The sequence below is a fragment of the Carassius gibelio genome, chromosome B12 (genome assembly GCF_023724105.1).
Source record: "Carassius gibelio isolate Cgi1373 ecotype wild population from Czech Republic chromosome B12, carGib1.2-hapl.c, whole genome shotgun sequence".
Taxonomy (NCBI): domain Eukaryota; kingdom Metazoa; phylum Chordata; class Actinopteri; order Cypriniformes; family Cyprinidae; genus Carassius; species Carassius gibelio.
Window position 1 is genome coordinate 5003467 of NC_068407.1, and position 71226 is coordinate 5074692.

Here is a 71226-nt window from a genome sequence, read left to right on the forward strand (position 1 = left end):
TTTCAGGTCTGTCATAAGTTGGTAACCTGAGCCCTGCAGGGAGGCATCACCGAAAACAACAACTGACACTTGAAAATAACAATCTGTCAACTTGAAGAAATCAGCACCCTATCCACCAGCACTCCACTCTTTGATCCACACTTTTCTTTCCACCAGGGTGACCTAATCAAGGGCTCTTTGAACCAGTTAAAGTTACCAAAACCACACAATGTCTGCTATTGATAAAAAACAATCAATGAGCAATCAGGTTTACTGTATGAATGAGCTGGAAGGGAATTAGTCCAATAGCACAGCTCGGAATTAGAAGCAATTGCCCACCCAAGTCCAGCTTATGTTTTCAATCCTTATCAGCAAAGCTAATTAATGCAGCTTCCATCTTCTATCTGCTTTTTCTAGAAACGTGACCTACTGTAAGAGAAAGTTCTCAGTTGGGTTGTTTCAGCGAACCCACAGATCTTCAGATATTATTGTCCTCAGATACATTAAGGCTCTTTTTAAAAACCTAGTGAGCTGCCTGTATGCGTATGCAGCAATTTAAGTCATTATAGGGTATTTGTAGGCATATTATGTATGCTGCTTTCTGAGATATGTGAGCTCTGTGACAGTATTATTTATTTAAGTATTATTTATAAATATTATTTTGAGTCTTTATTGAGGATTTCAGCTTTAGTTTTAACTATAAAAACACTACTCAAGTTTATTATTCTTACGTTTCTTTTTTTCATCAAGATAAATCCTCACAAATGAACACAGCTTTTTTAGAATTCTGAAGCCTAAAAACAATCATCAGAAAAAGAAAACAGCAAAAATGAGGATAACACACTGCATCCCAATTGCATGACTACCACTAACTCTTTATTTTATCTGTGTAAATGTTGAGTCAACCTCTTGTGCACTTTGTGCTCGTGTTAACTGTCCCAGATCACCCTCTTGTGAAGTTTCGATTCTTAAAAGACTGCATACGCAGCCAGTAGACAGCAAGGCAGTTCACTAGGCTTAATAAAAGAAAAGCTGTGGCTTCCCCCTTCCACTGTTTTTGTATTTAAGTGATGTCATCAGGTTTAGATCGAGTTACAACATCACGCTCCTGACAGGATATTTAGTCAACGACTAAAGTATTTACTTCAGCCACTGGATATTTAGCTTCAGATTTCTCTCCATAGAAAATATTATTAGGAAATAAAGAGAAACACAGTTTTGACAAAGAAAACCAAACCATCTGTTTCTACTGTGTTTCCTTTCAAATCACATTCTGGTCAAGAATTACACACACTCTAGCTTAGCTGCTCGATATAATGCCGATTCTTTTGTTGTGACGCTGCGGCTTGACGTTATGGCACAAGCACTTCTGGATGGAGAACTAACATCGGACTGCACTATGAATCATTTCAAACTTTTTAAAGAAATCTTAACTATATGTCAATCTTCTTGGCAGAAATGTTCTTACCAAAGAGACTTGCTGGCAGTATCTATATAAGCAGGCCCACACAGAATATGTGGTCACAGAACTGTCCAAATGCTTTATCCTATGATGAACTACACCTGACCTTTTCATATTTATCTAATATTTGCCAAATGATAATACTTTCATCAGCTGACAGCTCCTGTAGAATAAACACAATGGTGATTGATTGCAACAACATCATGGACTTAATTCCAAATGAACAAAATGTACACTTGATATGAGTTTTACATGGCAGCGTTAAATTGTTTCTTCAATTAAAGGATGCATTAAATTGATCAAAAGTGACATCAAATTCAAGATTTGTATTTCAAGTAAATGCTTTTCTTTTAAACTTTCTATGTATCAAAGAAAACCTGAAGAGTGTTTCCATGAAAATATCAAGCAGTACAACCATGTTCAACATTTTTTTTTTTTTTTTTTTTAAGTAAATTAGCATATCAGAATGACCATTTGACACTCAAGACTGGAATAACTGCTGACTAAAATTTGCCATCACAGGAAATTTTACTTTTTAAAAAAATATTAAGAAAAAAAAAACATCTTTTAAATTGTGAAAATATTCCATACGGTTAAAATTTTTACTGTATTTTTGATCAAACAAATGCAGCCTTGATGAAATTAAAAAAAAATCCTAGAAATCGACCTCAAACTGAATGGTATCGTTTGGTTTCGTTTTCCTCATTTAAAAGCTAAGCATAAACTAGTCATTCATATCTTTCCAAAATGAGGCCTAATTAAAGTAGTTCCTCTGTATACCCTCATTCTGTCATGTCTACCCAGCCTGGGGACAGTTCCGTCAAATGTCAACATGCCATGCAAATAAACTGTGGTTTAGAAATTAAAATATGAGCCAGAGGGACCGTTAACCAACAGCCTGCCATGTGCTTCCAACTGCCACCTCCATCTATGCAGCAATGTGATTTGACAGACCGTCATGACTAAATCCCTCTCGCTCCCAGTCAAATGGAGATCACAAGCCCTTCTGGCCATTCATATGCACCGATTCCGCTTTATTGTTCAGGTTTTCAACTCACATCTGAGCTGCTTTATGCAAAGCGGAGACTTTTTTTTTAGGAAACTCCTTTCCTACATTGCATCCAGCCCCCTCACCCCAACGAACAGCCTCAATACATCCCACCCCAGGTCTCAGAGAGGAACAGGAGGCTTGTGCGCACTCCTGCATGAAGCCTGTCTGTTGTTCACCTTTGCTTTGATTTCATGCTCGTTATCTCACCATGGAGCCGGTGACCCCAGACAACAAGGCCGCTACCTGGGGGAACAATGCTGGGTTTTCAGGTCTTCGGTGTCCACTGAGAAGGCTTTTAGGAGTGTGTTCTCCTCCCCCCGATTTCAGACACACTGGATGGAAAGAAAAGGGGGTTACGGTGAAGCTCAATTTTCTGCAGATTAAATCAAATTAGCACAAGAGAGCTCCTGAGAGAGTGGACGTGAGGGGTGAGGGGTGATTGCTCTTACTGCGGCCCACCCCTCACTCTCCACTGCTTTCACTTGCTTTCGTTTGCTTCCTCTGCTGCACCGCTGCACAGCTGTTGAATGCTTCAATGGACCCTCCCTATAACAGAACCTCATCCACACCCTTTAGTAATGCCTTGAAGGCAATGGCGGGCAGCAGGATGGGTCACCAACAGCTGGTGGACACAAAACCAATGGCATCAATGATCCAAGTATCATATGACTCATTTATGTTCCAGATCACTTTGTAGTGAACACATTTGTTTTGAATAAGTGAATCAAAGAAAAAAACACTCACCAGCAAGTATTGTGCCCAGATGTATCCAATCCATGCTTGATTGATGAAGGCTTACCAAAAAACACATTGTCTGTGTTGCAGTGGTGGCTAAACATGATTTCTGAAGCAATAGTTTTATGAAACCTTGAGATACCTGATCTTGATTTCCATGTTCAGTTCATTTTCTCAAGGGAGAGTGATAGTTAAACAGAGATGACAGAATGAAAGAAGCACTGAAAGCATCAACAGTATGACCGCTAACAGCACAAATTGTCTTTAACTTTATGGCTGCTGTATGTTTCCAATGACCAATCAGAAGTCATTTTATTTAAATTGGCTTTTAGCTTTTACGTTAAATTCAGAATGAAATGGCAGTGATGTTTTTTTTTCATATTGTGAGTTTAACTAATTATTGAAAATGGAAAAAAAAATGAAAGGTGTTTCTATCCATTGGCTTTTAACTAGATGGAGACAATTGGCTGAATGTGAGGTTGCAGTCAATTGTAAGAAGGTGCAGTATTTAGTAAAAATGCAAAATGAAGATTACTGGATGCAACTCACATTAACATTCAAATGCTACAATCCTTTCTTTGGAATTAGAAGACCTCAACAGATGATGTGAAATTGGTGAACATCATTTAAAGCAGACAGCTTTACATTGCCTGCCACATAATCTACTTTCAGCAATAATAAAACCCCATCTCACAATAATTTTTCCATCTCAATCTTTAAATCAAAACAGCTCCCTAATAAGAATCAGAAGAGACATAAAATAACAGTTCTGACGGAGATATAAACAGTTTCTTCAAAGATCTCTTTACTCACAGTGTGTGGCAAATCTCATTTATTTTGTCTCTCTAACATCAGCAAAATATGTTTACACTTCTTGTCAGCATCTCTCATTAATCTCATTAATTAGGTAAAAGTCACAGTGTTTGTATATGCATGCAGAACTGGTGATGAACTGTCTGAAATAACCAGACACACAATCTTAAACGAGCAAATGCATAAAGATTACAGTGTAATGCAAAATACCCTTTAAAATGTAAAGATTTAAAACTACTTCAAATAATATCCATTAATAAATGTACCACCCTGAGATTAATATTTACATGGGACATTTTAACTTGTACTTTGCTGCCCCCTAGCAAACATGTCCAAGCATACAAAAAGGCCACAAAAGAAAATGTCAATAAAAAGCTCAAATTGCATATATATATATATAATGCTACATCCATTAATTTAGCTTTGTTTTCGGAACATGGTTTTTACCTGGTTATTAGTAGAACATCCACCATGTTTAAAAAAACAGCTTAAAAACCTGGTAGATGGTTTGTTGCTGGTTCCACATGGTTAAGCTAATAATGACCAGCTTGGACCAGTTGCTACTGTATGTTCTAAACCGAGTTAACCTCTTAAACTACATTTTCAACCAAATGCAATTGAAGTTAGCAAATGCAAAATGCAATTTTAAATATTGTATTACGTTATTTTATATATTTATACCTATATAGAGTTTAAAAATTTTAACTGAGAAATCAGTATGGCTTGTTAGCTATGACAAAAGTGTCATGTCTTTAGATTTTAATACCTTACTGCTGACAATGACTGCGCTTCCAAATAGTTTTACCTTGGTCATCACCACTGCTATGTTTGTGAATCTGCTGAATGTAAGCCTCCAGTTGAGTGTCCGTCCTCAGCTGAAAGTCTCCACGCTCCCTGAAGGGGTTTAGTGGGACGTGATATGAACTGGACTTGTTGGTCGTTTCCAAATCTTCATTGCAATGTGTGGGCATGGAGGTTCGCCTCATAAACAATCGCTGTGGTGTGTTGCCATCTTCAGGGGATGTCGTATTCAGTAGGACAATCTTGTTTGTTCTAGGCCTAACTACTTTGAATGACCTCTGGGATTGTTTGGGAAAGGAGTGGGGTGTGAAGCAGGTCTGTCTGGACTGGGAGGAGCTCTGAGGGCTGAGGTCAACTCTATGGGTAGTGAATGGGGAATGCATTTCAGAGTTTTTTTTGGTGGTGATTTGAAACGATGGCTCTTTGGAGGAATCAGGTCCCCAGGCATCTCGTACCCTGGCATTCAGCTCCATGTTGGACCTTGCCAGGTCACTGCACTGGCCCTGCTGGGCGCTGCTGGTTCTTAGTAGAATTAGGTCTTGAGTCATTGGGTGGTGAGGACCTCGCTTTCTCACCCTGTCTCGGGCTGCCCTCTCACTCTGGCTGAGTACTGAGCGTTTGTTGTCAAAAGTCTTCTTATCTTTAAATATAGAATCTATTCTTACATTTCATGCATGAACATTCTACTTTGATGTCTAAATAATGTTCTATAAAGCTTTTAGAGACATTTGCATATCAAATAATTTTAATTAGGTTAATTTCTTTCTTACCCAAGCTGCTGGTGGAAGTGCTTTGTGTCTGGCTGACTCTGTTTTGAAAGTCCTTGTATCCACTGACAGACCTGCCTGCTGAAAGAACAGATCGAGGCCTGGCGTGGGACTCAGACTGCGGGCTGATGGAGGCCCTGCTGTGACGACAAGCCTGGAGTTGACTCCTGGTCGCCGCCCTTGTGGACTCCTGCTGAGCACCTAAAGGTACAAAACAGCAATGTTAAAGTCGGCATTTAAAGGAAAATTCATCCTATCTTTTTTCTAAATACATAATAATAATAATATTAATGGTTCATTGATGCATGTTTCAATTCTTTTTGCAAATTTGACCTCATGTTTAATAAAAATATAACTTTCTGATCATGTGATGAAACTGGTCACATACTGGAATTATCCAAAAATTTACTTTTCTTACAGTAGACTGTGAGCTTACATTGAATCCATCCAATATAAAACGGTGGATTGAAACAAATCACCATCCAACATTTTTTTCTTTTTCAATACTGAGAAAATCTATTTGTCCCCCCACACACCCAGCCCCTTCTCTTCGAACTGTTGACTTCTGGTCGGTGCTCCAGAACAGCCAGGCACAAAACGTTTTTTTTTTTTTTTCTCTCAAATAGCATCTGCACACTTGTAAATAACATATCTGCACATTCAACAGTAGGGGAAGGAGTGTTAACAATACTTCAGTATGTCAGCGAACTAACTTATAAACAGGAGTGTCTTAGAAACCTGTTTGAAAACAGTCATTATTTTTGTCATTAATTATTTTTGGTGATGTTAGTAGTGCAGAAATTACAAATTTCCACTGTAGGTATGAGGAATGTCAGCCACATTAGTTCATTCGGTAGCAAGACATGGCAAACTATTTAATAAACAATCATTTATATAATTAGTTATTTTAATAGCAATTGTTACTTATTGTAGTTCATAAACCACTGTAAGCAAAAATCATAAATAATGTTCTGTATATAGATTTGTTTATAATCTATTTGAAATAGGGGTGCTCCGATCATGATCGGCCGATCGTTAATGCGCATCTCGTCAGTAAAGCCGGTGAGAAGATGCGCCAAAAAACGCTGAAAATGAAGTGGATGCGCAAATCCACTTCATTTTCAGCGTTTTTTGGCGCATCTTCTCAGTTAACAACGGCTCTGTGTAGTAACAGCTGCTCTATGTGAAATCACGCACCTGATGGAATTAACCGCTGATTAGAGAACCGGCTTTACTGACGAGATGCGCATAACGATCAGCCGATCGTGATCAGAGCACCCCTAATTTGAAAGGTTGTACCTTGTGCACGCTGCATACTGGGGGCTGAGAGGCTCTTAAAATGGTGGGACCGACTTTTTAGTCTGGATGAGCTCCCTCGAGTCAACCGTTCAGCACTCCGAAGCACATTTTCAGGGGAGACGTGGGACGGCTCGAGAAAATTTCTGACAGCACTGGCAGAGTAGTCCCAGTGAACCTCCGCAAACTGAAGCATCAGAACACTGCTTCTGTTGTTTACAACCACACTGAAAGCATGACAGAAAACAGCAATCAAACCTTATTACAATTACATAACATAAGAAAGAACAGCATTGCAAAATTGTGTTATACGTCCGGTTGTAGGGTACACTCACGTGTTGTGATGCGTGTACAGAGAAAGGACAGGGCATTGCTTCATGTTTGTCTTAATAACTCTCAGGCAGTGTCCAGTTAAGAAGTTGAAGATCCGGATCTTGCCATCCATGCAGCCGGTAATGATCCGCAGGAACAGGAAAGACATGGTCAACACCTCTCTAAAGATTATAATGGAAAATAGGCAAGAGAGCAAATCATTTATGACAGTGCACAGTTATGGCATTAAAGGTTATTAATGAGGATGTCCAACTGTAAGGTCACTGATGACAAAACTGTTTAGATACTTCGGATGCTGGAAGATTCTAAGGCACTTCTTGAAGCTAGAGTTGGTGCTCCATGCCTTGACCACCCCATCTGAACCCCCAGAGAGGATATGCCACTGATTGATGCACAGACACAGCACTGCCCCCTGGTGGCCACTGATTTGCTGTAATGAAAGAATTTACAAGTGAGGGAGAAGATCTAGCATTTAACTATTCAGTAGCAGTTTCATAAAGAACATGTTGCTGAGGTCAGGAACGCCAATGTTTTTATTCTTTTTATTTTTTCTAAATCAAAGCTTTTCTAAGGTTTAAAACACATGCTTCTGTGCTCTGGAAAAGATCATGAAGCATCTCACCCTTATAAGTGATGCTGTCTCCATGCTCCATATTCTGATCTGACCTCCAGCACAGCTGCTGATCACCAGTGTTTCATTAATCTTCACACACGTGATAGGTTTAAGGTGTTTAAACTTCAGACTCTCAACACATTTCCCCGTCAGTAGGTTCCACACTGTGATGATTGTACACAAACAGATATACATATTGTCAGTGCAGACATTATACTAATGACAGCACATTTGATCATCCCAGAATGGCAATTGTGCATCATTGTGGCCAGGACAACACACATTTACTAATAGGAGTACAAGAATGTAACGACAAGGATTAAATGTATACTACTGTTCAAACAGTTTTGCAAAATCGCAGACAAATGCCCGAAATCAGAAGCATTTTGGTGCTCGTTCATGTGATTGCATCCATGCAGTGTAAATGATCAAAGGCGTGATATAAGAGAAATGCAGTGAAATATTGGGCTTGCTAAATATCTGGACCTGTCGGCAATTCAAAATCCTGCTTTGTGAAAGTAATTCTGCCTGAAAAATACATCAGTGATGGGCTACAGCCAATGAGGCAGTGGAAATTTCATGGAGTAATTATATGAAACAAAGTTTGTGGACCAGACAGAGTTGTCAGCGATTCTTTCTATTGTAAAGTTATGCAGTGTGTAACCTCCTGTCGCCAATCCATTCTGCAACGTGAACACAAGCATGACCAGATAGTCATGCAGTTTGAAGATAACAGTGATCTGATGACTTTGAAAAACGTGCAGTGTGAACTCGGCATTAATGGCATAGTGACATTATACAGAATTGTGTTGTTATAGTTATATACAGGTCACAACTGCCTACCTTTAACTCTACAGTCTTTGGCTCCAGACACCAATTTATCTTCATACAAATCCAGGCAGTTTATAGTGCCGAAATGTCCATGAAAAATTATCCTACATTCACCTGTCTTCAGATTCCAGCACCTTTGGGTGGAGTACAGAAATGAAGCACTGTTGTCTCTGTTCTTACTTCATTTAACAACCACAGTAATGTTTGACTAACCTGATACTGAGGTCATAGCTGGCGCTGATAACTAGGTCTCTCTCTTCACAAACCAGGACTGCTCTTATACTACCTGCATGTCCTTGGATCACTGGAGGAATCTCCTTTAGTGATGGGACATGCAGCAACCTGATTATACGGTCCTTGGAGCCAACTGCCACTAACTGCCCCCCAGCATAATGCATCACTCTACTCGGATCTTCTCTAAAACGAGTAACAACAACAACAAAAAAGTGACAGAAAGTATTAAAACTATGATGCATCTACATATTTAACACGTTTCTTAAGTATATTCTTACATGTTTTCTACCTTTCGAACAGGACTGATATGTTATACACTCCACAGTACACGTTGCGTTCTTCCAACTGGACTGTCTTGGTTTTAAAGCCTTTGTAGATAGAATCCAAATCTTGCTCTTGTAACTAAAAACACAGGAATTGTTAATAGTATACAACGTCTAAACTGAAGATATAAAAAATGCGTTTAAGTTTTTATTCAGAGTGCAAAAGGTGGCTTTTTGTACCGGCTTATGTTTGGGGAAAGATTCTCCATGCTGAAAGTGCTTGTCCTTCTCACTGACTGGCACTACAACTTCACAGATCTTTGCATAATCAGGGTTGACCTTAGACGCTGAGTTACCCTGAAAATGCATACAAATGATCAGGGTTGAATTGTAACATTGAGAACAAAGTTATATGAGTCATTTAAACTACGTTCAAAGAAAAAAGAAAGACAGACCAAATATAAATGATCACAAAATTGGTGTGTTTTAAATTTATCCTAAGCAACACATTGTGCATTGAAGATAAGGATTAACAGTAGGTATGTTTCCTGGGAATCAAATCCATGAACTTGCTATTACTAACACCACGTTCTACTAACGTTGACCTGCAGGTTACATTGATACTGTATTTTTGATATCCATGAGATGTCACATAGATATTGTGCATTTTATTATGTATTACCTGCAGAATCATGGCCTGTTTCTCAATACTCTTCTTTACTTCAAATTCGGTTAAGACCTCCTCCGTTAGCCATTGCCAGTGCATGGACACACGCTTGCAGCTGTACAGTGAGACTTTGTCCAAAAGCCCTGAGTGTCAATAGCAAAAAAAATATGAAAATATGTAAAAAAAAAAAAAAAAAGAAAAAGGAGCAAACGATTAGATTAATATTATGTGTAAATAACTGCTATGTGATGCTTTACCTTTATCTTTAGGATGAAAGATTAATAATTGCATAAAGATCATTTAATAAAAATGCATAAATATAATTTAATATTATATGTTAAAATATATGGCATCTAAAGCTCAGATACAAGAATTTCTGATAATAGTCATTTCAGAAAAAAATAGTTCTCTTAGATTTAGAGCTCTTGGAAAAATATTTGACATTAGTGTGGTTTAAGTTTAGTTGCTAAGTATTTTACACTCTAGGTAAAAAGAGTAGCTTTAGAGTCAACCTAACCTTCTTGCCCACAGGCAATAGAATTGTTTCTATAGCAGCACACATCTAGACTAATTCATAGGTATGAAAAGAACAATGTGACGAAAACAAAGGACATGCACTTAGCATGCACTCATATATCAACCCATTAAAATAAAGCATCTAAATTTATAACATCTGAGAATATGAAAAGTGACAGCATTATAGAGAATTAAAAATAAATCTGTTTATACTTAATTCTGACAGTGAGTCTGAAAAGTCAATCTCTAAATAGCTTCATGTGTGCAAAAAAAACTAGACTAACCTAAAATCCTCTTTGCAATGTCGACTGGCAGGCTTCGAATAAAATCTCTATGACGGCTGACCCCCGACAGTGATTTTGATGACCTGGGGACAACAGTGAGGGCAGGATCTGGATCATCCCAACAGTCAGAATCTGAATCTTGGCCTTTCGTTCTTCTGTTCCAGGGATCAACATTCTGAACGTCGAGCTCAACCACATCACAGATACTCTTGAGAGATTTGGAGTCATTCACTGTATAATAAAAGGGGTAACTTGAATAGACCCACAACTTATAAATATATTTACTTTAATATGGAATATCCTGTCACTAATGCAACAAGCTAACTACTTACAGTGTTCTGAAAGCTCCTGTTTTAAGACTGTTTGACTGTCCTGGTGAGCTTCCTGAGGGAGGTCAGCTGGCTCATATACAGTACATGCTTGGATGAGAAGATCTAGATCTGTGTGGTCAGATTCTGAATGGTAGGAGACTCGTGACTCTGTAACTGAGAGATCTGCATAAAAATCTATAATCAGACAAGATACTCTCTTAAGCTATATAAAACATCCAAGCATTCAATGTATCTGTAAAAAAAAAAAGCTTACAGAAGAACTGGAGTATTGTGGCACTATAACTACAAGCATTGATATATATGGATATACTTTGGTGAAACATGCTTAACTCATATGAGTACTATATTTTCATATTGTATATTTCAAGATTTACCTTTTGATTTTGGCACTTACAATTTACTAGAAATCATATAGTCTCATGCCATTTACTAAAATCATTTTTGTGAATTACTATTTGTTAATATGTAATGCTTTTTATAATTTCTTCATAATCATTGTACAGTTGGCAGTGTTATGTGCATTCTTACCGGGACTGTTGAAGTTTAGAAATTTGTGTTTCTCCCAAACAATCAGGATATGCACCAGATTTCCTAACATGTGCAAAAGAGAGGTGTCACATAAAGACAAGAGCCCCAGCACATACTTGGACTTGATCCAGTCTGGGCTCTTCCTAAACCATTCCCAAGTTTCCAACATGTCCATTCCTTTCAGTTTTGTGTCCAGAGCTCCATACATTGTACACATGGAGTCCTGGGGTCGGTTGAGGTGGCCTCTGGACCTGGCATATGTGAAATCCTTGCCTGATGTGACTTGTAAAACACTCTGAAGATTCTCCAGGATTTGAAGATTGTGGCAGCGCACCAGAATGCCAGTGAGAAACCTCCTCTGGGATGCTCCTCCAGTCTTTTTCATCCATTGGGTGGAGTGGTGCAGTTTCTCAGCGAGGACACACGACTGACAGCGTCCACAAATACTGAACTCATCGTCTCCTTTACAAGACCATTCGAGCACCGAACCACCAGATTCTCCCCTCAAACATTTCACTTCAGTCATGTTAATGATCTAGAAATGTGCAGATCCATTCAAGTGTGCTGTTTTTAAAAAACGAATAAATAACAGAAATCATTCGATTCAATCATAGACTTCAGTTCATGAAGTCTCAAACTTTTCAGTTAACGTTACACCCTCCTAGAGACTTTACACAAACGCATGAGCTTGTTGCCAAGCAACAACAGAAGCGCTTCAGTTCACAAAAAGACATCTCACAAGCTGCCTTCGCTTATTACACATATTCATTTAGCAGGCGTTTTTATCTTCTACATACAAAGACATGTATACTACTAAGGCAGTGACATTAGCCAAAACCCAACAGTAGTACACTGAGCCTACTGTTAACGTTAGTTGTTTACTTTAGTTTCCATGGAGAAAATATTTGTCCATGGCTGTGGATTAAGTGTTCACATAAGCCTGTGTCTGTAAATAAAAGACCATTTGCTTGGATTCCTTCAAGCGAATCTTTTTCCCTTCATTAAAAGGATTCATTCAGGAATACGCCAGTTGGTGAGTGATTCATTGTATCTTTCACTCAATCGAAACACTCGATTCATTGAATCTTTCAGTCAATCGAAACACTTGATTCGTTGAATCTTTCACTCAATCGAAACACTCGATTCATTGAATCTTTCACTCAATCGATCAAATCAAATTCGTTTTTTAAAAAGCTTTATGGGAACCGGCGTTTCTTTATATAATTCGCAAATAAAATGTAACTATTAATTGTATATTATTATCGGTGTTTTATTTTTATTTTTATTTATTTTTTTGTTTTTGTTTTTTTGCTGTTTGACACCTTTGAAGGCAATCGATCAAAAGTCAGTAAGTTTACAGTGAACGAGAAAAACAGCTGTTGTTTAATAACCTGTAAAACAATCCTGTATAATCAATGTCATTAAATGCTGAGTGAAGAAAAAGATGTTAAAGTGACTAGCCTTGATATCAGTATTTTGAAATGGTGACGTTAATATGTTCAACTGGTGCTTTTTGATTATATTAGAAGAGTCGAACGACATTCAGTGAATTACAATTAATCAACGCTTTCTCATTGTTAATGTTTCTGCTTCATTTTGAGAGGTTTAATATATTGTGCACCAAGCGGGAATCGAACCTGTATCACAAGAATGGGCCTCTTGCGTGATACCACAACACCAGCGACGCGTGCTGACGAAAAGGGTTATTTTGAAGGACACAAAGCTGCTCCTTTCCCTGTGAGTCCACATTTTATTAGCATTCAGGAATAGGACTTGTAGCACAACAAACAATATGAATTTCAGCACGGCGAACGTTACAACAAAACAATACAGCACAACACAATGCCACTAATGGGTCACACACCCAGGATGGAAAATATAAGCATTATTATTATGATTTTAAGTCAAATATTTACCAAAGATTAAGCCAACTGTAGATAAATTGTACGGTTCTGCGCTGATTTAATCTTTAACTGTGTTTTGCATATTCGCATCTTTTTCAACACCAGAAGTTCTTCATAATGACCACGTGATGGCGCTTTTACGCTTCACATAGCAGTGGGAACTACAAATAGTTTGGAAGTATTATATTATATTATATTATATTATATTATATTATATTATATTATATTATATTATATTCAACAGCCCCCTTGGAAGTTTACAGCTCTAAATATAGAGGGGAAAATGTGATTTATGGGGATTTCCAATTTACAAATCAAATATGCAATTACATGTTGGAGGGATCAAACATAATTTGAATGACTAAGACTTTCCAAACACTAGCGTCATAACCTTTGCTGTAGGATACTGATTCAGCAACCCAACAGAAATGGCATGCTCTCTGCATGGAAAAAAATTATGAAATCATGCCTCTGTACAAAGTACAGCATTTTTTCTTTTAGAAGAGAATACAAGTGGTCCTTGGTGTATTCATGTTTTTTGTTTCCAGTTATTAATTTCAGTAGAAAATCAGTAGACTTTATTTTACAGCTGCTTTTAAGATTTAATCCCACGTCCAGTCTTGCCAATATCTTTAGATTAATTATCTCTGTAATAGTTCATCTTTTATTATAAGAAACACAGTCTCCCATTGATTCTTCCCAAGAGAGACTTTGGGAACTGTTAGATTCAACACAACTGATGCTTTGCGGTCTAAAGCTTTTTCCTTTCCTAATGCAAATCAGTGATGTTCTCCGTTATTACTGAATGTTATCTGCTGATATTCACCACAATGGATAACACACTGCAAGGACCAGCAACTTTAAATGGTGCAAACAAAGTTAGTGTGCTACAGCTACAGACAGGTGACATACATTGTCAAACCATGGAAACTATGAGAGCAGAGCATCCTGTTTGATAAGAAGCTAGCAAGACTACGCCGTGCTTGTCTAAATAGACTCTAACATCAAGAAAAAGAGTGAGTGGCATAGAGTGGTGCATCGAGAGAGAGGAAGGAAGATGGAGTGAACGAACAACTGGAGGAGACGACGTGGTAGCAGTTTCTGCTGTGTGAAGAAACAGTTCAGTTGCAGGTCCGACCTTTAACAGGAAATGGCAACTTCCGCACCATAAATGAAATGCTGCGCTCATAAACATGAGACGTTTCTGAAGACTCAACACTTGTGTCCACTGTCCATTTAGGCGGTTGACTATTTGATAAAAAAAAAAAAAAAACAGAAAGATAAAGCTGTGAGCATCTGTCACTTACTCACGTTGCTTGTGTGTTAGAGAGCTGAATAATCGGGTTTTGGTGCTTGGAGTACAGCTGTAAAATATGGTTCCAGTTCAAGATGGGGCATCTACGCAAGGGGAAAATCTACTTCTTCCTCCTAAAGAGGTTAGTAAAATACAAGACTTTTTAACAATCTTTATCTTTCTGGAGTCAAAGCAATATAATTATCATTCCGTTTACTTACCTCATAATGATCGAGCAACAACATTTATACTTAAAAAAGTTTTGATGTAAAAAATAAATAAAAGTTAATATAAAAAATAAAAAAACTGGTCTCTGTTACAGGGGACATATGTTGACATTTATTCCGTTTATGAAATGTTTTCACACGTTTTTCAGTAAGAACAAGGTGCATTTAGTTTCTGCACACTCACTAGCAACATCCAAAACCCATGATGGTGGGTCACTGTGATAAAGTTTCCTTAATAATAAGGAAGTGCTGCAGAGAAGATAGGCCAACAACATTTGCATGGGCATGTTCCATTTGGAGCCCGACACTTGATAACTGATTACAAAAGGGTTTATGAGATATTGTTTTATAAATGATTCCATTTCTGCCAAATATTTTATAACAATAAAAACAGGAATATCAGGAATTAGAATAGACGACGTTATGACGTAATGATATTGTATGTTATGATCTAATGACTCTATGCATGCATTTTTGTCTCTGAATTGTGTCTGAAAAGTGCTGATTAATCAAGATTAATTGCATTCAAAATTAAAGTTTTTGTTTTACATAATAAATGTATGTGTATTTTGTTTACTTATTATATATATATATATATATATATATATATATATATATATATATATACACACACACACATACAGTATACATTTTGAAAATATATATTTTTCTTAAATTTATAAATGCATGTGTTTGTGTTTATACATACATAATAAATATACACAGTACACACTCATTAATGGATTCATAATTTGGATGTGATTAATCGTTTGACAGCACTAGTCTGAATACTTGTTAGCAAACAAGGTATTTTCATGTACTTTCTACTGTATATCAGTTTGATGATTGCAGAAGTGTTGCAGGTTGTACATTTATGATCAAGTACTCTGTTTTATTTGTTTATGTCTGTAGACCCACGTTGAAAGTACAGGGTCCAGTCGGATCCGACAGAGACAGGTACTGTATAATTAATAATGCTTTCTGAATATCTTTCAAAATTTCAGCAATTTTCTCTCCAGATTTCTGAATTTAAATGCAACTCTTCTTTCTATCTCAGTCCTCCCCTGCACGGAGAATGGGCATGACCAGAAAACTGAACAGAAAGGTAAGGAATTGTTCGAGTTTTCACTTTAAAGAAGGGCAATGTATTATGTTAACAAATTATTACATTTGCTACAATATAATTTAACCATCAGGATTTCAAAGACTCTGAGAACCCGGAGGAGAGTGAAAAGAGACATAAAGAGAAGGAGGTAATGATTCATCGGAGACGAATAACTTCAAGTATTTTCCTGTGAGCTTTGTGGAATAATGACTATCATTGTCCCCGCAGCTCAAACCGCTGTACAGGGAGCTTCTGTACACAATCGCTCATATGTTAGGAAAACCACACACAAAAGAGCAATACAGTGCCAAGCTGTTACAAGACTATATCAAAGAGGTAACCCACCTTTCTGGATTTGTTTGTAGTCTCATACTGCATATTTTACAGTATTGTTGTTATTGATTTTATTGTTGCATTTTGTATTTATTTTTGTAATGTGTCATAAAAACTCATTCTCTGACAGGCATTCTCCATGACAGAAGATGAACATAAAACCTCAAGTGAAAAAGTCCAGAGTATGCTGGTAAGAATAATGTCATAAAAAATATGATCATGTGTAATATAGTCAACATGTATATAATGTATAAGTCCTATACCGCATGTAAAAAGCCTTTAAAGCCATTGGCTGCCCACTGCTCTAGGTGTGTGTTCACAGTGTGTGTGTGTGTTCACTATTGTGTGTGTGCGTGATTGGATGGATTAAATGCAGAGCACAAATTCTGAGTATGGGACACCATATCTGGCCACACGTCACTTCACTCACTCACTAAAAATATGCGATATTATTTTAGTCTGTGTATCATTATGTTGTTATTTACTGAATTACATAAGTAAATGTCTTCACGCACAGGCCCCGGTCTACTCCCTCATGGTTACAGTGAAACAAGCCAAGGGAATTCTGGGAAAGGACATTAGTGGTATGATTATATCTTCTTCTTTTTTTTATCTTTTATCTTTATTTATTTTTTTTGGACCAAGGGTTGTTAATTTTACAGAATAGTATAAAAAACACATACAAAGAAACCTACAAAAACACAAACATGGGTATTTTCTGCATAAGGGATTTTCATGATTTTAAAATAACTACTGTCCAGACGGCCTCTACATGTATCTAAATATGTGACGACAGGATTCAGCGATCCGTATTGCCTGCTGTCGATCCTTTCTGAAGACAAGGAGTCTCATGGTGGTGGATCATCCAGTAAACCTCAGAAAGCAGTAGTGCGGGATTCAGCTAAAGGACAAGTGTTGCAGACAACCATAAAGAAACAGACACTCAACCCCATCTGGGACGAGACCTTCAAACTGTGAGTAGGCATATATATCTTCTAGAGAGAGAATATTTGACCATCTGTTTTATAACACTTGCTGATTAATCGTTTTGTCTGAACTCTTTCTTTTGTTTACAGGGAATTTGAAGACATCTCTAATGCAAATTTCCACATTGAGATGTGGTGCGTGAAATGAACTTAAGAAATAAGAAATTAACTGTACTGTATATTTTGTAGTAGGCCTATGTTTTTATTCTAAGCACCACAGTGATGTTTGTTTTATAGGGACAAAGATGAAGAGGTGTCACTAGTGCAAAAATTTGATGAGTTTCGCACAAATATCCACGGACTGAAAAGGTTTAAAATCTTTAAATAATACAAACCATTTTAAATAAATGCGTTTGAATAATTAGTATAAATGGTACTGGTAATCTGTCTAAATCTGTCTTAATACAGGATGTACTGGATGGTAATCTGTCTTAATCTGTCTCTTCACAGGATGATAAAAGATGCAAAAAAAGAGAAAGGACAGGATGATTTTTTGGGCAATGTTGTTCTGAAGCTGAAGGTATTATGCATAGCACTAGTCAATGCTCATTAATTTGATTTTCCAGTTTGATTTAGTTAGATGGCATGTGCTTTGTGTACTTATGTGTGTTGTGGACAGGAACTGCATTGCACAGAGGACACATGGTATAACCTGGAGCCCCGAACAGAGACATACCCAGACAGAGGACAGTGTCATCTTCAGCTTAAATTCATTCATAAAGAGGTGAATGCATGTTTTCTCCTGTATTAGAAGGCCATCAAGTTGTCTTATACTTAAAAATTGTAAGTATTGTTCGGTGACTTGTAAAGATCACAAAGGGATATCCAAAGTGTTGCAACAAGTACTTTTTTTTTTTTTTTCACTTTTTTTAAAGAAGTGTCGTTTTAAAATATCTTTTTAAAAAGTGAAGTGCAACTTTATGAATGACCAGACAATGTGGTCTTAGTTTCAGTTCAACTTGAACAATTTTTTTTTTTTTCAAACTGAACCTAAATATCTATGCATTAGAATGTGTGGCAGAGTTATTATCATTAACTAAAACTAAAACTAATAACACATTGTTAACTGAAATATAATGTGAGTATAAAATGTGAGTATTAGATAAAAACATGGATGGAGATGAACTTACTAACCAGAAATAAATGAGAACTAATTCTGAAACTGAAAAAACCGTCTTAAATCTAAATGGTAATATTTGAGAAAAAATTAATACAAAGGACAAAAGCGCATAAAATGACATGTTATTTAAAGTGAAAGACACTTATGTCTGATTGTACACTGGTCTTGGCACCTTTGAAACAGACCAAACCAGCGATGAACATTGCAGACTGATTATTATACTTTTAGTATTCTTCAGATATTTTATTTCCTCAGTATTGACTGAATGACAGATCCTTAATTTGAATTCAATTTGATTCATTCATTCCAGAGAGACGAGACCCTGAGTGCTGGTCGGAGTCCTTATGTGAACTACTGTGGCATCCTGCAGCAGTTCGTTCAAGCCCATATCTCCAAACAAAAGGTACATCTTTAACAGATCATTTTTTGAAAGCTTCTCTAGACATGATGAAATATCTTAAACAGCCACTGGTTGTGTAAGCATCAAAATCACTTCCTGCTGCGCAGTACTGATTAAAACTATAAAGTTTATACTTCGCTTTTCATTGTCTGCGTCTCTATCTGTTTTTCAATGCTACTCTCCTCTCGCCCCTCAGGACAGTAACCCGTGGAAGGGAGACTTGTGTGGGGAGGGGACGGCCCTGCTCGAGCACTACGCCAACCAGAATGACATTTCACCTTTTCTCCAAGACTTGGCGTAAGAGCTTGAAATACTGTACATCACACTGATCTGGAAGCAAGACTGATAAAATAAAAACAGCAGACCAGACAGTGTTGATTTGTGCTTTTTAGGGAAAGCTTTTAACTACATACCCAGTACGCTGAGCTCAACAGCGTCAGCGTGTTGTTTAAATGCAATGAACGGAGCACATGCTGATGGATTTAAATCTCTTTTGCATATGTGTCGGTTGTTTGTGGTGCTACACAGGAAGTGGGTGGCCTACAGCAAACTTTACCAAACCCTGGAGGTGGACTCAACTGTGCTTTTCCAGCAGTTAACCAGCATAGAGTATCACTGGGACCAACAGGAACTCCCCTACATGCAGGTCGGTGATTCTTGTGGGGTATGAAAACTGAAACACACAGCTTTCAGAGTGGGTGTCGATGTGCAGAATTAGAAAGTACTTTCCACACTGCATCACTAGCTAGGATGTTGCAACGGTGGCGTGTGATGTTTTAGCAGTTTATCACATAAATCATCAGTGTTGACGGCTGATATCAAGTCTCATCGTCATGCTGTGGTAAAGCCGAGCTGTTTTTGCCGTCGCTAGAAAGCCCAACATTTTTTACATGACAAACATTTCAAATACTTTTGTTGTAGTCGTTTTTGGGTTTTGTGACATATACTGTATTAATGTGCGTCTGTCGCTTTTATTAATTTCAAATGCTTTTATTTAGCAAGGATGCATTAAAGAGAGAGTTCACCCATACGTGATAATTCTGCCATTACTCAGCTTCAAGTTGTTCCAAACCTGCATGTATTTAAAAAGATATTTTGAAGAATGTCTGTAACCAAACAGTGGCTAATAGACATTGACTTCCATAGTATTTTTTTTTTCACATACACACAACTATAGGGTGATTAAATGATGACATCATTTTCATTTTTGGGTGAAATATCTGTTTTGTACATGCTAGCTGAATAAAAGTAATCATATCTTTTGAAAAAAAAAATCTGCTTTTAAACTTATGAAGGATAATATATTTAAAAACAAATCCGCATATTAGAATGATTTTTGATGGATTGTGTGACACTGAAGCTGAAGTAGTGGCTGAGACAAATTCAGCTAAGCTATCAGTGGAATAAGTTACATTTCAAAGTATATTCAAATAGAAAACATATTAAAAGCATGTTAATCTTGTATGCATGCTAACAGAAACAGGAGCTTGGTGACTCTCTACATGGGTTTCTGCAGTATGGACTCTGCTTAGTATCCAAATACAGGGACATCTATCCTCCAACCCCTAAAACAACACCACGGCTACAAACACTGCTCAGGTAACACACATTAGTTAGCAATCATTATTTTTTTTTATAAACTGAATAATTATATATTCAATTATATATACTGTACACATATTGTTTTTATGCAAAACTCTCAAATAGTATATATCTGTTTTGGTTTATGTAGAGTTCTTGTTCAGATTTGTAAGACCCGAGCATTCCAGAAGCTCAATCCTGCTCAGTTTGACTTACATGTCGAGGTCACAGATGCTGTTGTTGTGAGTAACACATTATTGTTAAAAACTATTCATTATAAATATCTTACATGGTACTGTTCATCACAGAAAAATATATTTTGCACACCTGTCCAAAATAATATTTTTCTGTGTGTATAAGAACAAACAGGCCAGTTTTGGGGCATTGTATGTGCGACTAGTCACCTAAGTCACCTAACCCATGTTTCTTTTCTCCCAGAATGGCACAGAAGAGTGGTTTAACATCAAAAAAGGTTTACATCAACCCATGACCAAGGTAAGAAGCCATGCAGATTACTGGCATTCATTCTATATGTGGATATTATTCCAGTAAGTTTAGATTCAGGTTCTTCATGCGTGCTCTTTGACAGGATCCGTTAGAGTTCATCAGCGCCCTCTCTCGGTTGATTGGAGAAGTGCAAGAAGACATTCGAGTCAGTAAAGATGTCTGGAATAAGGTGTTTGTCAGGTAAGAATAATGAACTGCATGTGTTAAAATGTAAATCTAGTTTGAGCGATGAATGGAGCTCAAGCCTAGTTCAGACAGACCTGACCACGGCATGCCTGCAGCATCAGCTGACGCTCAGCTCAGCTGAATGTAACCCCTCCCACTACAATTAATAAGATATATAAGTTCATCCAGACACATGATCATTTAACTGGTCGCCTACAGAGATATATCATCCATCCAGCCCATTGCTAAATTTTCCAAATTTATCCACAGTACTGTATTACTCTACTTGGAATATGCAACTGTTGCATTTAAAAAATCTGCCAATTGCTTAGGCTTCCGGGGGTCTGGATCTGAACCCCTTCAAAGCAAAGCCTTCCCCCAAATATAAAATTCTAACTAATGTATATGTAATATAATCTATAAGGTTTAGTTTTTTTCATGTTGTAATTTGGTCAGTTAACTAACTGCTAAACATTGAATTTCTTCAGAATATCGGAGCTGAATACACATGCTGCTCATTGGATATATTTTCATTGAGAAGGCTTAATCTGAACAGTTCTTGAACTTGTTTTTCGGCCATCTTGGTGCCACTAAAATTACTGGACAGTGAATTTGACAGCCATTCCTATCTGTCACGTCACTGACGAGATGTAATGACTTTATAATTGTCTTTATAATAAAATAGGCCTTCTCTCTCTATTTCCAGTGCTGTGCAGTTGGATGTTTTCACCGTAGTTTACCTAAAACTGGACTCTCTGGTGAGAATCAAGAAATATAATATATAAAACTACTGTGCATTTATTTTCTTACCAGTCTTTTTCTATGGTTAGTATATCATTGGTTGTCTCTTATTTGTGTGTGTGAACAGCTGGCTGATGAGTTACGAGCTACCCTCTCTCAGTTGGAGAATCAAATGGATCAGCCGTTGGCAAACAGCCTGTTTCCTGTTTATCTCACCTTGCAAGCCATCCACAAAGACAAAGCCTTCTTACAAAAAAGGTCAGTCAGTCCTATAATCAGCTGTAGTTGTTACATACATTACACATTATTTTGTGATGTACAGTACTCAAAATCTGTTAAAATCTCAACCCAGTGTACTGACTTCCTTAGCATCTAGGATAGTACACCCAAAACTTTAAATTTACTCACCCTCAGGCCATCCAAGATGTAGATGAGAGTAAAGATGGATCCACTGCAGTGAATGGGTGCCGTCAGAATGAGAGTTCAAACTGCTGATAAAAACAACAATAATCCAAAAATACGTGATCCCATTGATTAACATCATATGAAGTGAAATGCGTTTTAACTTTCAATTGGAGTAAATCATCAGCAGATTTTTATTTTTGGGTGAACTATTCCTTCATTCCTTTCTTCAAAACTGGAACACAAAAGAAAATATTGTCAACCAAATGGTTTTAGGTCCCACAGACTTTCACTGTATGGAAAAAAATACTATGGTACGACCTGAAACTGCTTGGCTGCCAAAAACATTTTTCCAAAAATAATCTTTTGTGTTCCACAGAAGAACAAAAATCATACGGGAACAACATGTGAGGGAGTAAATGATGGCAGAATTTTCAGTTTGAGCGGACTCTCCTTTTTAAACATGAAGTTTGGATTTCTCTTTTAGGGGGAAGTTATTGCAGCTCACAAGTTTCCATGAGGACTTCAGAGATGCTCTTCCATACTGGTTAAACAAAGCCTTTAGCACCACAATGGAGAGGGTGGAAAAAGCTGTGCAAGTGGATCAGGTATTATACTCTAAAACACTTTTTTAGTAAAAACAGTTTTGTCGTTCTACTCCTGCAAACATTTCAAAGAGCTGAAGGGAGCTAAACACTCACATTCTCTGTCTCTTTTCTAGTTGCAGCCGCTGCAGACCGGAGGAGTTCCCATCAAGCACAGCTCTTCTGCAGTGGACATTGCAGCATGTTTGCATCCTGTGGCTCAGCTCTGGGAGCAGTTGAGCTGGCCTGACCCCGAGGAGGCCTTCATGCTTATGGTCAAACTCACAGAGGTACACACATACAGTTCACACAAATGCTTGGATTGAATTGAATTGTAGGATGTATAAATATCCATTGTTTGTTACAGGATGTGTGTAAGATTGCATCAACGTACTGTCAGATGCTGAAGACTCATGTGAAGGAACTCTCTGTAGATTCGGATAGAGAAAGTGCTATAAAAATGGTGAGCTGATGATGAAGTGGCGCTGAATGTGGTGTGTGGCTTGATCATCTGCATGTTTAACCCTAACTTTTCATGGTTTATGTATATTTAGCTGTGCGTGGTGGTGAATGATCTAGAGCATCTGCACACCGTTTTGACACGTCTACCGCAGCAGCTAAACTGGGCGGGGCTCCGGGAGCGCACGCGACACGTGATTGGAGATACTCAGTTCCAGAACACTCTTCCATCACAGCTGCAACACACGCAGTCCGCCCTGAACCGAGAGATCCGCTCTGCAGTTGAAACACTCGGGAAAAAGGTAGCCTAACTGTGATTACAGCATCCATAGCGTCAGTTAAAGATTCCTTTAGTTTAGATGATATCACTATTGAGAGTAGGTGTCTCTAAACTGGTATACTGTTCTCAAAGTATGATGTGAATAGAGCAACAGGTAGTTATAACCTCTCTCTCGTAGTCTCACATTTACACGAGCTCTTCCTGAGAAGGTGACACTTTCACAACAACCATAACACATATATTACCATGTTTCTTGCGGTTACAGTTTATTTTGATAGTCACCTTTTGACATTCTGCTTACTGTAAGTAACTTTGCAACTCAACTAAAGGTCATTAGAATATCGTTAGACTGTCTGCTTAATATCTGAGTACACTTTATTTGATATTTTATATGTGACATTGCAAGTACATGTCATCTTATTGTAACTGTAAGCTTAACCTAACAGTCTACTTATACTGTAATGAGAGTTAGAGTGGACTTGAAATCAAGTGTAACTGTTTCTTACGTCTCTTTTTAGTTAAACACAGACATTGAAACACATGTTCGCAACATGGCTTCACGTCATAGGCTTCCCTCCAGATCTACAGAAGACGTAAGAGAAATGTTTTATCAGCATGAATCATAAACTGACATTTTTCGAGACCATTGCGACACTGAGTGTCTGGCTCTCTTATCTCCAGGCCGTGATTCCTTTGATGAAATATCTCGAGAAAGAACTGCAGTACATGAATGAGAATTTGGTTCAGGAGAATTTTAATAGGTAGTTATACGTTTTTTTTTCAACCTGCCTGTATCTGCATATTTTGGTTGTTTTTACTTTAGTTGATCAGCCTTAATGATCTGTTTTAATTGTCTCTTTCAGTCTTCTTACTCCATTGTGGACGAACTCGGTTAAGATTCTGCATCAGATTTCTCTGCAGGAGGACAGTAACCTGGTTTACTTTCAGAGATTACTGTACGCACTGCAGGTTCGTTTTTTAGCCTAATGCTAAATATTACACTTTAGCATGTAGCTGGATTCAAATATAGTTTGTGAAAGAGACACAAGCGATACTACGGAGTCTGGTTTGTATCTAAACTGTCAGACTTAGAATCCTCCCTAAACACATAACATCATATTAAAACACTAAGCAATGCCTTGGAAACCACATAATATTTTATATTTTCTTCAAAAAAAGTACTTTTACTTATTGTTTTTATTTTCCTCTGGCAGTGCTTAGAACAGTGTTTTCATGCTGAAGGGAATGGACTTTCTCTTGAAACACTACATACTGAGGAATATAAGGTCAGTGTTGTTATTTGATGCTCTTCACGCGTTGTTTTCTTCCCTTTTGTTCCAATTCAGATATGAGTGTTTGGTTTTTGTTTCCTCAGACGCTACGGGCAAACCTGATACAAAACTCTTTGAGCTGTAATCAGCTGATAGAGAAGTTCTTTGAGCGAAAAGTGTGGGAACAGGTGAGGATATCATCCAGATCAGGAAATCATCCATAAGACCCAACAAAGTGGTTACTGACCTGGATTTGTTTACCTTTCCTACAGAAAGTGTTTAATGGAGAGAAATACGGAGCTGTTACTCTCATCACCTCGTACAAACGCTCCGAGAACAAACTGCATGTAGAGGTTCTCAACGCCGTCAATCTAATTCCTCTCGACTCAAATGGTGAGAAGACAAACACATTTTATACTATACCGGGATCTTTAGGAGAAATTGATCAATCAAGAGCCAGTAGGTCTTGTATCAGTGGTGCTCTGACACTGCCAATACTTGAAATGATCTGAATGTCATTGCTTCAGATGAATATCAGAATTGGCCGCTTTGTGCCTCTGATCGCTGAAACTGCATTTTGTCCATTACAGGTTCCAGTGACCCTTTTGTTCAGCTGTCTCTAGAACCAAAGCACATGTTCCCTCAAGTAGAACCGCGATCCACCAAAATCAAGAACTGCGATCTCAACCCGCTGTTCGAAGAGTCCTTCGAATTGTATGTAAACATTTCACTTCATTTTTAGAATCCAAAGTCGATAAATTAAGGTTATTTCACAATTCTGTCTTTTCTCACAATTAACTTGCAATTTTGAAATATAAATAAGCAAGTCTAAGAATAAATGTGAGAACTGTGCGATACAAAATTGCAATTGTGGGGTAAAAGTCAAAATGGTTTGAAAATTTGACTTTTTATTTTAGTTATTTTTTATTCAGTGGCATTAAAAAAAAAAAAAGAGTTCAAAAACAAAATTACAAGATGTAAAGTCAGAATTCTGAGAAAAAGTGAGAATAGCAAGAAATAAACTCTCAATTTGAAGGGAATTTTTTTTATATATATAAAAAGGTCCAATGAAGGAAAAAAGTCCTTCTCCCTCTTATTCTTAAAGCTGCTGTATTTAGGATTTACACCGAGTGGTTGAACTAGGTATTGCAGTCCAAATTCAAAATATTGTAGAGGTTTTTTGTTTTTTTACCCGGCCCCTCCTCCTCATAATTGACCCACACAGGTGGCCAGGAGTGCGTTTCCTAAAAGCATAGTTGCTAACCTGTTAGCAACTTAGTTGGTTGGCAATGGGAAATATTATTGCAACCAACAAAGTTGCTAACTTAGTTAGTGGGAAGGTTTCACAAACCAATACAAAGATTGACATTTCTGCCCAGAGGCACATTTTCAAAGGAGAATAACTGACTAGCATTGTTTTTCAGAAAAAAAAAAATAACTTAGCACGTTTCTTAAATATCTTCAAATGTATTATGGTATTTTTATGCTTAAGTAGTTTTTAATTCCTTAAAAACTACATAACATTTAAATTTCCATTTTGTGGAAAGCCCAAAATTGAGGGTTTTTAAAGTCTTTCAGTAACCTGTATCACCTGTGTTCACTCGTTAGCCCAATCCATATTAGCAAATACAAACTGTTCAACTGAGTAGAGATGGCTGCTTTAGATTGTTGTTTTATGGTTGTAATGCAGTTTCTGTCCTCTGGGGGCACAGTATTGTTTCATTAGATCAGTGCCAGTCTCCTGGAGCATGTCTGATGGTGACAGTGCTGGACCATGACACTTTGAGGAGCGATGACTTTGAAGGAGAAGCTTTCCTCTCTCTTAAAGCGGTGCCAGGAGTCGGAGGAGGACAGAACAATCCCCCTCCCGCACAGATCCGCTTACCTTTGATGCACCCCAAACCCAACAGTATGTCACTTCCTGTTATACGCACAACATTCAGTGCATCAAGAAACCAATTGCCTGTATAGTTTATGTGGAATCTTGTTAGTTCATGTATCACAAAAAAAATATTGTGAAGTTGGAATAACAAAAAAAAGTCAACAAGGACACATTCAATTGATTAAAACAGACAGTAACAATGTTGTAACTAAAAAAAATATTCCATACAACTGCTGTTTTTAATTTCTATTCATCTAAGAAATTTAAAAAATCATGTTTTCTCAAAAATATTGATAATAATAATAATACATGTTTTTTAAGCACCAAATGAACATATTAGAATCATTTCTGAAAGATCATGTGACACTGAAGACTGTTGAAAATTCAGCATTGCATCACAGTAATAAATTACAATTCAATGTATTGTTTTTCAATATACACATCCATAGATGCTACTTTAAAAAACATCTGACAGTAGTGTCTATATATGTATATACATATACACACACATATATATATATATATATATATGTGTGTGTGTGTGTGTGTGTATGTGTATATACATGTATGTATGTGTGTGTGTGTGTGTGTGTGTGTATGTATATATATATATATATATATATATATATATATATATATATACTAGATGTCTTATGTAGAAATTCAATCTGACCTCATGCTGTCTCTGTTTTTGTAGGTGAAAATACCTTGAAGTTACTTGAGGCCAGGAAAGGCGAGAGAGAAGCTCAGGCATTTGTTAAATTACGCAGACAAAGAGAAAAGAAGTCTCAAGAAACCTAAGGACAAAAAGATGAAAGCATCCAAGTTAACATTGTGTTTCCCTTTTCTATTATTTGTTATTAAAATATTATTTAATGTAGAGTCTTTTAATTATTGTAAGGAAGTGTAACAATGATATTGTCATTATTTGATATTAAAAATTAAACGTACAACATTTTCATCCAAAAATATACATTTGTTTATTGTCTTTTACAAAATCAGACTGAAACACTGTATATGAACAAAACTGAGCAGGTGATTTCTGAATTCACAGTGAAGCTCTGTTTCAAAGGAAGTCATCTGTTGAGCATCCCATATAACTGTGCCTTCAAACTGAATTCATTTTAAATCATCGAAAGAAATTGAAACACTGAAGTCAGGCCCTCGTCGACAGCCGTAGCTTATGCTCTCATGTTTGCTAATAGTGCACATTAATTATTGTCTTCACTGTTGTTGGACATGTGTTCAAATAAAATGCATCTACATGAATGGAAAGCTGCAGTTGGGTACGTAATATTGATTATTCAATCAATGCATTAAATAAAATATGCACATTATAGGAATTACATTAAAAAGAGTGTCTGCCTTCTTGCTCTTGCACTCCTAAAAAAAACAAAAAAAAACCTGAGAGCGAAAAGCTGTGAAACCGTATTTATTTTCCATTTTGCTGTATAGCAGTTCCCTGGAATTTCTCCTTAAAAAAATCCTATGCATGTAATTGTAAATTTCCTATATAGCTACTAACTATCCTAAAATCTGTATTAATTATGAAATTTCCCCATCTGAAAACAAAAAACAAAAATCATTTCAGCTGCACTGAAGATGCACAAACTGCATTTCTACTGTAAACATATCAGAATGTTCTGGAAAGACATTCTGCATTTCAATTTAAACGTGTTTTTAAAAGAAAGAATAGGATTGTCTTACTATATATATGTGTGTGTGTATGTGTTATGCTTCTATATAATGCATATAGGGAATATGGGATTTTGGTATCATGAGCTTCACTTAAAATCTCTAAATGTGTTTTGTGTCACGTAAGCAAGAACTAAATTATTAGTGCTAGACCAGATCTGAATACTAATACAAGTTATATTTGCTCATGTTATAAGACATGTAAAATGATTACAATGAGACATACACGTATTATTATACTGTATCCGTGATGTTGTGTCCCCACAATAAATCTGAAAATATCACAAACTGCTGATGCATGTCAGTTTCTCTAGTAATTTTCTTTCTTTTTGAAAATATAATGGTCCCATTGAGGTCTAGAACAGACTGCAGGCTAATGTAAAGGATATGGCGTGTCTTATTGATACGGTCAATATTAACCAATGTAGATCATATTTATCAATTAAGTCTCAGCTTTTAGCTAAGATAAGGCTTTGGGCTCTGTAGGATACATTTAGTCGTAGTTGTAATGTGAATTTTGAGTGAACTGTGAATGAGATCCAGTGAGGGGTCAGGGTTTGTGTCTAGTGTGTGGATGATAGCAGATCAGGATTATGACTGTGGGATGTTCATGCTCTGCTGGTGTTCGGTGCACAGCGGGCATTCAGTTGACGCTGCGCATCGTTCGCAGTGCAGGCCATGTTGGCATGGCAATGTGACTGATCCCATCTCATCGCAAGATACACAACATAATCTCTGCTTTCTGAACACAGCCTGAAAGAAGAGAGAAGAGCGATTCAATGCAATCCAACATGCCTTATTATTAATCTAATTGGGCTCTACTGGTACATCAAATTACTAGGTGAACCTCAAAGAAATGTCAAGGTCATGTTTTACCAAAATATAAAAGGGAAAATAGAAAGAAATTGCATTTTTATTAGCAAATGAACCCTATTTCTTTTTTTTTTAGAGAGTAATATTTTCCTCTTTCATTAAAAATAATTTAAATTTAATCTTAAGCAATTATTTCATTTTAAAGCACAATTTTAAGTAAATATGATAATTTGATAAATTAATTATACTCAAGTTATATATTTTTATACATTTATTTCTTATTTGAAAATAAATTTAAATTTGACCACCCACTATAATTTTTTTTAAATTTAATTACGAATATTTTAAAGCACAATTGTTTTTATATATAAGAAATTGTAATTATATAAATATTATATTTAATATAAATTGTAATATTGTGGGTAACACTTGCATTAGTTATCATTAATGCATTAACTAATATTAACTAATGGGACTTTATTGGAATGTTACCATATAATGCAATATAATTAGGGCTGGTAAGCGATTAAAATGTGTAATCTAATTAATTACATGATGTGGTGATTAATTAATCAAATTAATTGCACATCAAATATGTAGAAATTACTCCCAAAAGATAATTTAATTTAAAGTCATTGTTGTGTAAAGCATCAAACAGCCATTACAAAAAGTAGGTTCAGCAAGAAATACTTTGTTTGATAAAATTAATTACATATAGGCTACTCTTTTGGATCATGTGAGTAAATGATGACAAGATTTTCATTTTTGGTTGTGTGATGTATACCTTTAATAATTTATTTTGTTAATTTTATTATGATTACTATGAAAATATTAAATTATTTCTTTAATGAAATGTTACTTTAAATAATAAACTAAAACTGGCAATAGGTTATGGTAAATGTCTTAATGATTAAGTCGTGGAGTCATTTATACATTCACTTGATTCATTCAGATGGCTGATTCATTCAGGAGTGAAGTAAATGGTTCTTTATGAATGGTTCATTGAATCATTAGGCTTGTTTGACTTGAAGCGGATCATCACCATCAGACTGATCGGTGTGTGACATCAAAGAACCGCAAGAGCAGACGACTCCGTGGTTTTGAATCGTTCTCGCGGTACTTTGATGTCATACATTGATCGGTCTGTGCAGCGCCACTTCAAAGCCAACACATATGCCAATGGTTCAACGTGCCAAATTGTTTACCAGATTCGTTCAAAATGTGGATTAAGAAATTAAATGCCGCTGTGGGCTGCTCGGAGAATAACAGTTCAGCTTTGTCTTTATCTTCTGGTTGGCAAAATTTAGCAAAACAGACAGCATTGTGTCTAAAATAACACCGTAACTTCTTAATGAACTGTTGTATAAGATGAGTATCACATTTGCAGTAGTGTGATATTGCACTTAGCCTACTTTTCGTGTGATATTTTTTTACTATGTGATGTAAACATGAGACACAATCTCAAACAGGTGTTTTGCCCCATATCCTGAATTTTAGGGACAATTTCTAGGCTCCATCCCACAGTAAGTTATTGCCCTACCTCATATTAGTCATCAATCGACGGTATGAAATGGCAGATGATCCACATAGGTCCGAGGCGGGGCAAATGCGTTAAATGCATTAATAATTTTAACGTGTTATTTTCCTCCATAATTAAACTAATTAACGCGTTAAATTACCAGCCCTAAATATAATACAATAATGCTTTTATTTTAAATATTATAAATAATAAGCATGAAAGTTTCAATCTCTTAATGATATAAATATCAATTAAAATTTTACTTCATTTGATTTTTGAATGAAATAGAAACCAGATATTTCATGACAGTTTGATCGGGAGATTTATCAGTTGTGTGTGCGTTACCTGTTCTACAGTGCGCAAGCAGGAGCAGACCTGTGCCTGCAGGCTGCAGATGGAGCTCAGTGGAAGTCTGTGCAGTAACTGTAGCTGGTGAAGCTGGAGATGTGGGTTTTCTGCGTGCCGTAGGCTCTCTAGCGCCTCCTCCAGGAAAGCGGCTTGCTGTTGCGCCTCCACTTCAGCCCGCCGCGCACGCTCCGCCTCCACACCCAGCTGCCCTGCCAAGAGACGAGTGTCCTCTGCGTCTGCTTTTAAAACCGCCAATGACTGCAGCAGGTAATAGAAAACATACAGTCAAAACACTAACCATATTACAGCTCAACAAATCATATGATTGAATTTATTAGTAACTATATGTTATGAGTGAATTCTGTCCTAGGGAATTTACAATTGAAATAACAAATAGAAATTTTAAGTTTCATTTCTCCTGACCCTGAGCAGACACATATTTAGATGACCTTTACATGAGATGTGTTCCAAAACATAATGCAATACAATATCAAGAAATAGTGCTGACTAAAAAAATAACAAAATAATGATAATACAAATATTTACGTTTTATATATATATATATATATATATATATATATATATATATATATATATATATATATATATATAGTAAAAGTGTGAAATGTGTTTCTGGATGTACACAGTTTCTCACTGCTTTCACATAAACACACGCGCAAACACAGATGGAGTCTGACCTGAGTCATCTGTCTCCAGCTGTGGTCCCAGTGTTTCAGCACCCTGTGTGCCTCCTCCACTTCCTGTTTAAGACGTGACGCCTCAGTGTACATGCTCCCTGTGGAAAGCAGGGCTGGAGGGGTACCTGGCGAACTTTGGCCTGTCGGAAAATGTTCCCAAATACTGCTGCTCATGCCATTTAAGCCTACAAAAACAAAAAGCTATCAAGTTTGACTGGATCTGCCACACAATCGACCCAGTTCATTACAGCAAAAACAACACTGCTTTGCATTGAAAAGACAACTGGTAATTGCACTTGTAAACAAGAATGTTGACCTAGATATGTCACAGAAGCTCTAAACTCATTCTGATAGAGGCTACATAACAGAGTGGAAAGTGGAAAGAAATATTACACACTATTTGCCAACGCAAACACTCATTTGGCGCTAAAATACAGCTGTCATTAAAATTAATGACAATAACACAAACCTAAAGAACCATGGGAGGTCCCCAAAAAGCTACTCTCTGATTGGCTGGGTTGTGGCAACTGTGCAGAGAGGAATGGAGAGTGGTGGGCTCTGATTGGTGGAGAAGGTGAGGGCGATCTGAAAGGGGAGGAGCCACTGAGGGAGCCAGGGATGTTCACAGGTGCTGAACTCTGTAACTGACTGCCTCCTGAGGAAAACGATCACAAAAACAGAACTGAAGACAAAATTTGACATTTAATGTCAATGCTGAATTTTATGACACTACAGTTTACAGATTTTTGTTTTGTTTTATATGACTTTAAACTCGTCACCAACCTAACATGAGGCCCATGCTGGGTAAAGCAGAATTCTCTAGACTCTTCTCAAGAGCCGAGACTCCAAAGTCATTCAGGTCTAGATCATCCAATGCAGACTCTAGTCAAAAAAAGAAACAGACGCCGTTTTAAAAAATACAGAAATCTTATGTCATTCTATTTAACAGTGAAGCTCAATTATGTCGATTTTTACACAATTATAAACAAATGAATAATAAATAATAGTAATTTTATAATAACATATATAGGGCCAGATTTACTCTCAGCTTGTGCTGGTGTCAGGATTTACTAAAGACATGCAGTGGGAAATAAGCGCTGAAACGGTGTGATTATTTTTATAGTCATTTTTTTGTGACTTTCCTTATTGAATATACATTTGTAGGAGTTTCCCTTTCGATTTGTAAATTTAGGGGAGGAGAGTAATTAAATGAATCCTGCAACGCGGTTTACTAAGATTTGCACTCGTCAGTCCACTGGTATTTATGGCATTATTTAAAGCTGTCAGTAATTTGCGATGCTCTTGGTAGATTGTGCTGGTCATTATGGAAATGAGATGTTGCACCTGTGTTCTTTAAATGTGCACCTTGTCAGTAAATCACATTTCCCTCCCATTGGTGCTACATAAATGTAGAATGTGTAAATGCTGTGTATAGTGTATAATGTGTAGTGCTAACTGTACGTCTAATAGTTCACTGTGTGTACTGACTATATGCATGTGCATATTGCACATTTTCACCTATGGAAGTATGTATGGTTATATGTTAATTGTTTCTGCAATTTCTGGAGCATGCTCCCAAGAATTTCATTCACAAAGGCACGTGCTGTGGTGATGACTTGACTTGAATGAAATTGTGCTCTACTGATAATTTGACCTGTTAGGTAAATCTGGCCCAAAACAACAATGGGATGAACTATTTCCACTCACCCACTACAGACTCCACCGTGTCACTTGTAGGGTAGAAGGGAAGTGCGTTGGCGTTCATGCCTGAAGACAGGCCGGGGGGTGCAGGGCTGGGTGGGGTGGCTGCCAGACTGGAAGGTATGCTGGAGGACATACTGAGAGGACTGCCAACGGGCAGAAACACCAACAAATCCTGAAAAAACACACAACAGGGAACAATGCAAAAGGTGCTTGGACTACTTGTGATTTTCATTCGTGTCTGTCTTGAATCAGTAGCTTCAGTACCTGTTTGCTGTGCATGGATGAAAAGTCTCTGCTGCGCTGCTCCATTGAAAAACTTCTATACCTGGCCTGTATAAAAAATATGTTTTATTTTCATTTTATGGATATTTTTGGGGCATATGTTCATTTGTATGTCAGCTATCAATCTTTGGTCCAGGAATCCAAGTTTTACTTTATAAAGAGATTCACTAATGTTTAAAAAGTTTGGGGTCATTTGATTTGTTTTTAATTAATTAATACTCAGCAGGGATGCATTAAACTGATCAAAATGACACTAAAATAGTTAGTGTTGCAGACGATTGCAAATAAAAGCTGTTCATTTGAACTTTTTGAAAAAAAAAAACTAAGTCTCCACAAAAATATTGAACAGAACAACATTGAACATGTTTTTTTTTTTAGCATCAAATCTGCATATTAAAATGATTTCTGGAGTATTGCTTCTCCAAATTCAGCTTTGACATTACAGGAATAAATTACCTTTTTAAATATATTTAAATAGAAAATTGTTATAATGTTTCACAATATTATTATTTTTGCAGCCTTTGAACTAAACTGCATGTTAATGCTATCCAATTAAATATTTTTGAGTCGAGAGAAAAAAAACGTATCTTTATAGACTTAAAGATTATTACCGTATTTTTCGGACTATAAGTCGCACCTGAGTATAAGTCGCATCAGTCCAAAAATACGTCATGATGAGGAAAAAAACATATATAAGTAGCACTGGACTATAAGTCACATTTATTTAGAACCAATCACAAAGAGAAAACATTACCGTCTCCAGCCGCGAGAGGGCGCTCTATGTCTTCAGTGTAGACTACAGGAGCACTGAGCATCATAGAGCTCCCTCTCGTGGCTGGAGACGGTAATGTTTTCTATTGGTTTATTTCTCTTGGTTCATTTCTCTGGGTTCGTCAAATTAATTTTGATAAATAAGTCGCACCTGACTATAAGTTCCAGGACCAGCCAAACTATGAAAAAAAGTGTGACTAATAGTCTGGAAAATACGGTAATTTGTATGACTTTTCCCTAGCCTGGAATCATAAAATTCCCAGGTTTTGTATGAAAATTATCTCAAAAACACTTACCACCACCACCTTTCAATAAATGCATTAATAAAGTGTTATTGCTATACCTGGTCTTCCCTCTCAAACCCAGGGGCTTTCCCATAACCCCCCTCTCCTCCAGGACTGGCATCAAGACTGGAGGACTCCTCAAACAGAACCCTTCCCAGCAGCCCTTCCTCTGTGCTGACATTCGGCCCACTCTGATTGAAGTCTTCTAAGGAAGCGGAGCAGGAAGATTCAAAAGGAGGTGAACTGCATTGTGCGGCCAGCTGCTCATCACTGACAGTCCCTTCTGAGAAACAAAACAGAAAGCACACACAATCAGCACATTTACAATCAACTGGCCTCTACTGGATAAGTTACCATGAAAGATTGGAGAACATCCAATACAATGTAGTCTAAATAGCATCATTACATGATAACTTTGCATAACAAAATGTAAGCTTACTTTCTAAATGAGCGAAAGCACAGAACGGCCCTCTCGGACAGTTGCCACTCTGCTGAATGTCATTGCATTTGGTGGATTTGTAGATCTGCGGGGGAAAACGTTTATAATTAGATAAAATAAGAAAATATTAGTGGTGCTTGATTTTACAAAAGCGCACAAAAAATATCAGGATGTCTTCTAAGAGGGCTCAAGATCATTTTAACCCTGAAGAACTTTCAGCTCCTAAAATATAAATGTAATTATTTTAATGTTGTTTTATTTTGCTTTTTTTTTTTTTAGAATCTAAGAGTCTATAATTTACCGATCCCTATACAGGATAAAGCTCAGTTTGCTTTTTTTCTGTATGTTTTATCCTTCGCCCGATGAAAATCTTATCATCAGGAGTAATGACACAGCTATGACTAACATTAACACCATTAAACAAACACCATCTAAAAAAAGAGACACTTACGCCAAAGGGCCGAAAAAAATAGCAACCCTAATGAGCATCACAAGCACAACATGATCCAATAGTCTCTATTTTATCATATTACATCCAATTGCCATGCAAGAAAACAGATGCCCTTGTTCTTACAGTAAAAGCAGTCGGTTAGCATTAGATTGAGTGTGAAATACCTCCGGGTGGAACTGCTGTTCTGTCCGCGTGTGGCAGTACGGACAGCTTTCTCCGCTCTCACATTTACTCGGGTCCCCCCACTCATCACTGTGCTTCACCGAGGGACACGGCAGGGCTCTTCAGGAACAAAACACAGCACCATTTAAATCAGAGAACACGCAAAAATTATAGAAATATTAACCCTTTGCTAAATATTAAAGAGGTTAGGTTAATGAGGTTCTGCTGAGCAAACGTTTAGGCATCTGGAAATAAAGTCAAGATCCAAAAAGAACTAAACATATTTCAGATGTATAAACTTAATATGATGTTTAAATCTCAATTTCATGACTGGTTTTCTGGTCCAGGGTAACGTACAGTGTGCAAGTTGTTTTGGTATGAACTGTTGTTGTATAAAAATGACCTGCATAAGATTTTTCAGTTTGTGTTCTACTGAAAGAACACAAGTATTTGTTATACAGACCTGTATTTGTGTTTGTGAGGGCTCCGCCGGCGGTCTTTGCTGTTGTGATAGTAGGGACATGCATAGCCCTGACGGCACAACCGCGGAGGTTTTTTGCAAAGCTCAGTCTTGTAGTGAGAGAGCACGAAACTGTTGTCTGCATGAGGAGAAATGAGCACAGAACGGCATGAAGAATGACATATGAATGTAGTTTAGGTTCATTTTAATGTCATGTGGAGAGGCTGCTTTCACCTTGCCAGCGTGGATCTTCACTCAGGATCTTCTCTATGAGTGCAGTGCTGGCCACGACTCCTGACTGTCCTTCTCCAGATGTTCCCTCAACCGATCCACTAGAAGACTGGGCTTCTAACACCTGAACCTCTCTTAACAAGACATTCAAAATACAAGTGTCAGTCCCAAGGAAAAATATCCACAATGAACACCACTGTCCCAAATTTTGAGGTCAGTATGATTGCTTTTATTAAACGAATATATTTATGTAGCAAAGATGCAATAAATTGATCAGTAAAGACATGAATAATGTTACAAAGTAAATAATTAGTTTTTTAGCATTTCATTCATCAAAGAATTCTAAAAAAAAGCACAGTTTTTTACATAAGCATTTAGACAAAACTGTTTTCTATTTGTTTTCTTGAGCAGTAAATCAGCATATTGTAATGATTTCTGAAGGATCATGTAACACTGAAGACTGGAGTAATGATCCTGAAAATTCTGCTTTGCATCATATTTGAAAATATATTCAAATAGAAAACAGTTATTTTAAATCATTATAGTATTTCACAGTATTACTGTATTTTTGCTCAAATAAATGCAGCCTAGGTGAGCATTAGAGGTTCTTTCAAAAAACAATACAAAAATCTTATCTACTCTAAACTACTGAACATTTGTGAATTGTGATGATAAATGCAATTTAATAAATCATTTTAATTAAAAATGCATATTTTGTGTCCTAAAGAAAAGAAAGTATCTGTAAGTTTTAAAATGTCCTACCTGATGTCATAGACGGGGCTACGGAGATCATGGGAGCCGTGAGCAAAGGCACAGTGAGGGCCGTTCTTACTGCAGTGGCCCTTCCCATCAGTCTCGTGGATACAGGAACCAGTCTTAAAGTACCGCAGGTGATACCGCCTCTCTGTGTCCCCAGCCGTCCGGTGCAGAAATGGACACCTGGCGGTACATAAATACAGAAAGGCATTAGCATAAATTCAGACAATGTGACTTTAAACAGGAGTTTGTGCTGGCTCTTACTCATCTCCGTCGGGACAGATCCCCGTGCCCTCGTCATATTTAACACAGTACACATCAGGGCTGTAATTAAACGTTCCATCTCGTCTGCGAATCGGCCTCCGTCGTCTCTGGTTCAGGAAGTGCCAGTGGAAGCAGGTGAAGGGCCGGTGCTGAGTGCACTTGTGCTGCACAAATAAGGGACACTGCTCTGTCCTAAACTCTTTCAGATACCTGAACACAGATATATAGAAGGGAAGAGTGATGAAGAGTAAATGGGTTAGTTGCAAAACTAACAAAACAGGTGCCCAAACTGTCCTGCAAAGCTCAGCTTCAGCCCTGATCAGTCAAGTTTTTTTTATTTTTTTTAGAAGAATCACTATAAAATATTTGTCTTAGATCCTTATACAGCAATGAACGACTAGACAACGGCAAATCCATTGATCAAAAAGTGTGGCACGCAGTTCCGTGGTGCTTCATGAGAGATCTTGGTAGATGTAACTTTCAAAATGATTTCACGATTACATTTTAGACTAATGAAGCACTGTGTAGTTTGTATTCTTTATTTTGTTTACTTGCCAGGATGCTCAAGTGCATCTTTCAAAACATCATATCAATGCAACATACAAACAATCGCACTAGTAGGCCTCTAAAACAAAGCTCTTGATCCAGCTCATAACAACCATAAAAACTCATCAGAGGCGTGTAAAATTGCTGATGCATGAAATATATGTGATTTGCATGAGTGATCAGGTGGGTGTTAAGGTGTTTCGTTACGTACGTGTAGTGCTGGGGTTTCTCGGGCTGTGCGTGCAGCACGTTAGCGGGGGACGTCGTGCCGCCTGCCGAGGGTGAGGAGCAGGAGGAGGACGGTGAAGGTCCCAGGTTGGCCGCGGCACCCGAAGAACCGGCCTGAGATGGTGCTTTCGACATGATTTATCAAATTATGGCCATCAAACAATTTAATATTGGGAGAGCTGCAAAGTCCGCATTCTTTTTCGATATGCGCATGCGCCAGATCTGGCAAAGAGGAAATTCCGGGCCATTGTGATGACGTCGCAGTAGTGAGAGATTCGGTTCTTTTGAACAGTTCGATTCGAACGCCGCTCGGACCATTTCAGTTCAATGCTTGCACCACTTGTTACGTGGACTGATTCAACTGATTCATTAAAAAGAATCAAGTTAAAATAAAGACTCGTTCACTACATGAACCTTGCTACGTCATACGAGAGTGAAGTTAGAGATAACTAACAGAGCTAAATCCCTCATTTAAGAGCGAGATGTGCTTCAAATTCAAAGTCGCGCCTCTCAGATAAAGGTCTCCTAACCTGATAGTGATTTATTAATGATAAAAACTCCATAACACTTGAGGATGTTTGTCCGTGCCCTGCTTTTTTAAATTTACACTTCATTATTTGAAAATATTCTTAAGAAGATTTTGTGTACAATGAAAGCAAGAACATCTGTCCTTTTGTATATTTGAGTTTACCTGCTCAAAACATAATCATATTTGACCCTGGACAACAAAACCAGTCATAAGGGTCCATTTTTGAAATTGAGATTTATAGACCATATAATAAATAAGCTGATGTATGGTTTGTTAGGATAGGACAATATTTGGCTGAAATACTATTTGAAGATTTAGAGAAATTAAGTTTTGATATATTTATGCTAGGAAATTTACTAAATATTATCATGGAATATGATTTGTACTTAATATCCTAGTGATTTTTGGCATAAAAGAAAAATCAATCATTTTGACCCATACAAAGTATTGTTGGCTATTGCTACAAATATACACCAGAGACGCAAGACTGGTTTTGTGATCCAAGGTCACATATAGTATTTGTTTAGAGACTAATAGTAGTGGAGACATTTTTATTTATTTATTATTATTTTAAGAGTAGTGGAGAATGGTGAATTTATTGATTTCATTCTATTTTTTCTTCCTTTATTGTGCTTATAAAACGGTTTAAATCCTTATACATTTACAAGTTCAAATGCAAAAATAAATAAATCAAAATTACAACACATTTGGACTCCAGTGTGTCCATATAATTTAATGTTGATTTCAATTTATTGTTTGTTTTAAACGTTTCATAATATTTGTGTATTATTTTTTTTTAATAAAAGCATAAAATCTTTTAACAAAAAGAGACTCGGTATTTAATATATTTCTATCAAAACAACAATGCACAAATACAGGATATTACAATAAGGTTTTATCGATCATATACAATATACTATTAATACAAATGATAAACTATATTGTAAATATAGAATATATAACAATGCAATACATGTAGTGTGCTCAAAAACACCTGATGCACACTTCAGAAGATGTTCCATCCACTCAAGATCTGAATTTTCAGACAAACCATTCTGTATGTTTGAACCCAGCGGCTGTGGCGATAAAAAAAAAAAAAAAAAAATGTAATAAAAAACATAAGCGATATTCATTATCAGCACTAGACATAATTCTTTCATTAAATCAACAATGTGAATTTAAGTGGTTTCACACTCACCTATACGGTTAACTATCTCTTCACACTCACTACTTGTGGCAGCCTGTAGGACCACACAACAGAAGCCGGACTGTTTGCCTGCTTGCGGTGAATCTCTGAAACCAATTACATGGTTAGTACTGAAAACAAAAAGCCTTAAAGAAAGGTCGCTTATAAGCAAATGGAATGCAGATAAACCAGTCTCATAACCAGTCTGCCATTTATTCAAACTCCAACACCATATTGAATACTGAAAGCTAGTAATTATCTGATTTTTAACTGAAAGAGAGTTTCATATCTGAGAGAAACATTGGACATTTCAAGAAAGAAAGCTTAGCATAAAACAGCATGCCATGCATTTAATTTTAATGACTTGAATCAACATCCATCTACAACATTTTTTCTAAATACTTACAGTACACAAAAAGCAAAAATAGTTAAATCCGGTTGGCTTCCAAACCTCCCAACACATGATATCTCAGGGAAATGATGTTGAAACAGCTCCTGATCAAAAGAGGCAACTTTGACTTAAAATTACTAGCCTTTAACCAAAGTTATTTGTAATTACATTGAAAAACACAAACCTGCTTATTTGACTTATCTATGCAGGTAAGATGAGTCTCCTTTACATCCAGCAGCACTTCCTAAATGACGAAATCAAAAAGCATGCATGATATATTAAAGGCCTGGTCTTAAAATTAGCTTACATATCTTTCTACATAAAACTCACTTGCTCAATTGTAGATATACCTTTCTTGCCTGACTGCTCTGCAGAACCACAGGAATGGCATGCTGCAGGACCTCCTTATCTCCATGCTTAAAAATAACATTCATATTCAATAATCACATGCTTTAGGATCACATATTGACTCAAAAATACACATGCATGGATTAAAGTGAAACAAGAGCACCAGAAAGAGAGGTGTTTACATGACTACTGTACCATTCCTATGTTTGCTTTTCCTAAGAGGTGCACGCCGTACAGGATCCTGTTAATGAAACATGATCAAACAGTTACAGGCTGGGGCTGTATATGGTATTTGTGACTAATACAATTGCAAACATACATGAAATCTTTATTGAGTGTACCTGCCGTCTTTCACACACTGTGTCTGCCCTCTCTTCTGACCCGAAGTTTTGTCCTGCTGAGAGGCTGGTTTTGGGCCAAACTGAAGTGAGGGTTTTTCCTGTTTGAGCTGCCGTAAGTGTTTGACCAGTGGCTGATAGATAGACCCATCTTCTCCTCTCCAACGTATCAAGTGAATGGAAAGGGGCTGACCCTTCAGCTTAGACAGAACCACACCTGCCTTTGGATGGAAAAAGTGTGTGAACTTAGTCAAAAACTGAGCTGTGCATTTATTTGATCATCCGCTTTGTAGAAAACAGCAGCTTTTTTCCATCCTTTTGTTATGAATAAGCAAGCACAATGAAGCTTATCATGATTATATTATCAATTCAGGCACAGCATATCCCAGAGTACACAGATATAAAGCTGTCTCTGAGATTAATTTATGATGATATGTTGGGTCATGCAGAACGAAAGATTACTTCTGACCTGCCCATTGCTAGCATTCCTCAGTGATATCCCATTCATTTCATCAATGATGTCACCAGGCTCGGCAAACATATCCACCTGAGCTTGACTACCCTGAAGCAGGTCCAGTACAAAGACGCGTCCATCTAGGTACCTTTAAAAAGAAAGATAATTAAAATATGTTATATGAATAGAAATACTGATTTGGAATTAGAAAATCAAAAATGTGCAATGTGTATTTAACAGCAAAAAGGTGATGCACAAATAATAATTTAGATAAATAACATGGACAAGTGCAGCATTCAGAATTGAAAAGACATGCCAACGTGCCAACCTGAGCGCCATCCCCAGCTCTCGACAGGGAACAGCTTCGTAGATTTGACGCACCTAAAACACAAGCAAGGTTTGCAACATGCAATTCGGCATGACCCGTTCATGCACATACAGGTAAATCAAATACAATAAGAACATTCAGATCGTACCGGAAGCAGCCAGCTTTCATCCAAGAAGCTGCAGTTCTGAGATTAATGTCACAAATAGAAAGTTTCTAGTCAGAAATTAAGATCTCAAACTTAGCATAATGATGCATAACGCAAAATGAAGGGGACAAGCAGTTCATACCTCAATATTGATCTTAAAGTTCATTTCTGACAGCACCATAGACAGCGAAAGAAACGGTTCTGTTTGGAGACATTTGAGACAGTAATTACAGCAAAACAACCAGTATGTAACTGCTGAAGTATCTTGACCAAATAAAAACTCACCAACAAACTCCTCATTTCTGAGAATAGCAACATTAGGGCAATACCACTGTGAAGAAAAGAAATGATGTTGATTGTCTGTAAAAACAATTTTCAATCATCACTTGAGCATCTACTAACCTCCATGACTCTGTTTGTGTGCAGCAGGTGTTTTAAGACATTTCCCAGGGTTCTCCGCATCAGCATGAGCCGTATGAAGAAGCGTCCTCGGCCTTGAGAGGTGATGAGCTTGCTGCAGGCTGTGGTCTGCTGCACGGCCAAAGAAACTGAACTCAACCTTCAGGAGCACACAGAGCATTCTGATCAGACTGACCACATTTAGATGCATTTTCTGTTCCATTTTCAGCAAATCTGTGGCTGTGATTAATCAAAAGAAGTTATTTTTCAAATATAAAAACAAGGAAACATACATTATGAGTGTGAAAATGCATTTGGCATTTTTATAATTTAATATATAGTATTAGTGTAATTACCAGCATAACAATTAGGGAATGACAAAAATAACTATTTCCAAGATTAACTATTTTTTTTATTTTATTTATATTATAACAATAATGTCGTTCTTTTTCATTCTTTGTCTTATGTTTAAGTTAGACTTTTAAACCTACGTTATGTTATGCTAAAAATGAGAAGCAATAAGTGCATAATGGCTCACCTGCCACATGTGTCGTGATGCAGAAGCTGTTCAAAACAATTCCAGTAATCTCTATGTGCCAAACTGAGAACAGGCTCTAAAAACATGAATGATTAAATTCATTGTGTTATAAACATAGCATCACATGCATACACTTTAATTTGCTTGCATACTAAAATTTGTACTAATATTAAAATGAAGAAGAAATAAAAACTGTACTGTTTCAAAATATTAATAAAAACAATCTCAGTGATACTAAAATAACTTACTTCCTGCTTCTCCTTTGCTATCTTGTCCAACTAACACTTTAGGTTTGTAAAGAAATGCTTACACTGATAGTTTATGTTTGTGTACACTGAATCATTGCATGCATAAAATCATGAGAAACATAAATGTGATGATGTGCAGGTGTACAGGAGAGAGTGTGTGTTGGTGTGTGGAGCTCACGCTGTAGTCCCTTTCGCAGTATAAGTTCCAGGAGCTCACAGCAGGATGTCAGGTGTGGGTTGGAGTCAGTTATAGTTCCTGCAGATTTCAAATTCAGAATGCACACTGGGAATAAACAGGGATGACGATGGTTAATGGTTAGTTTTCGGTTTTAATCACAAGATATTATGTAATGTATGTGAAGCAGACCTTGCTTCATTAACCCAGACCAAAACAGCACACACTGGCATACTCGGTTTCCCTGGAGCTCACAGCTTTGTGTCTTTTGTTTACCCCAGGAATATAGCGGGCCGTTCCTTCTGAGCTGCCTTTTAATATTCAGTAAATGTGCACATGTATCAAGCAGATGCATTTTGCTGTTGCATCATGTCTCACTTGTTTTTTAGTGTGCAACACCATGAGCATCACATTTACACATATAAAGGTGTGGTCGCATTAGCAAAAAAGGTCTATTATCAACTGTGCATTGACATTTGGACAACTGCACAGTCACACTAAAACCAATAAGCAGCTTTCTTTTGGTGAATGCACAAATTAGCTGGAACGACAAGCAAAATCTGCATGAGGATTTTTCGCCGTCATTTAAAACTCCAGATTGCTTGGATTTCTATTACAATTTGCACATAAAATGTCACAGAGATGTTAAAAAAAGAGTTAGACTTCATAGTATTTGGATGACCTAAGCCCTAAGGTCAATGATTTTTTATTTATTTTTTTCCTAATGGTTTCCTTCAAGTGGAAATAGAAAACCTGAAATGTAGCTGGAGTGTACTGACTATAAAACGTTTTTGTTTCAGACCGGTTTTTGGGTTAATTGGTTCAGAGAAATGTTAATTATTGTTATTTGTTTATAGAACTGTTGTATAAAAGGTATTACATAGCGACAGTTCTATTACATTTTTATACTGCTGTGGCCTCGTGCTGGTTAAAATCCTCATTTATTACCATGACAAAATAGTCAAATGTGTTTTTATTAAATAAAATGTAAGTTTAGCATATTTGGTTCCCGTGATTTACACAAACACACAAAATGTTGCAAATGAGCATGTCTATTCTACATAGAGCAGCAATTTAAAAATCGCGTCCAATCATCAAAACGACTAACGTTAGTCTGAGTGCGTAAACAAGTATGCTAGCTATCTACATTATCTAGCAGCACCACTGCTAACCGAGCAGCGAGCAGAAGCCCGTCATCTTCAAACCAGAACAACGAATCATCAGTAAAACAGCACATCGAAGGTCAGGTGCAACCATAAGTGTATGATAACATATAGGATGTGACGTACCTTTAAGTGTTTCGATAAGCGGGTCTTTTGCAGGCATTATTGTGAACGCGCATATTCCACGACTTACATCCAGTTTCACTGAAAGCAAACACTAATAACCTGTCATCAAAGGTTTGTTTTCCCAAGGTTGGTTCATGAAGGAAATGTGAATCACATTCAGTGGTAACACCTGTCATAAATGCACATTAGTCAGTCACTACCGCCCCTTTGGGAACCCATATGGTATGATGGTGATGAAGAGGATGGTGATGAAGAGGATGGTGGCGCCCTTTCTATTAATTCAATATATCAACAGATACTGTAAGCTCTGGTTGCTCCCAAAAGGCTTCAAAACATTACTCAAACTATGGAGGAATTTAAAGTATACAAATAAAGAAATAACAACTAAACCACAATATATCCTACTGTAGTATACTATATAATAAAGTATTTATTTCTTTTTTTACTTGTCTAATAATATCCACTAGTCTAGCTATATAGATACATTTTTCCATCACATCGTATTAAGTAGCCTTTTGAGTTCAGAAATGTTATATTGTAGACTTGAATAAATGAAATGGCAAGCTCCACAGTCCATATTGTCTTCTTATTTTGGAAATGATGCACAAATAAAACATTCTGTTTACAAATTTACCATTATTATTATTATTATTATTATTATTATTATTATGTATGCCTGCAGGAAACTGGAAACCTCTAACACTATGGTGTTTTATATATATATATATATATATATATATATATATATATATATATATATATATATATATATATATATATACACACACATATATATATATACACACACATATATATACACACACACACACACACACACAGAGAGACACCATGTCTGGTCAGCTATCCTTGTGGGGACTCTCCACAGGCGTAATGGTTTTTATACAGAGCGTATTTTCTATGGCCCCACACCAAACCTACACCTAACCCTAACCCCTTACAGGAAACTAGCTTTCATTTCATTAAAATGGTGGTGTCATTGTGAATCAATGTGTATACACACAGCACATCTACAGAAGACTGCATTTCTTATTGATTCACTGCATGAGGGAATTAAAATCCTATGATCATCAGCCCATAGTAGCCACTGGTTGTGATAAGTGCTTTCTTTTTCAGAATCACCACTCACTCAATAAGTTTAAAGCTCATGTCTAGTTAGTTTACCTGAAAATGAAGATTTGCTGAAAATGTTCTCTCCCTCAGGCAATCCAAAACAGATTTAGAAAAATTTTGCATTACATCACTTGCTCACCAATGGATGCTCTGCAGTGAATGGGTGCCATCAGAATGAGAGTTCAAACTGCTGATAAAAACATCACAGAAATTCAAGTAATCCACATGACTCCCATCACTAAATTTCTTGTAAACTGTAAAAAAAAAAAAAAAAAAAAACATGATGCATCTTTGTAAGAAAACAAATCCATCATTATGGCATTTTAAGTTTAAACTGTCACTTTTAGCCAAAATATGAGTCCATAATTCATAATAACGCTGAAAATGCCCATTCCCTGTTGTCCTCTCAAATCAAAATAGTCTAATTGTTTAGAAATGTTTGATATATTTGGCCAAAATGGTTTTCCCTTGTAAACACCGCTTGCATATTTCTCTCCGGATTCAGAAAAGAAGACTTTTTCACTGGAGAAAGCAATATTATGGATAGAGAAGATTCATATTTAAACTGAATGCAACAAACGCACAGCTTTTCACTTCACTAGACATTAATTGATGGACATTACTAAAGTTGAGTACATTTTCAGCAATGTTTCATTTTTGGGTGAACTTTTCTTGTAATATTTCAATAAGAATCATACTTGAACCCTTGCCAAGCCGAACAATTCGGAAAAATCCATGTTCTTTCTTTTTCTTTTTTCACTTTTAATTTAGCACGAAAACACACATTGACAATTCCTTTAGTGCGATGTTGGGCCTTTGCTTAACAGCAGTTAAAATGTACTTTTCTTGTTGTTGAAGAAAGTCTTCCATCCTAACTGGACCTACTTCACTGAAGGCACAAGTCTGCTGGGAGGCAACATCTCTGTTTAATTCTCAGAGCATGCTTTAACTCACAGGTTCTTCCATTACAACAGATTGGAGGCATGAGGTAAAGGATGGCCCCTACCTGTTACGTCCCAGTGTGATGTCTGAAATGATGGAGCTTATGAAGGATGCAGCAGGATATAGACTTCAGCAGTAATTCCCTTCAAGAATACTGCATGCTGCTTAGGTGAATGCTGATTTCTTACCTTCTCAGCCATGATGACACAATAATAGAGTATATGCCAAGCGGATCTGGCTATATTAATGTCAGAGGATTCATTGTTACAGGGCTAGATGTTTAGAACAAACCCTGAATCAATCAATCAAGGCACTGCAATAACAAGCTTTCAAGTACAGTACAATGCGCAGGCTATCAATGTGATGTTTACTTTCACCATGTTCTACAACAAGCCTAAGCTGACAACATCCATCTAGAGAAAATCAACAGCTTTCATTTAAGCTGGATCTTCTCTTTCCCCCTTTCCCCTAGAGAGATAATATGGAGGCATTAGGAAAGAGTACCCGATCACCTCATCGATACACACTGAGGTGTGAGGTGGGCGGATGTGACATCGTTACGGAGAGACAGCCTTGCCTTAACAACATCAGATAAGTCATCTTATGCCCCTGAGAGGCAAGACAGAGGAGTATCTTAATTGGTGAACTATGACTTGACTGAGACACTATGTTGTACTTGGAGCAGAGAGTTATTCAAAATGTGTGGGGGTTGGTAGTCTGAAAATCACACACAAGAACAGACAAAATGTTCACTTTGGGTTGGACTGAGTCATCTAAAGGAAGTGATTTCTTTCAGGACACATTATCTTTATTCTTTTTCTGACTGTCTTGGTTTTCCATTGACTATCATATTCATTCTGTATCAAAAGCCTAGATCAGTGTTTGGCTCCTGATGAAGAGCTGAATTGTTGACCGTCAATACACATGGGAAAAATTATCATGGAGAGCAGAGGAGCATCATCATCATCCTCAGTAGAGAGCTGAAATTGATTTTTCCACTCCACCGCTGTCCTCTCTGCATACCGCAATCAGTTTGACTTCAAGGAGAGCCCTAAGTATATGGTTCATGGCCACCAAAGTCTCCTGCACAATTAAATAGTGCACAAAGAGACTATTGACACCCATGAAGGACACTGAAATTAACATATTCAAATTCACTGACATTTTTCTTCTTGTAAAATTACTAAAAAACAAACTACTTGCATGAATGGCAACAGCTGGTGCTTTATGGAGAAGAGACCCTTAGAAATAGATGCCCTCATACTATTTTTAGCACATGAGCAGTGTCGTGGGATATATAAAATAACCACGAATCAGGTTAAATAGTGATTGTACAATAAATACTTGCGTCAGTCGTTAAATGAGGCTGCAACAGTGGGCTTTTTCCACTGATGGAGCAAATCAGAGCGCACATATTACCCACAAACTCTAAGCAACAGCAGAGCTTAAAGCAGCTACACATGAGAACCAGTGAACTGGCACATTCCCAGTAAAGCCAGATGCAGGGAGAACCAAGATAAGTGGATGTTCTTGTGTGGATCTGTTTCGTAACAGCTTGATAGATGATTCTACTGTGTACATTCTGCTGCTTGGAAAGACCAACCGGCGGATTTCCTTGTGAACAAATTTTTATTTATTCATTGTTAATTCTTTGGAGGCATTGTTGGCTCAACCTATGCCAAATTACATTTGGGAGTCACCACCAATACATTGATAAGAGACATTCAAAGCATTGTCTTTAAAATTCATAACATGATTTACATATCACACCAACCTAGGAGAAATATTTAGTGGTACAGATAGATGTGAAGCAAACTCAACCATTTTTTTTTCTGTTTAGTTGTTGAACAGAAGCAAACAGTTTTAGGAAATTTGTTATGGGTCAATGGTCATTGCATTTCCTATTTATGAATTAATCAAAAATATATAACGAAATACAGTTTTTCATACAATTTATTAATATACACTACCATTCAAAGTTTGGGGTGAGTAGAAAGATTTTAAACAAAAAATGTTAAGCGGGAAAATTGTCTAACCATTGGTAATTATGAGAAATGCTTCTTGAGCACCAAATCAGCATATTAAAATAATATCTGAAGAATTGTATGACACTAAAAACTGAAGTCATGACTGCTGAAAATTCAGATTTGCCATCACAGGAATAAATTACATTTTAATATGTATTATGATAGAAAACAGTTATTTTAAATTGTCATAATATTTCAATGCTGATTTAACTGTATTTTAGAACAAATTACTGACCCCAAACTTTAAGTTTCACTCTCCAATTAACAGCATGTTAATTTCTGAATTAATTTATATATATATATATATATATATATATATATATATATATATATATATATATATATATATATATATATATATATATATATATATATGTATGTATATAATTCCACATGTGTTAATTCATTGTTTTGATGCCTTCAGTGTGAATCTACAATTTTCATAGTCATGAAAATAAAGAAAACTCTTTGAATGAGGAGTGGTGTCCAAACTTTCGGTCTGTACTGTGTTTGTGTGTGTGTGTGTGTGTGTGTGTGTGTGTGTCTATATATATATATATATATATATATATATATATATATATATATATATATATATATATATATTTAAACATTATTCTTTTATTTCTGTTTTTACTAATGTTTTCATAAAATGTATTCACTGCCTACATGGAAATATTTAATATTTAAATACTGATATACTAACAAAACCACATGATGCAGGCAACTTATATTATTAAAAAAAAATTCATACAAACACGTTTTACAAAACCCTAAAGGAGCCGAGAACATAAATTCTAAACCTCATTCTATGACCAACTTGTTATAAATGTTTGCCGTGAACAACTTGACACGGTCCTCTGATAATTGAATCTGCTCGTACCTCTGGAAAACCCTACCATGATTCTGTTAGAAAACACACAGCCACCACTGCACAGTGACGAAAGCTGCCAACACTGACAAAACACAGACGCAAGAGAGACTTTCATTTTAAACATCGATCACTGTCCTCACCAAGAACACAAAAAGCGCTGCTTCCTCTCTACCTGACAATCTGCGCCTATATGATACATAACTTTTGTTATGTAATCACAGCTCAAATGCTGTTAAAAGCCACCGGAACAGAAGAGTTTTATACTTGGGTAAAGCACTGATTTGACAGTAGGTGAGAGTGTAAGTGGATTATGTCACATTAAATGTCATGAAGGCACTCGTCATCATCTTCTTGCTACTTTTGCTCCAGAGGCGACCTCGGTTTGACCCATCGCTATGATTGGATCCTTCACACAAGGCAGCTTCCATCAGGCTCACCGTCTGCGCCGGCTGCACAGTGTGGATGCGGTTTACGACCCGATTATGAAACGCGCAGCCAAACACCTTCTTGAAGCCCTTTCGAAAGTGTTTAGACACCAGGGCGTAGACGATGGGGTTCAGGCAGGAGTTGGTGTACGCCACCAGGTGAGAGAGAATACGGAGGACGTAGGTTGTGTGGTTAAGCGGGAAGTGGCCGAACCACATGCACAAGATAACCAGGTGATGTGGCAGCCAACATAAACAGAAGAGCGCAGCAACGATGATTATCATCTTGGTCACCTTGCGCTTGGCCTTGCGGGACTCTGACATGTCCTGCATGGGGTCCACTGAGGTCCAGAGATAGCGGATGGTGCGAGCATACGTGATGCTAAGAATGAGGACTGGGATCAGGTAGCCGAAAATGAAGGTGCAGACGTCCATGGCTCGTCGATGATGGGTGTTCCATGATGGGATGCAAACGGTGGTCCCGTCTAGATCCATCTGCTGGTAGTAGCTGAGATAAGGGCAGGAGAAGAACAGCGATAGAGCCCACACAAGGCTGATGGAGGTCAGAGCGTTACGAGGAGTTCTGGTCTCTCTTGAGCGCAGGGGATACCGAATGGCGAGATATCTGTAGGGAACAAGCAAACACAATACCTTAATAATGCACTACTGGTTAATTGCTAAAACTGTTTGAGTTTTGCTGAAGAATATTGCTATGGTTGTGCTTCCCTCCGGAGGGAATAAAAAAAAAAAAAAAAACACCTGGTGGCTGGTTTTAACTAGTTTTCAAGCATGGACATAGCTAGTTTAGCAGAGGGTTTTTGACCACTTGGTGAAATTGGAGATTCTGAAGTGCGTATCTGATTTATGAAGATTTATGAATGGCAGTGACACAACTATCACCCCATGTGGAACAAAACAGAGTTAGGTTTGGCTATATTATACATAATGTGTGATTAAATACGAAATTACATTATTTAATAAATAAATTTAACTAATCTGTTACAGCTTGTTAAAATTTTTGAAAAGTGATTAAAAAGTAATCAAATGTAATCAGTTACATTAATAAAGTAACTGATATACTTACTACATTTTAAATAGGGTAACTCAAATCTGTAACCTATTACATTTCCAAAGTAACCTTCCCAACACTGGCTATAGTGGCTATGAAGTGTTTTGGTTCTGTGCAAATATTTTCTTTAGCAGCTATCAGCCAATAAACTTTGTCATGACATAATTGTCCTTTCTCAAATGAACTTTTTATTGCTAACAATTTTAGCAATTGACAAAAAAGTGCAATTTAGCTATTATTCTTGAACAAATCCTTCATAATAATGCTATGATTGCTGTAATTATATTTAAGAAATGAATCACTTAATATCTAAAGTGCTAGAGTTTATTAAGGGAAACTGAAATAACCCAATAACTAAAATGCAACCCAACATTGTTATAGTTGCAAAACAATCTCAAAATAACAGAGAATGAAAAATACTGCCGAAGAAAATGGTAGCAATTAAAGTTTCGTTCGGTTATGCTCTCTAATTTTCTTGCATTTAATATTATTTTCCTTGTGCACAATTATTACCTGTTATTGTCGCTAATTACATCTAATCAGTTATGCGTTTCAACACGACTCACTGAATTGGAAAGAAACAGCCTGCGCTGGTCGTGCGCACCAGGATAAGAGAACGCACCTGTCCAGAGACACCGCTGCCAGCGTGAAGATGCTCGCGTACATTGTCAGGTAGATGATAAAGTGTACAGCTTTGCACACAAACTGTCCAAAAACCCACTCGTCCATTGTATAGATGGTAGCCTGGAAAGGCACGCAGAAGACAATGAAGCAGAGGTCCGCCAGCCCGAGGTTCAGGATGAACAGGTTGGTGCTCTTTGTGTTCATCTGGCCGTTGCGAATGAGAACCGCGAGCACAAGACAGTTCCCCACGGTACCAACCAAAAAAATAATCGAGAATAAGACAGAAATGATTACAGACTCGACTTTCCAGATGGAAGGGAAGTGGATCTGCTGAGATGCGTTCATCTTTCAGACCAGCGAAACGTCTAAAATGCTTCAACGCTGCATAGAGTCCATATGGACACTCGTGAAGAACTTCTACATCGTCCTTTAGTTTTTTGCGAAAAGTCCTATAAACATACCCGAGCACAACGAGAAAAGAAAAGCATCTTCTGTCTGTAAGGTTTCATGCAGGTACAGAGGGAGGTGTCACTCACATCTCCAGCCTCCTCCCCTTATACTCAACTATTCATCAAGAACTTTTCTTAAGATAATCAAAAGATATGATGAACAATTAAATAAAATAGTAGCTACTAAATAAAATAAAACTATATATGATATTTAGCCTAGACTATTTATATAAAATATTTGAACGCAGTTAACGAATTGGCCCCGCCCCCAGACCTGTACATCATCATACAGTTGACAGTTGACAAATATGATTCAGGATAACAACTCTCCCTAAAATCCAAGATATTGGTGCAAAAATGCCCCTGTATGAGTTTTTGTCTTATATCATACGACATCACACAAGCATGGAATGCAATAGCCTATCACAAGAGTGCTGACTTTGTATTGAATGTCACAAGTTTAAATGTTATTTCATCTACAACAGCAATGTGAGCTTTTATAAACATCCATTTGGTCATTAACTTTTAAATGCATCATTATGCAGAAAATATGAGCAGAGTTCTCCACATGAAAGACCCGCGACTGACAGATCAATGAGCTACTTATTTTCTCTCCAGTATGGTTGGAAGTTAAATGAAATGAAATGTGGAGAATGTTAACTGTGACAAGATTATTGACAGGCCAGTTTACAGTGACAGGGTGCATGTAACAGGTGTGAAAGAGCGGTCCTTTAAAGACGCAATTGTGTGACTTGATAGTATGTCCCAAAGACTGCCTACTCAAAAGTGTGTACATTTTCTTCACCAAAACAGTACTTTTAGGAGGTAGTAATATAAGTAGGCATGGGCACATTGAGACGCAGGGTTAGTTTCCGAATGAATCCGCCTTTTGAACGAATCGTGTGAATAAATGATTCAAAGACCCATTCACAGACAGAATCGTTTACTTCATTCCTGAATGAATCAGCCATTTTAACGAATCGAAGGAAGACATTTACCTCAACCTGCTGGCAGATTTGGTTTCTTATTTAAAACATAATTTCATTAAAAAAATAATGATAATAAAAATAAAACTTTAAAGGGATTTCTCCAAAAAAGGGGAGTTTTTTTAGGTGTCATCATCATCATGTCGTTTCAAAACTTTATTTTGTGGAAAATAAAATATATTCTGAAGACTGTTGGTAACAAAGCTGTTTTAGTTTCCAAATACTTTCAGTGCATGAACAAAATTAGTTGTTGTAGTCACATGTGGAATTATGAATTTAATGTTAAATCAAACAAAATAATTCTTTAAAAAAACTACAATTTGTAATGTCTACTTGATATTTTTTTCTCATTTAACAAAAATAGCTTAAAATAATCTTTTGCAGGTATTTTCAGTCAAATTTATTTTTGTGACACATTATGTAATTAATTAGATTAAAAATATTCATCAACTGATAGCCCTAATATATATATATATACACACACACACACACACACACACACACACACACACACTATATTAATGATGTCTTTACTACCTTTATTGGTCTTGAACGTAGTTGAATTGCTGTCTGAGGGCCAGAAAGCTCTCCGATTTCATAAAAGATATCTTAATTTGTGTTCTGAAGATGAATGAAGGCCTTACGGGTTTGGAACGACATGAGGGTGACATTAATGAATAATTACAGAATTTTCACTTTTGGGTGAACTCTCCCTTTAACAGGAGCAGTAGCAACCCTCTGACTGTTACAAAAGCTAGCATTATGTTCTCCAGGAGCATTATAATGAGTGTTCACATTTATGTCCACTCAGGGTCATAATTTATCTACTGTACATTCCAGACCTGCAGTGGTTTGTATCATGCTGCTTTCTAAATACTCAGTTCATCCCCATCAGCTCTCTCACGTACCTGCAACACATCACATGTCATTTAACACTGCTGATATCTAGTTCATGTAAACTATAGGATATAGCGAAGATATACGTGTATCAATACCAAGGTTTTACCTTTTGGCGTCAAGCATGTTTTTAATCTGGTTGGAATGCTGTTTTGACTTATGAGAATCAAGGAACCAGAACAATTTGTTATAAGAAATACGGTATAAAAGCTAAGCAATATTGTGAATATAATGTGGAACATTTTACAACCCTTTTAGTCATGACTTTATTCATAATTCAGCACTCAGCACTTTATTGTTAAAATACAATGGTCACTACGTAATAAAAAATAAGTTAAAGTGTGTTTTCAGCACAACTGTAATAAGTCTTAAATATTCCACTCTATTTTACCTTGTTCTCTAGTCGCCCCCTAGAGGTGAATGAAGAGTATTTTCTTATGACATGAAAGTTCATTGGGTACAAACCCCTGTAAAACAGTTTGAGTGAATCACATTTGATATGCTATATGCCTACCTTACACTTGCATGCTGTATAAATCAAACTATCTGTCTGTGATATTCTACCACGACACATAAACAATAATAATGCTCAGTCATATCCCACATATCTATATGCCTTACAGGAGCCAAAAACACCATGTCACCAGTAAGTCACAAGACTCAAAGTCAAAGTCATTCTGACAGAACCTAAATTGGTAGGCGTTGAACTCTAATTGCAACAGAAAGAACTAATATCCAACAGTATCTCTTTCATCAGTCATTCATCTCACCCTGGACCCAGAGACCTGACCCAGTTCCCTCAGAAGAACCCCATTCAGCCAGTTCGCCCCTGTCTGAACCCCACCATCCTTACAGTGTGAGTCACGTTTTTCCACTGCTGCACATACACATACACTCATTACTAAGTTTAACTGCTGGATATAGACCGAGCTTTGCCATTTGTTTCCTTCTAGATTTGGTTGCAATATAACAAGAATTTTAATTACCAGGAGCAACTGGAGAGAGGATGAAGCTGATCAGGTGAGGGTTTAGAATTGTTATTATATATATATATATATATATATATATATATATATATATATATATATATATATATATATATATAAATGATTTAATTCCATTCAAAAAGTGAAACCTTAACTTTCTTTTAATTTTGATGATTATAAGTGACAACTAAGGAAAATCCCAAATTCAGTATCTCAGAAAATTAGAATAGAAATTAAGACCAATACAAAGAAAGGATTTTTAGAAATCTTGGCCAAACTAAAAAGTATGAACATGAAAAGTTTGAGCATGTACAGCACTCAATAGTTAGTTGGGGCTCTTTTTGCCTGAATTACTGCAGCAATGCGGCGTGGCATGGAGTCGATCAGTCTGTGGCACTGCTCAGGTGTTATGAGAGACCAGGTTGCTCTGATAGTGGCCTTCAGCTCTTCTGCATTGTTGGGTCTGGCATCTCGCATCTTCCTCTTCACAATACCCCATAGATTTTCTATGGGGTTATAGTCAGGCGAGTTTGCTGGCCAATTAAGAACAGGGATACCATGGTTCTTAAACCAGGTACTGCTAGCTTTGGCACTGTATGCAGGTGCCAATTCCTGTTGGAAAATGAAATCTGCATCTCCATAAAGTTGGTCAGCAGCAGGAAGCATGAAGTGCTCTAAAACATCCTGGTATACAGCTGCATTGACCTTGGACCTCATAAAACACAGTGGACCAACACCAGCAGATGACATGGCACCGCAAACCATCACTGACTGTGGAAACTTTACACTGGAATTCAAGAAACATGGATTGTGTGCCTCTCCTCTCTTCCTCCAGAATCAGGGACCCTGATTATCTAAAGGAAATGCAAAATTTACTTTCATCAGAGAACATAACTTTGGACCACTTAGCTGCAGTCCAGTCCTTTTTGAAGCGAGACGCTTCTGACGCTGTCTGTTGTTCAAGAGTGGCTTGACACAAGGAGTGCGACAGCTGAAACCCATGTCTTGCATACGTCTCGGTGTAGTGGTTCTTGAAGCACTGACTCCAGCTGCAGTCAACTCTGTGAATCTCCCCCACATTTTTGAATGTTTTTTCACAACCCTCTCCAGGGTGCAGTTATCCCTATTGCCTGTACACTTTTTTTCTACAACATCTTTTCCTTCCCTTCCCCTCTCTATTATTGTGAACAGCTAGCCTCTTTTGCAACGACCTTTTATCAGTGAAAACTGAAAGTGACATTCAGCCAAGTATGGTGACCCATACTCAGAATTCATGCTCTGCATTTAACCAATCCAAAGTGCACACACACACAGAGCAGTGAACACACACACGCACACGCACGCACACACACACACGCACACGGAGCAGTGGGCAGCCATTTATGCTGTGGCGCCCGGGGAGCAGTTGGGGGTTCAATGCCTTACTCAAGGGCACCTAAGTCGTGGTATTGCCGGCCCGAGATTCGAACACACAACCCTAGGGTTAGGAGTCAAACTCTCTAACCACTAGGCCACGACTTGCCTTTTGTGTCCTGCCCTCCTTGTGCAAGGTGTCAATGGTCGTCTTTTGGACAACTGTCAAGTCAGAAGTCTTCCCCATGATTGTGTAGCCTACAGAACTAGACTGAGAGACCATTTAATGGCTTTGCAGGTGTTTTGAGTTAATTATCTGATTAGAGTGTGTCCCCAGGTGTCTTCAATATTGAACCTTTTCACAATATTCTAATTTTCTAAGATACTGAATACTGGATTTTCCAAAGTTGTCAGTTATAAACATCAAAATTAAAATAAATAAACATTTGAAATATATCAGTCTGTGTGTAATGAATAAATACAATATACAAGTCTCACTTTTTGAATGGAATTAGTGAAATAAAAGAACTTTTTGATGATATTCAAATTATATGACCAGCACCTGTATACACATACACACACACACACACACACACGTACATTTCTGTATGCTTGATTGCATTACTCAGTCACAGAAAACAAACTGAATCTAAGTGAACTTTCATCACAAATCTATGTAGACTTGCTTTCTGCATATACAATTTTTTTCTTATAATGTAATTTCAGTTTTTGACCTTTGATTTGACTTCATGCACCAATATGTATGCATTAGCATGTAAACACCTGAGTGTACCACCAGAAGGCAGCACTATCACAAAGAAATGATAAAACTGTGGCACTGGAGCAAAACAAAAATGATGCTTCTGCATTTTTAGTCCGCACACAACTATCCACCTGCTGGTAGATCTTACAACACCGGCATTAACAAATGGAGAAGTTATCAATTCATAATGAAGTTCCCAAGCATCTAATGTTGCTTCAACACTTTATGGAGGACCACATGTTTTATATAAATCAGCACGCTTCTTTATGGTATTTACCAAAACAGAAGAAACATTTACACATTTTTCCTCATCAGCTTATGGAATTGTTATGGTATTAATGTTTAATTAATATTTTTTATACGTATTTTAAAAATTAAATATGCCAACACTATAATAATAATAATAATATCTATTAGTTTTAAGTTATGTATTTTTTCCATCATTTCAATGAAGTCATCATGACTAATTTTCAATGACTTGTAATGCTGACGTAACATTAACAAATCTGTTGACAAAATCTTTCAAGGGTCCATTGACACTGACGGTCCATTCTCTCCAGACTCTTGGCTGGTTGGTTGGTTACTACTTCTGTTCTGAAAGAAATGCCTGAAATATCTGAGAGCTGAATGTGGACTAGGATGCCTTTGTAATGACTTAACCTTCTGTCGGTGGGTCTCTGTCAAAATAATGTCTACTGCTTTCGGAATCAACTAAACAGCACTCCATTCATTCAGAGAAAGAGAAGAAAAACAGAGGAAAAGGAAATTTTTCCTTTCCTTTCCTCTGACCATTTATCACTCTCTTTTACATTCCTTACGTCACACAGTCTTTTTCTGAATACTCGCTGTCTGTTTTTGGCTACAGTTTCACTGTGGTCTCCAAGTCCTAGTGATCCTTGAAGAATTGAGGGTTCTATATTTTCCGTTGGCCATAAATTGGTGCCTGCTTCCACAACTGTTACTGCAACAAGGTTCTTGGATCAGTTGAGCCTGGCCTGAATGACCCCTTTCTATGCACTGGCACTAGCGGAAATGACACAATAGGCTGTGAACTTGTTGCTCTGGTGGGCTTTGCTCGTTCAAAGCTGCTGGGTGATATTGGGGTAACAAGAGCTGACAGCCTCATGCTGGCCACACATGGGAATATTTTGGGGCCCAAATGCGTGTCGGCTCGGTGGCTAAGAAAAGAGACACTATGGAAACGCAAGCTCTGCACATTTAATTTAAAAGATTCATACATACCGTTTGTGGAAAGAATAAGTAATTGAATTTTTAGCAGTTTTGCATGCAGGTTCAACCGTTTATTCTTTTAAGTGAATCAAAAGCACACAGCAACAATACCAGTGCAGTACGATTCACAATGAAACGACTCTTTTGAATCGGTCTCTTAAATGAATCATTAAAAAAAGACTCTGGTGTTAGAATTTTGAATCAGTCATTAAAATAAAATAATAATATATATGATGTTCAGTTGTGCGTTTATGTGTTCAGTTGTGCTTGTGATTTTCGTTAAACATTAAATATTAAAAAAGGAGTTAGAAACAAATCACACTAAATCAAAATCATGATACAGTAGAAAGCTTATGGTTCAAAATTAAAGTGGAAAATGTGTCTTGTTCCCAACTTCCTAATCCAAAGTTCTTGTGAAGCCTCTAAACAAATCAGAGACGCTTTTAAATCTAATGCACAGTATTTTATTCTTTCTATGAGCTTGTGCTATTGTTCAGCATGCCTTGCATCTTAGGAAGTGCAGAACAAGGGCTACATAATAGTCACTGTCAGACTCTAAGTAATGGTTTGTGTGTGTTGTGGCTCTGCGCTCTGTACAGGAAGTTTTATTTCATCACTGTTTTTTTTTCATGGAGGCCAGCCAGAGCCAGAGCGGTACAGACATGTCCATAACCGTAAGCCCACAAATCATAGCGACCTAATTTAGGAGAAATGACCTCTACGCATCTGTTTTAACTGGGCGAAGGCCTTTTGTATCAACGCAATATCTAAGAAAGTTAGGCACAATTTTTTCTCGTACAAACCTGGGTTTCATAAGACTCGAGTTCTCTTCATCCCCTGAAATGCCTCTTTCCATTCGTGATAGACTCACATGTTATGAATAGCGTGCATTTCTAATATGTGTGTGTGTGTCTAGTGGATAGCGTCACTGCTTTGGGAAGGAGGCTAAAGGAGTGTTTCATTATAAACCTGTGCCATTAAAAAGCTGCTGGCGAGATCTGGCTTTTGGAACCCACTCAAACTTTCTTCCTTTAATACATATTTAGTGTGTGTGTATATGTAAGATGTCTTAAGGACCCCTAACCGAGACCATTACATGAGCACTACGCCCTGATAAGAAATGAATTTATCAGGTCCTTGCGCTCTCATTAAGCGTCGTAAATCAGTGCGCACTGCGAATCGACCTGTCGACGAAGTGCATTTGTAATGGAAAAATGTGTATGAATTATAACGGTAAGATATCACAAAAAGCATTCAGTTGAGACGCAGATGATCACGGGTCAGAGACTCAGTTGTGCTTTTATTATTTCAATCTGGAGCTCGTCTGAAATGCGCACAAGAGAGGGTGAAGTAAGAGCTAAACTTAGACCACTTGAAGATGTTTGTTGCACTTTTTCCCTCTTTGGTCTCAGTCTGTCTTTTTCCCTGGATCTTGTCTGGACAGTTCTCTGAAGTTCAAAGGTCATGGAGGTCAGGTGGTTGGTGCGTGCAGGTGCTTCTGGGAGTTTGGGGGAGCGTGTGCAGGCAGCAGAGCCACAATCACGCAAGCTGCGTGTGGTTTGGCACTGGCAGCCAAGACCTCTCACTCTGCGCGTCTCAGACTTTCTCCCAGGGCTATCCGATCTTTCCTCCATCCTTCCACTCACTCTGACGACTGCTGCCCGCCCCTGACTTCCAACCACACACAAATGGTTTGAATAAAAGACCGGCCATGTCTTCTGAAGAAATCCCATAGAGTAATAGTTTACTTATCCTAAATACGCCCGATTAGACGAACTGAAACGTTGTTATGTGGAGGAAACTCAAGGACCCATTGGCCGAGTCTTTTAACCCAGTTCTGGAAAGGACCAACAGTAGTTTTCTGTCATAGGTGAACCACAGGTTCTGGTGAACTTCAAACAAACAAAACTAATTTAAAAAAAGAACGGCAGCATCAACAAAACACCTCAATGAAATTTCAAAACATGGATGGTGAAGAAGGCACAAGGTACATAAAACAGATCCGCCCGCAACCGTTTATCCCTGCCTCATGATCTCGTAATATTTTCCTCCCATATTTATAGTGCCTTAAGACATATTTTAGCATCTCAAATGTTTCCTGAACGTCACAGAATAACCTCTTGGACTGTCACGAACAGCTAAAGTTCTTGGAAGGGGATTAGATAAACCGGAGACCAGCATTTGACTCTAATAACAAGGCATTATACCTGTTTGTAAGGAAATGCTAAATGTGTTTTGAGGTATGTTGCCTTTATTTACAGGATGTGTGGAGTGGAGACTGGAAAACAGCTGGGATCATGACCTGACCCAGGTCAGACTTGAACTTGGGTCTCTGAGAGCCAACAGCTCTTGTACATGTCTAGTGCATCACAGGCATTTTCCTTTTTATCTATTTTTATAAAAATTGTATGTAATTTAGTCTGGTTTTAGTGAATGCTGCTTTCTGGGTAGTGCAGGGAGTGATTTCATTGGTCAGCTAGTGTCATCAGCAGCTATTAAATGTATATATACAGGTCAAAGGTTTGGGGGAATATATATATATATATATATATATATTTTCTACAATTTATTCAACTAGGATAAGTTAAACTTAACAAAAGTGACAGTAAAAACTTTTGCATGTTAAAAACTAATGTTTTCTAATGAAAATTGAAAAACGTCTATCACAGTTTCCGCAAAAGCAGCACTTTCACTGATATTAAAAATGTTTCTTGAGCACCAAATCAATATGAATGATTTCTGGAGGATCATGTGAGACTGAAGACTGGAGTAATCATACTGAATATTCAGCTTTAGCATCACAGAAACAAATTACATTTTGAAAAATATTAAAATAGATGAAAAAGTTAAATGTAAGGCCACATCCACACGAAGCCAGAGCTTTCCCTATCCTATCTTTTTTTCCCCCTCGTCTCAAGAAATATCCGGGTACACACGAAACCGACTCAAATCGATGTAGTACACATGCCAGACAAAGTGTGGCACTACAAGTCTGCCACAGAAATACACTAAAAACGGAGAAGACGACTTGAAGAATGAGCATAAATAAAATAAAAAAAACACAACAGAATAATAAGACGAACAAGTAACAATACATTTAATCTGTGTAAATGTTAATAAAAAGACAATCATTCAGTGTTTGTTCATGTGGTTGCTGTTACGCGACATAGTTGTGTGGTGACTAGGGGCGAGATTGGCAGATTGGCCAGATCCGTCTGGACGAAACGCAAATACGATAGAATTTTTTTTTACATATACATCTAAATGTGTTTCCATGTGGACAGGGCCTGAAAAAAATTTATCATGCCTACTCCTTCTAGAAAACATTTGACACTATGTCATTTGATTTATCTACCATTATTTGTGTACAACAGTCTTAACATTACCGAGATCCATAAGATCCATAGCAAATGACCATGTTAATACATTCAGCCATCCTGCAATTCACTTTTCAAGAATACCCATCTCCCATCTGCAAAGCTGCAGATGCCGCAGACAAGAGGTCATTTTCTCCCCAATCAAGGTGATTGAGGCTCAATTTCCAGACAGCAGTGCTTTGAACTCTGGATGCCATGGCTCGAGGGCACGCTTTGCCTCTGCGCTCAGCCAGCTAGACACTCTCGTTTAGGTGCGTTTGCCTGCCAAGGCTGAAGCTGGAAATAATGCAACCACGCATCTCACGTATTTAAACAGAAAGCGGCTGAAAAGCGCTCCAGGATACAGCACATGTCGTCAAGAACTGGCAATGCTCACATGCATATTGGGCCCTTCTGTGCCATTAACCACATTATCCATCTCCAGAGACATGAAGGCATTTGAATTCCTTCTTTGCATGAAGATCCACAGGCTGTTTAGAGGTCATCATCTGAGAGAATTACATCACCTGGGAAACACTTTCAATACGATTTTTTTTTGCCCACATTGTTGTCACATTGCTGGCCATTACTAGAGAATATAAAGAATGCAGAGCATCTCATAGTGAAGTATCAAGTCTGCTACAAAAACAAGACAAAAAGTAGGCTGAGTGGATATAGTCAAACATATTAGATGTATAGTATTTATTATAATATCTGTTATGAAATATTGATGCACACATAAGAAGCTTATTATCAGTTGATCAACTGATCATATACTGTATACACATAACAATGGCAACTTAATATTTTACAATGTGACTTTGTATCTCAGAAATGCAACTTAATATCTCAGAATTGTGACTTAATTCAGTGAAAAATGGCAAAGAAACAATTTTCACTCAGATATTGCTTGTATATTTTACATAGAAACCACAAATAACAAATTATTCATGACATTTTGAAGTACAAAAACTAAAATAGTAAATTCTTGTAAATATTTTATCCAATTAATCTTTGTTTCAGTTACAATTTTGGAAGTAATTTTTACAGTGCATCTCACAATTGCAAATTTGTGCATCAGAATATATACTGTACTACTTTTAATCTTACAATTATTTATTTAGAAGCAGAAATCTTTTATTATTTCTCTAATAAGCAAAATAAATAGTATTAATAAATATTTTCCACTGATTTCTTACTGTATATTAAACCTCAAGTAAAAACCAAACACAAAATGCAAACCAAAAGAAATCAAATCCCATTAGTTGCTAGCAAAAACAAAAAACTTTAACTGCACACAATTTCATGTTTCATAAGTCCCAAATCTGTGTAATATGCATGAGATGGACACAACAGCTGTAGCAGCCCCTTACTAAAGTTGATCAATTCTTTGGTATATATTGTAGATCATACATGATGGAAGGGGCCTTCAGGGGTGTTTTTTTATTACGACTATAAAAGCAGAAATAAATAGTGATTGCAAACTATGAGAAGTGTAGAAATACCTATCATCGGAGCATGACGTCTACAGTCAAAATTATTTGGAAAAATTGCGCATTTCATCTTACTGAAGCACATTACTTCCAAATGTTCACACTGTCACCATCTCATAGTCTGTCAGGAGTATCATCTAAGGCTTTTCTCCATCTTTTTCATTAACGGTGTAACTTGTAGGTTCAGCTCCCTGACCCAACAAGACTGTCACTTCACCAGAGCCAAATGACTCTATTAAGCACATTCAAAAAACCCTTCAGAGCCTTTAATGTAGATTGACAGAGCCCTTTGCATGCCTTAATTTCCTCGAGGGGAAGTGGGGCTTAAAGTCCCAGCAGACGCAGACTGATTTTCCACTGTTTTAATGAGAATGACAGAGAGAGGGGAGACCACGAAAGGGGTATTTATAGAAACAGCTGGAAAGTGAAGGGCTAATTGTGCTTAGTCTATTGCTCCTTGCATAGTCTGTTCACCATTACAGTGTTTTTCAACAGTAAACGCAGAGAAGAGAGATACACCACTGGAAGAAAGGTATCTGAGTTTCTTGACCTATTTTCACCCACACTGGCAGAAGGAAAACAACCCACATCTGGCCTAGAGGTATACTTCTTGCTTTAAACATGGGAGGTTATGGGCTCATAACTCACTCAACTGACAAATTTAGGGCCAGGTTAAAATATCTGTATTCTGAACAACTGTTTTGAATATTTTCAATACCCTACCCCATGTAGTTACCTTGTATTACCAGAACTTTCTTAGATAAATTCACTGGAAGTACACTATAAGTACATGTTAGTACACGTACTGTAAAATAAAGTGCAACCCAAATTACTGTTAATCTAAACTGAATGAGTTGACAAAGCTTGTGCATTGCAATATATTTATATATTATATATGGGAAAACCCATCAGATGTCACGCTGGGATGTTTTCAGGAAATTCTATTCTAAATTCTGTTAACTAATCAGTATGTAATACAATTTTAGGTTGCACTTTATTTTACAGTACATGTACTTACATGTACTTATAGTGTACATACAGTGTATTTATCTAAGAAAGTTCTGGTAATACAAGGTAACTACATGGGTTAGGGTTAGGTTTAGGGGTAGGTTCAGGCTTAGTACCTAGTTATTGCAAAGTTATTGTAATTACTATAATAAGTACATAGCATGTACATGAGGAACAGGACTGTAAAATAAAGTGCTACCCAATTTTATGATTGTATTAAGTAACAGTTAGCTAATCAATAACTAATATATTCTGCCATACCTCCTGAAGAACTACTGTGAATGATCTACTACGTAGTTAAGGTTCAAGAAAAATAAGTATGAAGTAACTACTAGTGAACAGTTAGTTATACACCATTACATTGAATTGTGACACTTTAATATAAATGTTATTAGCAGAAGTGGTAGTAGTATGAAAATGTAATATTAATAAATGCAATACATTTTATAGAGGATTTGTCTGTGTAGTATATTGTTTTGTGAGTGTGTTTTGTAAGAAATTGGTTTCAGATAGGAACCCCACCACCACTCCAGTGCCTTGTAATAACTTACCTTAGTTTTTAGATTTTATATACAGTACTGAATGTGTGTTTCCTCAGTATATACCAAATGATCCATTCATTCAGTTCCTGCATGTAAGGTAAGGACTGAGGGAAAGTGAAAATACAGGTAAGCAATTAGAAATTAATAAAGAATGATAAAATAATTATACAAGACTTATTTCTAACCTGAAACAGTAGGCCTATTCTAAAGTGAAAATATTGGGAAACCATTAGTAATTAATAAATAATTATCAAATAATTCTGCAGATCTCACTTTAAACCTGTTTTTCTCAAAATTCCATTCCGGAAAATCATAACAATCAGCCAACTTCAGATAGCCATAGCTTTTGTTACATTCAAGCTATGGTCAAAATGAAAGTTTTGGAAAGGGCTTGAACACAGCTTTCATATAGTATGAAAACCTAAAAAAGGTAAACTTTCACCGTTTTGGGTTTTCCTAGATCGCATCACATATATAAAAACACCCGTTTCCGCTGAGTTCCAAGCATGTGCAATGTAATTTGATTCAAGAACAATTACTCCTATAAACCAATTCTTTTTAAGAGAATCAAAAACATACAATGCATCCAGTATAGTCCAAATCTCTAACAAATAGATCCTCTGAGACAGTGATATTAGTGTGCTTTTCAAATAGACTCCAAATTAGTTTGAAACCATCAGAGCTGTTATTGAATCCACATCAAGTTGTTATTAATTAATTCCAGTAATTAAAATATTTTTATATTACTGGAATACTTCTCCTTCTGCATGTTATATCGTTATAATTTATGCATTTGGCAAATGTTTTTATCCAAAGCGACTTATATTGAATTCAAGATACACATTTATTTTTTTAGTTCTAGCTTTCCTTGGGACCTGATCCCATAACCTTGGTGTTGCTTGTGCCATGCTCTACTGTTTGAGCTACAAGAATATAGTGTTTTTTTGAAAGTGATTTATTCAAAATGAAACTAGTGACATAGTCATTGAATCACTGACTCAAATGTCTCGTTCAAACACACTGATTCATACAGGAATAAGTTACATGCCTTTATGAGTGAGTCATGGAATAATTCACTTGACCGATTCATTCAAAAACTGATTTTTGCAAAAATATATTGCTCACAGAGTTGCTGTGGCTTTGTTTGGAATAAGTTTTCGTGGGCAGATCAAAAACAAACCAAGTAACTGGAAATATTTTGTCTATAATATAAAAGTTAATAAGTAAGAAAAGTTTATTGAACTGTTATATAAAATCAGAATATGGGTGTTTTAATGATATGAATGTCATGAAAGTTTCTGATAATTTATTTTACAATACGATAAATCAGAATATAAAAATACTTAGTAATAAAGCAGTTTTCCTTCTTTATTAGTTGTTTTAGGCAATATACTTTAAGGGCAATATTTTATATTTATATTTTATATTTTTTTAACACAATCATGCCAGTCAAGTTCTTCAAATTAAAGAAAATATGTATTTACTTAAAAATGAATGGACACTTTTTAACACTCTTTTAAAAGTTAAGACCGTCAGCGCCAATAGCCTAGTGGTGAGTGTGCCGACACATAATGCCTTTATGTTACAGGCGTCCTGAGTTTGAATCCCAGCTTCAGGACTTTTTCCAATAGGAATATTTTCCTAGAAATCACTAAATCCGTTGAAGTGCACAGTGTCATGTTTTCTGTTTGTTTTCACTTAACACAATCTCATTTCAGTTGTAGGGGATAATTGTTTGTGTGTGCACTTGCCTGTAAGGGTCATATTAGTTTAAACCAGCGGTTCTCAATTCCAGTCCTCGCGCCCCACTGCTCTGCATATTTTGCAGGTTTCTCTTTGTTAACACACCTGATTCAGATAATCAGCTCATTAGAAGTGAGCTCCGTGCATGAACTGTGTTCCCCATTGTTCATTGCTCCCTACTCCCTGGGGGAAATCTGTTGAAGTTTAGCTCACTTCATTTGTGCAGCATATATACACATGGACAACTGTGACATCATATACCTCTGTAAATAAATACAACTTAAATTCAGATCTCGCACACACTTCAGTGCACTTTGAATGGAACATATACGTTTGCTTCTAACTGGAATCATGGCGGAATATCATGTGTTATCCACTTCGCAGGGCACTTACGTTTGAATAGAACAAACGTTTGAAGCGCTAAGAGAAACATACAAAATGTTCAGAGCAGTAGGGCGCAAGGACTGGAATTGAGAATCGCTGGTTTAAACTATCAAGAGAACCTGGGTGCAGAAATGATGCCTGGTCCCCTGGAAAGGTATTCAAAGAAATAAAAAAACATCTCCACAAGATTGAACTTTAAAACGTAGACGTAATCCTTTGCAATATGAGCCAGGCATTACATAATCACTGTAATTAAACACATTAAGCCAGACAATGCGGAGCAATCAGTTGATCTCCAATGTATACATCAGAACAAAGATTGACATGGAAAAAGCATGTCGGAAAATTTGATCCCATTGAACATACACGCACATGGCCTTGTGTCACTTTGCATGCGACAGACGTTCGCTCGAAGCCTACATCTGTGCAGCACTCAACTGCGCTCTGCACAAGGCCAAACAGCCAGCGGTCTTTTGTTTACATTTCTCAATGATGACAGTACACTGACCTGATGAGAGGGAAAGCCAGACTTTAAATAGCACATCCCCATATTACCATGTGCAGCGGACTGGTGCAAAAGGTGGCGTTACCCTTCCTCCAAACCTGTGAAGGAGTTTACAGTCAACAGACTATTTATATCAAAGACTGTTTCTAGCCAAACAAACTGTTATCTAAAAAAACTGGACAAACTTGTTAATAAAAAATATTAAGGCAAACACCTGTTGTCACGCTTCACTTGGAGAAGGAACGAGAAGATCCAGAAGAAAACGGAAGTATTATATTTAATTAAATCCATAAGGAGATACAAACAGAGGAACTTACAAATGACATACAATCTGAAAAATGACATTCGACAGCGGACCCAGAACTAAGAACAGAGAACACTAATTAAACACTAGACAAGACTAGGGGGATACGCGACACAACTGGGATCAATCAAAACATACGGGAAACACCTGGAATGAAATTAACCAACCATGGGAGATAGAAACTGGGTCCCAGGGGCAAAAACACACATAATGAGTCCAGGGGTGTGACATTACTCCCCCATCCCAGAAGGTGTGACCTTGGGAGGAGGTTCTGGTGGAGGATGGACCCCCGGGAGGGGGCCAGCAAACAGAGACTACGGAGGAAGGAGCCAGGTAGGAGACCTGGAGCAGGAGGAGAACAGCAGGATCCAGGCCACAGCCATAACAACAGCCCAAAGTGGAGCTGACGGTGGGAGGAGCCATGGAGGAGGAATGGCCGCCGACTCAAGGGGGCCAACCAATTACGGCAGAGCAGGTGGAGGAGGAGCCCGAGGCGGAGATGAAGAGCTGCAGAGCCAGGGTGACGGGGAGGATCTGGAGGTCCTAGGTGGAATTGATGGCACCGGCGAACAACACAGAGATGTGGATCTGGGAGGCAATGGTGGAGCCAGAGCGACAGAGGACTGAGGTGGAGCCAAAGGTATTAAGGAGCCTGATGGAGCCAGAGGGACGGAGGGATGCTAGGAGTCATGATGGAGCTGACGGGTCAACGGGCCAAGGCGGAGTCCAGGCCTTGAAGGCTGGAGGCGAGGTGAGGGAGACTCTAACCATGGTGACGCTGGAGGATGGCAGTTCCACGGAGCTCACACTACAATAATAGTGTGCTGAGGGCGAGTAGAGGGCTGCCAGATGACAGCGGTGGAGAAGGCAGGAGCGGGTGGGAGGGCAGTCATTCTGGAGGAGCGGCCACAGAAGGGGGCATACTCTAGTAGCAGGTACTGGAGGACACATTCTAGGTGCAGGCACTGCACATTTTAGGCACTGGCACTGCAGGACACTTTCTAGGAGCAGGCACTGGAGAACTGGAAGTCCCCTCAGTGCTGGACGAGGAAATCAAGGACGGAAGAAGGCTGGACGGGACCAGCGGAGATGACAGAGAGAGAATAGGGAGCAGTTCAACTTCCAGTTCTGACTCCTAGTCTATGAGAACTTCCTCCACATTTTGGCTCTTTTGATGCGCCATATCCAGCTCACCCTCAGCCACTGTGCAGGGGGCTCCTCTCCTCTCCGCGCTCACCTTGTCAATGTCCTTCTCCCTCGTGGCAGGCAGTGTTGCTGGCTCACACATCACGGCGTCTGGCTCTGCATCGATCCTCAGCTCTGTCGCTCCAGCCGGGGATGGCTGGTCAGTCGTGGCAGGCTCTGGCTCTCCATCAGCGGTGGGCTTGGGCATGCGCTCCGCACATATGGGGATATGGTGGGTTGGGATCTGGTTACGGAGTGGACCTGGCGAGATCCTCAATGGGGCAGATGGTAAGTGGCGACCCATTTCCCGTCAGAGTCCACTCCACAAAGGCGGCAAATTCCTCCTGAGGAACACTTTTTAAACAATAGACAAGACTAGGGGAGGCGAGACACCTGGGATCAATCAAAACAGACGCAGAACACCTGGAATGAAATTAACCAACCACAGGAGACAGAAACTCGGTCACACTGGCAAAAACACACATAGCGAGTCCAGGGGTGTGACATCTGTTATCTCCTGCTTAAACTGTGCCATGATCTTTTAGTCCCACATAAAACTCCCTTACAGTGATTAAGGAAAATCATGTTAAATCGCTGACTTAGAGCGAATGCAGATATTGATCCAGACTTTTTGAATTAGGTCAAATTCAGGTGTGCCTCAAAAATTGTCAGTCAAACAAACAAATAATTAAATAAATCATTTTTATTTTTCCTTTCAATAAACCCCCTGCATCTATTTGATCTAAATGACAGAAAATTGTGGCAATTTCAAATAACGGTTTTCTATTTCAAAATACTTTAAAATATTATTTATTCCAGTCTTCAGTGTCACATGATCCTTCTGAAAACTTTCCGACAATGTTGAAAACAGTTGCTTAATATTCGTTTTGGAACCTCAGGATTCTTTGATGAATAAAATTTTTAAAACCACAGTATTTATTTAAAATATATATCTTTTTTAACAATATGCTCTACCATTCTGTACCGAGTCAGTTACTTTCTTTTTTGGAAAAAGTAATACTTTTATTCAGCAAGGATGTGATAACTTGATAAAAAGTGATAGTGACGACTTACATTGTTAGACAAGATGTGGCACCTCAACACACACTTTCTGGGTTCTCATGATATCCCTAAAATAAAATGGACTGTGTTGTATATTTTTTAAGGCTTCTCATATAATTTATAATGAGAATAATCAAAAACAAATGCAGACCATGTATTTATAGTATGAAATGATTGCAAAGCAAATTTTTAATGACTCCTTTCTCAGACTTATTTTTCCTTTCTCTCTCCTCTAGTGTTTCTACATGCATTTCAACACAGACGGCCAAGAGCAACAGGGACAGAACAGGTTAAGAGCTCGTCTGGTTGTCTGGAAGACGGCAGGAGCCTTCTCACAGGTAGGTGGTCAAATACTGGTAAACGGCTCTAAAAATAACCAAATAAGAACTGAAAAATTCTGTAACTGAAGCTTCATTTCTTGCAACAACTGCAAACCCAGATTGCATGCTGGATTGATTAGAATAAATTTTACAGGCCAATCATATCATAAAACAACAATGTTTCTCTGGCCACTGAGCAGGAAACAGATATTGTCGTGATTATTAATATAATTTGTTTTGTTGCGCCGCTCATCTAAAACAATTTGACTTAAATGATTCAGGTCAACCGTTACAAAGAGATGCACTGCCCAAAAATATCTCAAAGGGGTTCAGAGAGTTCTTTTTCACTTGCAAAGAAACATCATTAAGTTCACAGCCTTATACAACTACATTAGAAGAGCTCTAGAGTGTTATTCAGCAAAAACTAGAAGCAAACATGACAGAGTTACAGAAGGCTTTCTGCAGTTCATGAATTTTGTGTAATGAAGTGCAGAAGGGTAGCAGACAAATAGACATGCATGTCCATGGACATATCTTTTTCAAAATAACAATTAAAGATTAAATACTTTTATAAATGTATATATTATGAAAATATATGTGTAATGGAAAGTAAATTTAGCATGTCTTTAAAGATGAATGAATAATTCAGCCAAGATATACATGAGATTTTTAATGCATCACAATACATTTGGAGAAATTTACCATTACATCACTGGATCCTCTGCAGTGAATGGGTACTGTCAGAATGAGAGTCCAAATAGTTGATAAAAACATCACACTACTCCAATAAATTTCTCCATATC

General features: G+C 37.4%; 5 protein-coding genes across 6 annotated transcripts; 1 reads left to right on the top strand and 4 right to left on the bottom strand.

Moving 5' to 3' along the window:
• Window positions 1-4127: 4127 nt before the first annotated feature.
• fbxw10 (F-box and WD repeat domain containing 10) lies at window positions 4128-14369 on the bottom strand. The gene is made up of 14 exons (XM_052570678.1): window positions 11506-14369; window positions 10978-11139; window positions 10646-10876; window positions 9861-9988; window positions 9419-9535; window positions 9205-9317; window positions 8895-9098; window positions 8694-8815; window positions 7860-8014; window positions 7525-7667; window positions 7240-7398; window positions 6908-7131; window positions 5612-5809; window positions 4128-5481 (listed from the first exon to the last, which is right to left on the bottom strand). Exons 1-14 carry the CDS (start codon window positions 12029-12031, stop codon window positions 4808-4810), a joined length of 3156 nt encoding a protein of 1051 aa, XP_052426638.1. The 5' UTR covers window positions 12032-14369; the 3' UTR covers window positions 4128-4807.
• Window positions 14370-14559: 190 nt separating this feature from the next.
• Window positions 14560-27715, top strand: unc13d (unc-13 homolog D (C. elegans)). The gene is made up of 34 exons (XM_052570677.1): window positions 14560-14845; window positions 15843-15887; window positions 15988-16035; window positions 16127-16183; window positions 16264-16371; window positions 16499-16558; window positions 16886-16952; window positions 17165-17342; window positions 17445-17489; window positions 17592-17663; window positions 17805-17874; window positions 17974-18078; window positions 18785-18877; window positions 19071-19171; window positions 19403-19520; window positions 20352-20473; window positions 20607-20697; window positions 20894-20950; window positions 21045-21142; window positions 21834-21885; window positions 21996-22126; window positions 22758-22878; window positions 22992-23144; window positions 23222-23317; window positions 23409-23615; window positions 24112-24186; window positions 24275-24354; window positions 24457-24562; window positions 24808-24879; window positions 24969-25052; window positions 25137-25257; window positions 25455-25578; window positions 26577-26773; window positions 27444-27715. Exons 1-34 carry the CDS (start codon window positions 14783-14785, stop codon window positions 27545-27547), a joined length of 3321 nt encoding a protein of 1106 aa, XP_052426637.1. The 5' UTR covers window positions 14560-14782; the 3' UTR covers window positions 27548-27715.
• Window positions 27702-38627, bottom strand: unk (unk zinc finger). The gene is made up of 15 exons (XM_052570679.1): window positions 38381-38627; window positions 37624-37833; window positions 37366-37542; window positions 36607-36737; window positions 36376-36511; window positions 35915-36032; window positions 35300-35384; window positions 34920-35143; window positions 33788-33853; window positions 33527-33695; window positions 32603-32701; window positions 32289-32474; window positions 31820-32004; window positions 31119-31379; window positions 27702-29194 (listed from the first exon to the last, which is right to left on the bottom strand). The coding sequence occupies exons 1-15, from the start codon at window positions 38530-38532 to the stop codon at window positions 29033-29035; spliced, it is 2361 nt and encodes a 786-aa protein (XP_052426639.1). The 5' UTR covers window positions 38533-38627; the 3' UTR covers window positions 27702-29032.
• Window positions 38628-39520: 893 nt separating this feature from the next.
• On the bottom strand, window positions 39521-44998 carry si:ch211-250n8.1 (uncharacterized). Of its 2 annotated transcripts, XM_052570321.1 has the most exons (16): window positions 44766-44997; window positions 43480-43584; window positions 43054-43129; window positions 42519-42675; window positions 42402-42447; window positions 42259-42317; window positions 42120-42155; window positions 41972-42024; window positions 41659-41791; window positions 41193-41410; window positions 41047-41092; window positions 40854-40919; window positions 40688-40747; window positions 40519-40607; window positions 40125-40219; window positions 39521-40002 (listed from the first exon to the last, which is right to left on the bottom strand). In XM_052570321.1, the coding sequence occupies exons 1-16, from the start codon at window positions 44800-44802 to the stop codon at window positions 39968-39970; spliced, it is 1311 nt and encodes a 436-aa protein (XP_052426281.1). In that variant the 5' UTR covers window positions 44803-44997; the 3' UTR covers window positions 39521-39967. The 2 variants fall into 2 exon arrangements, 1 of the variants encoding a protein (XP_052426281.1); XR_008156157.1 differs by lacking the exon at window positions 39521-40002 and having other exon boundaries at window positions 40160-40219; window positions 40834-40919; window positions 44766-44998.
• A 4471-nt stretch (window positions 44999-49469) lies between these two features.
• LOC127969475 (galanin receptor 2a) lies at window positions 49470-52342 on the bottom strand. Its single transcript, XM_052571477.1, has 2 exons — window positions 51856-52342; window positions 49470-50789 (listed from the first exon to the last, which is right to left on the bottom strand). The coding sequence occupies exons 1-2, from the start codon at window positions 52200-52202 to the stop codon at window positions 50048-50050; spliced, it is 1089 nt and encodes a 362-aa protein (XP_052427437.1). The 5' UTR covers window positions 52203-52342; the 3' UTR covers window positions 49470-50047.
• Between the last annotated feature and the right edge of the window lie 18884 nt (window positions 52343-71226).

What these genes read in the sequence shown, in the direction of transcription:
- fbxw10 (XM_052570678.1), bottom strand. Translation starts at nt 12,031, where the DNA reads ATGACTGAAGTGAAATGTTTGAGGGGAGAATCTGGTGGTTCGGTGCTC. An exon ending in CTTTCCCCAAACATAAGCCG is followed by an intron (nt 9,318 to 9,418) that starts GTACAAAAAGCC and finishes CTGTGTTTTTAG; the next exon opens with TTACAAGAGCAAGATTTGGA. An exon ending in AGACAGCATCACTTATAAGG is followed by an intron (nt 7,668 to 7,859) that starts GTGAGATGCTTC and finishes CTTTCATTACAG; the next exon opens with CAAATCAGTGGCCACCAGGG.
- unc13d (XM_052570677.1), top strand. Translation starts at nt 14,783, where the DNA reads ATGGTTCCAGTTCAAGATGGGGCATCTACGCAAGGGGAAAATCTACTT. An exon ending in TACATCAACCCATGACCAAG is followed by an intron (nt 20,951 to 21,044) that starts GTAAGAAGCCAT and finishes GCTCTTTGACAG; the next exon opens with GATCCGTTAGAGTTCATCAG. An exon ending in TTATGGTCAAACTCACAGAG is followed by an intron (nt 23,145 to 23,221) that starts GTACACACATAC and finishes TGTTTGTTACAG; the next exon opens with GATGTGTGTAAGATTGCATC.
- unk (XM_052570679.1), bottom strand. Translation starts at nt 38,532, where the DNA reads ATGTCGAAAGCACCATCTCAGGCCGGTTCTTCGGGTGCCGCGGCCAAC. An exon ending in AACAGCAGTTCCACCCGGAG is followed by an intron (nt 35,385 to 35,914) that starts GTATTTCACACT and finishes TTTCCCCCGCAG; the next exon opens with ATCTACAAATCCACCAAATG. An exon ending in CATCCATGCACAGCAAACAG is followed by an intron (nt 33,696 to 33,787) that starts GTACTGAAGCTA and finishes GTGTTTTTTCAG; the next exon opens with GATTTGTTGGTGTTTCTGCC.
- si:ch211-250n8.1 (XM_052570321.1), bottom strand. Translation starts at nt 44,802, where the DNA reads ATGCCTGCAAAAGACCCGCTTATCGAAACACTTAAAG. An exon ending in ACTGCGAAAGGGACTACAGC is followed by an intron (nt 43,130 to 43,479) that starts GTGAGCTCCACA and finishes TCATGTTTTTAG; the next exon opens with AGCCTGTTCTCAGTTTGGCA. An exon ending in ATTTTTGCTTTTTGTGTACT is followed by an intron (nt 40,220 to 40,518) that starts GTAAGTATTTAG and finishes AATTGGTTTCAG; the next exon opens with AGATTCACCGCAAGCAGGCA.
- LOC127969475 (XM_052571477.1), bottom strand. Translation starts at nt 52,202, where the DNA reads ATGAACGCATCTCAGCAGATCCACTTCCCTTCCATCTGGAAAGTCGAG. An exon ending in GCAGCGGTGTCTCTGGACAG is followed by an intron (nt 50,790 to 51,855) that starts GTGCGTTCTCTT and finishes TGTTCCCTACAG; the next exon opens with ATATCTCGCCATTCGGTATC.